General features: G+C 45.4%; 4 protein-coding genes and 2 long non-coding RNA genes across 6 annotated transcripts; 4 read left to right on the top strand and 2 right to left on the bottom strand.

Annotated features, from left to right (window-relative positions):
• The first annotated feature begins 7,249 nt into the window (after window positions 1-7,249).
• LOC124705533 (cyanate hydratase-like) lies at window positions 7,250-13,668 on the top strand. Its single transcript, XM_047237235.1, has 4 exons — window positions 7,250-7,542; window positions 8,553-8,624; window positions 9,016-9,124; window positions 13,414-13,668. The coding sequence occupies exons 1-4, from the start codon at window positions 7,265-7,267 to the stop codon at window positions 13,456-13,458; spliced, it is 504 nt and encodes a 167-aa protein (XP_047093191.1). The 5' UTR covers window positions 7,250-7,264; the 3' UTR covers window positions 13,459-13,668.
• Window positions 13,669-20,960: 7,292 nt separating this feature from the next.
• On the top strand, window positions 20,961-23,333 carry LOC124647475 (LRR receptor-like serine/threonine-protein kinase GSO2). The gene has a single exon (XM_047187415.1). It carries the CDS (start codon window positions 20,961-20,963, stop codon window positions 23,295-23,297), a length of 2,337 nt encoding a protein of 778 aa, XP_047043371.1. The 3' UTR covers window positions 23,298-23,333.
• Window positions 23,334-24,854: 1,521 nt separating this feature from the next.
• LOC124708766 lies at window positions 24,855-27,089 on the bottom strand. The gene is made up of 3 exons (XM_047240432.1): window positions 26,913-27,089; window positions 25,205-26,495; window positions 24,855-25,117 (listed from the first exon to the last, which is right to left on the bottom strand). Exons 2-3 carry the CDS (start codon window positions 26,480-26,482, stop codon window positions 25,061-25,063), a joined length of 1,335 nt encoding a protein of 444 aa, XP_047096388.1. The 5' UTR covers window positions 26,483-26,495; window positions 26,913-27,089; the 3' UTR covers window positions 24,855-25,060.
• A 3,182-nt stretch (window positions 27,090-30,271) lies between these two features.
• On the bottom strand, window positions 30,272-44,142 carry LOC124705531 (DExH-box ATP-dependent RNA helicase DExH1-like). The gene is made up of 15 exons (XM_047237233.1): window positions 44,001-44,142; window positions 43,642-43,745; window positions 43,359-43,556; window positions 43,159-43,254; window positions 41,523-41,798; window positions 39,275-39,478; window positions 39,032-39,184; window positions 38,717-38,809; window positions 37,553-37,767; window positions 33,356-33,515; window positions 32,992-33,265; window positions 32,701-32,893; window positions 31,901-32,087; window positions 31,167-31,535; window positions 30,272-30,540 (listed from the first exon to the last, which is right to left on the bottom strand). Exons 1-15 carry the CDS (start codon window positions 44,047-44,049, stop codon window positions 30,409-30,411), a joined length of 2,703 nt encoding a protein of 900 aa, XP_047093189.1. The 5' UTR covers window positions 44,050-44,142; the 3' UTR covers window positions 30,272-30,408.
• A 6,475-nt stretch (window positions 44,143-50,617) lies between these two features.
• LOC124649411 lies at window positions 50,618-51,940 on the top strand. Its single transcript, XR_006986626.1, has 3 exons — window positions 50,618-51,116; window positions 51,207-51,376; window positions 51,532-51,940. It is a non-coding gene; the product is annotated as an uncharacterized LOC124649411 (long non-coding RNA).
• Window positions 51,941-55,191: 3,251 nt separating this feature from the next.
• LOC124648974 lies at window positions 55,192-57,422 on the top strand. Its single transcript, XR_006986492.1, has 3 exons — window positions 55,192-55,321; window positions 56,151-56,205; window positions 57,207-57,422. It is a non-coding gene; the product is annotated as an uncharacterized LOC124648974 (long non-coding RNA).
• Window positions 57,423-63,714: the final 6,292 nt, after the last annotated feature.

Below are 63,714 nucleotides of genomic sequence, written 5' to 3'. Positions count from 1 at the left end.
CTCACTAGGAATAGTAGCTTCCCATGCTTCTATTCAAACCTTCCCAGTATCCATAATTGCCCATTACAAGGTCATTAGGCGTGGGATGAGGTTTGTCGTCGGCCTTGAAGCTATAGGCATTTGTGCAGCCATATCATGGTTTGCTCTTTTGTCAGTATTGCCACTAGGGGAGCACTGGTAGCATGTGGCACACCGTCTTAGGCACTACATCACACTCAACGGTGTCTTCATAGGCGCCGATCTTGAAGGATATTGTGAGGATGTGTTTGTATCTTCACATTTCCGTTTGTCACTTGGCCATTGCACATGGCTAAGGATGGGGGAGTGTTCGGAGCGGAAGGTTGCTGAGCTTGGATACATAGTTCGGTGCTTGCAAGGTTGTGGCAACTGCACTCCATCGATGATGACCTTGGTTGACTTGCCATTGATTACGGCTCTTGCTCGAAAGATATTGCATCTTTGGTCTTCATTGGGGAGTGGCATGGGTGGTCAAGACTTTGGTCACCACTGTGTCGATGGGCTTCCGTCATCATGTACACATAGGATTTGCTCTTGGTCTTCGAAGTCATCATCTTCAAGATTGGTTGCGGCTTGTACCAAGGCTTCATGTTCACCTTCACTCAAGTACTCCAGCATCTCCATCATCCCAGGGTCCATAACTCCCGTGTTCTTGCATTCAAAGGATTATATGTCCTTGAGCACCACACTTGAAGCAAGTGATGTTACTGCAATCCAGACGGAGAGCTTTGGAGGGACATAGTTGATTGACTCCATTGAAGCTTTTTGTCTTGATGGCACTTCTTGTTTGCTTGCGAGGATCCTGGGAGGCAATAGCCACTTGTATTTTGTATGCTTAAGAGGCATTTGTTGCATTCTTGCGGTGAAGAAGTTCTTGGACTTTGCACTTGCTATGTCTTCTCGCACTTGGCGCTCGGCCCTTGTAGCTTGATGAAGTAACTCAACTATGTTGGTGTAAGGCAAGAACTCCACTATCCTCTTGACGGGAATGTTCAATCCATTCAAGAATCTTGCCATTGTTTGCTCTTCTCGCTCATCCACATTCGCACTCATCATGGTCATGTGCATCTCCTTGTAATACTCCTCAACGGACTTGAAGCTTTGCTTGAGTTGATCGAGTGAGCTTGTTGAAGAGGTCGCGTTTGTGGTGGGTGGGCACACGGGCGTTAGTGATGACTTCTTGTATCTGTTCCCATGTGTCAATAGGCTATAAGTCTTCTTTAGTACGCTTCTTGTTTACTTCTTCCCACCAAACATTTGCATATCCCTCAAACTCAAGTGATGCCATGGCCACCTTCTTTGCTTCGGAGAAGTTGTGGATGCGGAAGATCTTGTCAACCTTGAGTACCCAAGACAAGTATGCATCGGGGTCTTCTTCTCCTTGGAACTTGGGCATGGTGAACTTTAGCTTCCCAAAGATTTCTTCTACATTGCTGGTCATTGCGTCGAGGTATTGGTCTTGCATCATCTTCATCCTCATTATGGTTGCGAGGTTGTTGAGGTTGATCCTCATTTTCATTGTGGTGGTTTGGAGGAGGAGGACGCCTTCCATGTGGTTGCCGAGGGTGTGGCATTACACTAGCTTCACTTGGTGCGTTTTCTTCATTATGGTGCCTTGCTTCACCTTGATGTGCATGAGGTGCTTGACGAGCTCGATGATTGAAAGGATTGTGTCTTCTATTGTCCATATTGGTTCTTCTTGCGCCATCATCTTGAGGAGCATCAGTATTGATGATTTGGTGTTCTTGGTTCACTTCTTGTTCGGCGTCATGTTGTGGATGCCTTTGAGCATGTGCCACTTGAGATGGACGAGGTTGACCTTGTTGTTGACGTGCCTCTTGGTCATGGCGACGATGCTCTTGCTCACGTGCATGAAGGAGATCTTGATCATGACGAAGACGTTGTTGTTCCTCTTGGAATTGAGCTTGACGATTTGCTTGTTGTAGTCTCTCTTGTTCAAGTTGAGCACGTGCTTGCTCCACATCTTGAGCTTGTTGTTGAAGTACTTGAGCATCCACATTATGGTGGTGTGGGTCTTCATTAGAAGCATGGTAAGACGGAGACGGAGATCGATGCCTTGAACTATGAGAGCGTGAAGACCTTGGAGTGTTGGCTTCGATTGTTGGCGATGTTGGCAATAGCTTGCTCAAGGCGTGCCAACCTTATTCTTGCCTTCTCATGCTCGCCATGTTTTGTTGACCTTGAGTAGCGAGTGTTGCCCTCATATCATGGCCTTGAGCATCAAGCTTGTCATGGAGGTCTTGCACTTGGACATTGAGGTCCCTTCTTTGCACTTGAGCTCGTTCTTCATAGCGTATGATGGTCTCATCGATCCTTGCCGTGAGGTCATGTATACTCTTGTTGACGGCTTGAGTAGCTATCCAATGTTGGTGTCGTGTCATTGGTAGTTGGTTGCCCTCTCCTCTAGACATGGTTACAACTAAAACAAGAACTATGTTGTGGGGTTAGAGGAAAACTCACAAGTAAGTCAAAGACTCACAACAAAATTGGAAAGGTGTGTCAAGGTGAGGAACAACCTAGGTTACACACACAAAATAAAAACTCTATATGGTGTTAGGTATGGATGTGGAAATCCAAATGGAAGAACCAAACGAAAAGTCTATTGTCAAAAGTGGGTAAGATCCAAAAGTCACAAGTCAAAAGCGGTGATCACAAAATGCATACACGATGTGGAACACACGCACGGGACAAAATGGGGTTAGCGCAACCTAGGAAAATGAGCACGAACAAAATTGGTCCTAACAAAGACTACTAGCTCGGTGTCACGCTAACACAAGAGAGGCCGTGTCTTGGTTGCAAAATTGAGAAGCAACTAGATTTGCGCAATAAGCCTCTCTTCTCTTTTCTCTCTTTTGCTTATAAGCTTTGAACTCTTTTGTGTATAGGTGTTACTCACACTCTTTTTTATTTTTGTATTTTTTCACTATGTAAGGATACTACTATCTATGTAAGTATGTCACACTTCTTTTTCTTATCTTTTCACAACGAGCTTGCTTCGTAGCTTTGCTCAATACACGCACACCCTCACGGTCGGGACGCTTGCGCAATGCTTCACAACACTAGAAAGCCACTCTCGATGGGAAAGGTACGCAAAGGAGGCTAGGGTTACAAGGAAAGGGCAAGTTATACCACTTGATGATGGTGGCCGACGATGTTGAACTTGCTATGGTGGTGGAAGGTGTCAAATGAACCGCTTGGATCCTCGGGGTGCCGTCGTCGTTGCCGATGTTGCGGAAGCTTTGTGGTAGCTGAAATGGCACTCAAACCGAAGTCTAAACACAAAAGGGGTAGTACCAACGCGAAAAACAGAGTTAGCTGTGAAATTTTTGGCCAGGCGGAACTTCCGGTCCAGGGCGGAACTTCCGGTCGCAACGGATCCGCGGGTTGTTCGTCGATTTGGGCGGAAATCCGGGCCGAAAATCTTCGAGCTCGCGGAAAATTTGGCACTAGAAGCTGTGGGAAGGTGGGGGAGTTGTAGATCAACACCAAAGACAAGTTTCTATTGGACCAAAACCACCAATAACTCAATAAATTGCGAGATCCAACCAAGGCCAATTTGAGGCTATTTTTTGGGATTTTCGAAAATGTTCTCAAGAAAATTTTGGGGGTATGGGGGTCGAATCCGTGGCAACCAAGGAGCTCTTAATACCATATGATGTGGGCTAAGCCCTAGGGGAGGCCCAATCTTCATGGATTTTGATGGGTTTCATGGGGGAAGTGAAAGAACACGGGTGGAAAGCGGGGTGGATCAAAGATACAAACGCAACACACACAACTGGTTGTTCTTCGTTGGCCCGATACACCAACCCAATCGAATTGCAAGGCAAAGACCCACAAGGAGTAGAATCCCTCACAAAATATTGACAAGCAATTGATAGAGTTCCAAAGAGCAAAAGAGTGCAAAGATAGAATTGCAAGAAGCAAAATATCCAAACACTAGAATTCCTAGAATGGAAGAGACCAATTCCTTAGAAGAGTCTTGATAACTTCATAGATGTGGATCTAGAAGGGTTTCCCATAGGGAGGAGCAAAGCTCATGTTTAATCTTACGGACAAGTCCGAATCTCGGATCCGAGCCAGCAAGGCTATTTATAGTTGGTGGGGAGAAGGGGTAAGTTACACGCCGAAACGTGTTGTTTTGAGCTGAAAGTCGCGCATGCGGAAGTTCCGTCGCTCCGGCGGAAGTTCGGGTTGGATTCCCTTCACAGGGTCGTCGTACGAGCATCCGGAAGGCATCCGGGCGGAAGTTCCGGTCCCGGGGGCGAAAGTTCCGGTCGGTGCGGTACTTCCGGCCAACTTCCGGTCTAGTTCCGAAAATGGTCGTTTTCCTTGCGTAACCATCTAGGGTTGTTTTGGCGCGATTTCGGAACTAGGGCGGAAATTGGGCGGAAGTTTCGGTGGGCGGAAGTTCCGATCGTTCGGGGTGGAAGTTCCGGCTGGATTCTCTTTCCTGGGCATCTGGCCGGAAGTTTCGGTCCTGGGGGCGGAAGTTCGGCTGGAGCGCTGGGTCTCCATCTTCTCCATTTTCAGCTCCCTCTCCATTGGCTTGGTCTCCATGGCTTGCGTCTTGATCGATGCACCTGATTGAACACAGGGTATTTGCATGAAGTAGCATGCCATCCAATGAGGTATCAAATGCATACGTGGAAAGGAGCGAATTCACCTTTGGTGTATGGCTTTGGCCTGAGCTCGTGTCATTGGACCACGAGGAGGGCTTGTCGGTCTTGAGGAGGAGGTGTCCAAAAGCCACCCCGTATCACCTCCCGTAGCTCGCAAGTGCACCGGCTCGACGCCATCGACGAACTCGGCGAACTTGTCGGGAGCCGCTTGATGTCGAGTAGGTCATCATCGATGTGGAGAAGGAACTCGAAGCAGCGGTCGTCCTGCGAAGACGAGGAGGGTACAGGCGACGGCGACCATAGGGTCGTAGTTGCTCCATCACGGTGGCCCCTGCCCCGGCCCCGGCCCCAGGGGCGCCCAGGCCCACGGCCTCGACCGCCTCGCAGGCCACCAGGACCCGCCATGGACTTCCTCGCGGGCCTAGCTGCGTCGCAGGAAGAGCTAGGCGACGCTATGGTGGAGCTTGTGGCGGCTAGGGTTTGTTTGGAGGAGTGGATGAGGAAGAAGAACGCGCGCCCTCTTTATATAGGTCGGAGGCAGGAGACAGCCGCGGGACGCGTGGCGTCGCCATTACTGCGTTGGCGGAGGTAGGCGGCGGCCGCTTGGTAGCCGCAACATCGCCATTAACGTGGTGCGGACTGCCGAAGCGACGCCTTGGCGCCAGTCGCTAGCGCGTATGAGAAGACGCATCGACGCAGGGTCGCTGCCAGGTGGGCCTGACGAAACATCTGCTAGACGCGAGCTGACACTTTGCGCGTCTGCGCAGCGTCCGCAAAGACGCATTCGAGGCGCATATTTGGGCAGGTTTGCGTCGCTGCAGACGGCCCGATCACTTTGCGTCGCCCCGCTAGAGATGGTACCACGCATTTTTTTGGCCCGACAGACGCAAACGGTCGCTCAGCGTCCGTTTGCATCGCCCCTTTGGAGATGCCCTTACTGCTGAGGGAGGCGATGTCGATGATTCTATGACACGATTACCCTCGGCATACACTAGGTGGCCCTTGGCATAGACAAGGCCTGTCGGCATAAACACCTATGCCGAGGGTTGTGGATTGACGATCGGCAAACACAATTGAGCGGGTGTCCGTTTGACAACATTTCTAGGCATGTCGAAGGCTTTACCATCGGCATCGACGTGTGCATGTCGAATGCTAGGCTTCCCTTGGGCCTCGACTATGCTGAGAGTCAAATTGCAGCCTTCCCAAATCATGTATGTCGAGGGCCCGATTGTCGGCATAGCCGACTAGCGCGGTATATCCCTTTGACTCGGCTTTCAACAACACTTGGCCAATGATCATTCTTCTTGTTCCCTTGTGTTTGGTTAGGTAAGAGGAATATGGAAACCAAGGTTTGATCCCATTTTCTTGCAATATTTCCTTTGGTGGACCCGATGTGGGAGTTTCCCCCTATATATGACTCCAGAATCCTCCTAAATGAAGCGCATGTCTATGAAGCGGATCACACATCGGGATAAATATGGGATATATCAACCTCCCATCACACTTGTTTACACATCTTATGGACACACTCAAGTTTTGGGGCATTCCAACCCTACAAAGTGCGGTTTCTCGTGATATCATACCCCAAGGCCCGTTGTGGTTTATCCCTTTTCCGGCTTCAAACGACGGTAGACCAATGAACTTTTTCTTCCTTTTGTGTTTCCTTAGATCATAGGAACATGGAAAGCCAAGGTTGATCTCAAGTTCTCGCAAGATTGCCCTCGGCTGACCAGACGTGGGAGATTACCCCTATAAGTCATGAATCTTCCTAATTGACAGTGCATGTATGTGAAGCGGGTCACACCCGGGGGATATATATTGGATCTATCAGCCTCAAGCCACAATTTTATACATATCTTGGAAACGCACGCAAGTTTTGGGGGCATTCCAACCCTCTGAAGCATGGTTTCGGGTGATACCCGATTGTCGGCATACACGCACATACACTCACCCCCATGAACGTACACACGCACACCCTACCCCTATGAGCACCTCCGAAAGACCGAGCGGCAAGGATCTTGAAATTGACGAAGTCACCAGCAGCGCCTCGTTGTCGGCGAGGAACGTCGCCTCCCACTTGAATGAATATTCCACCTTAATGAGACACACGAGATGTCAAATCGCGGGATTTGAACTCACGGTGAGGTGAGAGTGCCAATGCCCTCCTAACCACCCAACCTCAGGTTGGTTCTCAAAAAAAAAAAGCATTTTTCTGGACCCTTTGAAATGCACACAAAGGCCGCAAGTCCACAACCGGATGCTATACCAGGCTGCCAGCCCGAGCTCAAATGTCCAGTCCAAGGTATTCTACCGGCCCAGACCAAGCTTAATAGGCCGGGTAAATCCAAACTTAGCCAGACCGGCCGAATGCTACCACCAAGCGACAAGGTGTCTCTTGGCCGCGAGTTTACGTGCCAAAACTTTCCCCGTCCTCTCCCTAGAATAATCTGCTTCGCCGTCGTTTAGCCGCCGCGCGCGCGTCGCCACCAACCGCAGCCACTCACTCACCACAAGTGTCCAAAGTGCCGTGCTGCGTCCCACCTCCCCCCCGCCCCACCATTTCGTCGAGCACCTCGCGGGCAAGGCAGTCGGCGGCGGCGGCGGTCATGGAGGAGAGCGGCGCGAGCGCGAGGGCGGCGGTGCCGCGGCTGATGGCGGCGAAGGCCGAGTCCGGGAAGAGCTTCTCGGACATCGCGGCCGAGACGGGGCTCACCAACGTCTACGTCGCGCAGCTCATGCGGCGCCAGGCGCAGCTCAAGCCCGAGACGGCGCCCGCGCTCCGGGCGGCCGTCCCGGCGCTCACCGACGAGCTCGTGGAGCAAATGATGCGACCGCCTTTCCGGTCCTACCACCCGGATATCGTCCACGAGCCTGCCATATACAGGTGCGTCCATGCGGGCCGACCACCCGGCCTTATCAACGCCTAGTTATCCTCCTAGTTCCATTTCCAAGCAGCTATAAATATGAGAGCTTTGCAATTGATATCTTCTGTGTAGCAAGAAACCATGTCAGCGAAACCAAATCCTACTTTGTTTCTGTCGTCAACTACTTCAAACACTTACAGACTTGATGTGGGGCATGATATGGTAAAACAAAATGATAAGTAACTTATATCGTTGGTGAGAAATGGGCGATCAATATCTATTGTGTATCTTGTCAGTGAAAACAAACCCTCCTTTCTGTTTTGTCAATTACTTCAAACACTTGCTGTAGTGCATGATGTCGTAAAATAAATAACTCATATTGTTGGTAAAAAATGGGGGATTAATTGGTGTTGTGCTGGATGAGGACATGGGGAAGGGACGTTGCGAATATGCCACCCTGCTTAGTGAACAGCAACCAGTGTGATGGTTTATGCCTCACCAACTGTCTTATAGTTTGTGCAAACTATGATCTTCCATGGTTTGGTGTGGGCTTCCAGTGTGATGTTTTGTTGATTTTTTTTTTTTTTGAGGAAAATGTTCTGTAGATAAGTTGGAATCACAGTAGAAGAACAGTACTACCTCCATTCCTAAATATAAGATGTTTTGGTAGGCTAAATAGCCTACAAAAACGATTTATATTATGGAACAGAGGTAAAAATAATATATATTATAGGTAGTCGAGAGTTCAACTTCATAATCCCTAACCTTTCAGCAGCCTGGCACAGTTCTACCATGCTAACTTTGTCCCAGCATCTCACTTTTAGCTAATCAAATCAACTTTGCTTATGCTGTTCCAAGTCATCTGGATTTACCACAGATTCATTATTCACACATATTTTTTTATTTTTTTGCAAGGTTTTTTCATTTAAGTTTTCGTGCAAAGGTTTACTATTTCACTGAAGTTAATGTGCTAATATGGTATAATAGCGTTGTTGGTTTGTTAATGACTTCTGTATTATACTGGACACAGACTGAATGAAGCTGTTATGCATTTTGGAGAGAGCATCAAGGAAATCATCAACGAGGACTTCGGGGATGGAATGTAAGAGTCCCACCTATACTCAATCTATGCATCAGTTCCTGATTATAATGGAAATGAGCTAAACCTATGAAGCTTATAGTTTCGTTTTCTTTTTTCTATTTTCCTCTGCTTACTGGACCCATGCACACTTTTTTGTTTCACTTACTGGCTCTATTTTGTGTCTATCAGTAGGCATGTTAGCCAAATTAGAACTTTGTCCAGAACTTGAGATAATTCGGATTTCTTTCTCCATTTATTTTTGAAAAAAAAACCCAATAATATTCCAACCCTGTTTGATATGCGCACAACTTTTGGTTCCAAGGATTGTGTTTCTTTGTCGAAAAATAGTATTATCAAAATTTCATAGTTGGCCTACCTTATTTATTACTTTTTCAAATGCTTCCAATTGCAGTATGTCGGCTATAGACTTCTACTGTTCAGTTGACAAGGTTCAAGCGGCTGATGGGAAAACTCGTGTGGTAGTCACATTTGATGGGAAGTATCTGCCATACACTGAGCAGGTTTGTTATTTTTTCAAGGTTTCCTCATATGCTCTGTTTGATTACTATGACAATATGACTATCAATCTTACAAGTGAATTTCAGTGCATATTATTGAATGAGGAGGCAGTTACAAATCTAACTAATAATCGTCCTACGTTTATACCATGGTTTATCATATTACGTCTTATCTGATTTTTTTCCCGATAGAAGGAGCCCACAGGGGTTTCCAGTTCAGTTAAGAAACTGAGGGGTGATGCAACACCTCAGGTATCACGTGTTTTTGCAACAAATTTAGCAAACCAAAAAGGGGATAGACCCCTTTTTGGCTGTAAAAGCGAAAATACAACTAATTAAAAACTAGACATGGAAGAGCTACTATGGCAAGTTCCAGCGACACACAAGCAAAAGCTGCCAGCAGAGTTTTCCAGATGAAGTGGCACACAGCAAAAGATAACAGCTTCAGGCGGAGACAGCAACATCACATAGCTAATCTCCTATTAACAGGATCCCAGCCGTGCGTCTCCTGAAGATCTCGTGAGTCAATAGCCCAGCATATTGCAACAGCATCTATCATAACTACTTTCCTATCTACACCAGAAAAAGTGGCAAAGCATTGCTGATACAAGCTCATGAAAGGAACTGGCAAATTCCTTAAATTCATGGAAACACCCACTATATTCCATAAATACCTAGCCAAAGGGCAAACAAAGAACAGGTGTTCTTGATTTTCAAAAGTACCACAAAACTCACAAAGTTATGAACCCTCCCAGCCCTTCCTCTTCAAATTGCCTATAGTAAGAATTCTACTTTTTACCACTAACCAACAAAAGACTTTAACGCGAAGAGGAATTTTAAGTTATGACAAGATCTTATAAGGAACTTGTACTCCTTTTGCACACAAATAGAGGTAAAGAGATTTAACCGAGAATTCCCTTGATTTCGTTAAGAGAGAAGTCCACTTTACCCCCTCAAACTTGTCTCAAGGTTCAGTTTGCAACCCTGAAGTTTACTTTGGTTCAAGTTTCAACCTTGAACTTTAGAAACCGGTCAGAATACACCCCTTTCTCTGTTTTTGCAACCTCTGCAGGTTTTTTCATGTACGACAAATCAACGCCTAAGTCAAAATATAACCATATTTGTATGTACCTCCTCCTCGTACATGCATGCTAGGGCTGGTATACCAAAATCAACGAATGCACATTTGTATGTTCTCAGTCAACAAGAGCATAATCTTTTCTCGTACCGCACATGTGAGATCTCAATACATGTAAGAGTATGTTTAGTTAAAATACCGGAGAACCCTGGCTGATGTGTCTATAAACTTGGCTTAAACCAATTAAACGGTGAAAGGGGTGTATTCTTTTTTCGAGAATACTGGAAGGTGTATCAATCACATAGAAGAAGGGCCAAGACTGCCGTTACAGCGTCCAAAGGGCACCACGATACAACACAACGCCACACAAGCACCACGATACAAACACAACGCCACACGGTTAACAACACTACCCGCTATAGGCAACCGGCAAGGACACGCCTTGCACCGCCACCCGCCAAGAACGGAGGAGGGCGATGCGCTAAGCTTCTAGGCCGCGTCACAACCGAAGGGAGGAACTTCAGCAGGCCGACTCCAACTCCAGGAAGACCCAAGCCAACGCAACCGTCCACCCATAAGCGCCTAAGGGTCGGCGAGAGAACGGCGGGACCGAACCAGACCGGAGGAGGCGACAACCAAGAAGCGTCGTCGACGGTGTACATAGCGCCCCGGAAGCCCACGCTCTAGGTGGCGGCCGACAGCGACTCCAGCAGGTGCACCGAGGACTCCACGAACCACCAAGATGACACCCCCAAGGAGGGGAACGACGCAGACGCGCCGCCGCCGCCCGATCCGTTGACCGGATCTAGGGTTTCCCCTGTGGACGAGAAGGGGAAGGACGGATAGTGCCATGACGACGCCTCCAAGGAGGTGACGGCGCCCTCAGGCGTCGCCGTCGTCAGCATCACGCACGGATTTCTCCTGCCCTGCCGTCGACCCCCACGCCTTCGGGCACATGCAGAACGGAGCCGCCTTGGCCTCACCACCCAAGAGAGATGCACCATGGCCATCAGCCAAGCAGGAGGCACCGACAACCGCCCCACCAACACTGAAAACGGAGGTAGGACGATGGGGATCCGGCCCACCGCTGCCTGGCCGGCCGTCGGCACCACCACGGTGCCCAGCTACCAGCGCCACCAGGCACCACCGCGCTGGCCTGCTGCCAGAAGCCCAGCCCCGCAGGCCCGCCGAGCCCCAGATGGGTAGAGGCAGGCTTGGAGCTCGCAGCCATGGAAGCAGGGGCGCCTCCACCGTGAGGAGGGCGTGCTGATCTCGCCGCCGGACCTCTGCAACACCTCACTGTCGAGAGCCGCTGCCGAAACTCGCGCCGCCGCCAGGGAGGAAGCCGCCACCGTGCGAGGAAGAGGGCCCCGCCGCTGCCGTCGCTGCCCGGCGGGTCTTCCGGCGACGGTGAGGGGGAGGGGCGGATGGGGAGGGTGCTGGAGAGGTGGCGACGGGATCTCCCCCCGTGTCGCCTAGGGTTGGGCGAGGCGGGGGCGGACGGGGCGGGGGCTCTCACAAGTGGTCGAAAGGGGTGTATTCCAAACGGTTCTTAAAGTTTAGGGGTGAAACTTGAACCAAGTAAGAGTTGAGGGTTGTAAACTGAACTTCAGAACAAATTTATGGGTGGGTGGGGGGAAGGTAAATTGGACTTCTCTCTTTGTTAACAGCCATTTAACTTTGTCAGGCTCATCCGACAAACAAGGCTGACTACACAAATCAACTAAATTATTCCACATGCAAAAAGTTTCCTCGCGCAAAAGGCTTCTGATCTTAATACACTCTATTCCTTTCATGAACACTTTGTTGACAGTAATGTCTTGATTAAAAGTAAGGTAATAGAGCCTATGAAGTTGTTTGCATAGGGGAGTATTCGCTAACCAGCAATCCTCCCAAAATCTCCTTTTTCTACAGTAACCCAGCACCCTCTTACAACAGCTATAAAAGATATCTTTAATGGACATAAGTCCAGACAAGAAATTAGAATCAGAAGGTTTATGGATGCACTGTGTAAGAGTAGTTTTCTTCACTGTAGCGGGACTTTTCTTTTTCTAATTCTTATTTTTTGTTGTGTGCATCCGTATTGCTGCTAGGCACTGCGTTGGTGCAGAGGCTGGGTGTAATTGGTATCTCCACGATATTAATATATACTCTTTGTCGGAAAAAAAAGAGTAGTTTTCTTCAAGTACTCGGCTTTAACAAAATCTTGCCAATTACCCTCTTCATTCTCTAAATGCCATAGCCACTTACAAAGTAACTAATGTTCTTGTACTCTAAATTTGTCACACCCAGACCACCCATGTCTTTAGGTTGACAAACATCAGCCCATCAAACCAGGTGGTACTTCTTCACTCCCTGTTTCTCCTGCCACAACATCCTTTTTCTAAAAAAACATCACACTTCTTCAGTACACCTTTTTGAAAAATGTACTCGGCTTTAACAAAATCTTGCCAATTACCCTCTTCATTCTCTAAATGCCATAGCCACTTACAAAGTAACTAATGTTCTTGTACTCTAAATTTGTCACACCCAGACCACCCATGTCTTTAGGTTGACAAACATCAGCCCATCAAACCAGGTGGTACTTCTTCACTCCCTGTTTCTCCTGCCAGAACATCCTTTTTCTAAAAAACATCACACCTCTTCAGTACACCTTTTGGAACTCTAAAGAGAGAAAGCATATAACTTGGAACTTTGCTCAAAGATGATTCAGTAAGAATGAGCCTTCCACCTATAGAATTTAAACAACCTTTCCAACAAGCTGTTTTTTTTTCTCGATTTTATCATTGGTCTCCTTCCAATCACTATTAGTTTTTTTTTTAACATGCATAGTAACACCTAAGTATTTAAAAGGAAATTTACCTACTTTGCAAGTAAAGAGATGTGCATAAACATCCTTTTTCTCTACGGCCTTACCGAAGAAAGAAACTTCACTTTTATTAAAATTAATTTTCAAACCAGCAAGCTGCTCGAAAATACATTAGATAAGTTTTTGGTTTCTAGCACTCTCAACAACATCTTCGAACATAAAAAAACATGTTGTCAGCATACTGGATGATGGCTAGTCCGTCATCCAACAGAATTCATGTGGGACTAAGATACGCACTTGTAAAGACTCTTTTTCTAACTAAATATGATTTTCATGTGGGAGGATCCCCCTACCACTGTGTTGAAAAGAGTTCTAAGCATCTTAATTTGTTTATCACATATGCAGAAATCTGAACATATGTCGGCGAGGGCGGACAGCAACATATCATGAGATGACTGGTGCTGGCGAAAGACGATGCAGTAACATACTGTGGGATCTGATTGTAATTTAGACTTGGAAAATAACGTATCATGGTTTTTCTAACCTGAATTATCGACAAATAAACAGTATGTATCCATGTACGCATGAATTGTTAAAGGTACATCTTGTATCATTGTATTCCACATAATGGATACTACACTCGTGACTTGCGGCTTGCAATTTATTGTGCTGAAAGAAAAATCTGAGAAATGTAGTGTGGAGTTGTTTTCTTGTGACCTTTTTCTCGGCTTTGTAACTGAATGGCAAGCAAATGTTCGCATGCATTGTCATGTCAGTTAATGATATTCCGCAAGATATTGGTAGCCCTAGCCTACTCCTCGCCGTCGCTGGGCACCTAGGTTAGGTCGACGACGTTCGGGATCTCCCATGGCCAGCTCGGATGCGGCGAAGCATATGCCAGTGCAGCCTGTGGTGGAGCGGGCGCTGGTGCCCACGAGGGCAGGGGCGGCAGAGGAGTCGGGACTGAGTACTGCAGCGCTAGGTTCAAGGCCTCTTCCTCCGAGAGGCCTGGTGGCATGACCTCGACGGTGTACCGGGGCATCGGCGGCGGCATCTCCAATATGAGGATGTCGAGCCTCGTCGCCTCATCCTCGGTTAGCTCCTCCGGCAGCTCGGTATGCCTGTCCTCCTGTTGCGCCATCTGGATCGCGTGGAAGACACTGGCGATGAAGTCCTCCGAGTCGTCCCATGGCGTGGCGGCGTCACCTCCCGCCGCGCCATGGAGGTCGAAAGTTGAAGTCTCTGTCGCCGAGGAACCCGTCTTCCGTAGCTTGTCGAGCACTACGTGTCGGTGGTGGTAGTTGTCCCACATGGGGAGTCGATGGCTAACTCGGGGTCGTGGAGGAGGTATGGAGGGTCGATGGCGCGCCGACGCTCGATCTCTGCGTCCCGCTGAGGCCGGAAGATGGCACGGTGGGATGGGCACCCGCGCGGTGTTGAGGCGCCACCCGCCAGGGAGGTGCACCATGCCCCAGTCGAGGCGCGACATCTAGTGTTCGTAGAACATCCGCACGACGGAGGAAAGAAGGGGGACCCTCATCCGTTGTTTCTCCTCCACCGGCTGCGACCGTCCTGCCTCGTGGTCGTTCTTCTTCTTGCCCATGGTGTGGCGGCGGCGCACTGCGCTACCAGTTTGTTTGGGTGCAAGTGTGGTTAGGGAGGTGTGGGCGATGGCAGGATGTTGCCGGTTCCCTTTTAAAGGACTGGCGGGGTGCAGGCGCATGCCATTGATGGTGGCGAAGAAGCTAGCCGCCACCCACCAGACCTAGCACAGCCTCTGAAGACGAGGCACCATTGACGGCGAAAACTACGGCATGCGCAGCCACGGAAGCGATGCGCCCCGAAGAGATGCGGCCTCGCGCCTGCTGCCAGGTGGGCCCGTGAAGACATGGCGAAGACACGTGACAAATTCGCGGCGCAAATTTGAGCCGCTTTTGCATCCCCGCGGACATGCCGGTCATTTTGCATCGGGCTGCTAGGATGGGGTGCAACCCCATTTTTCGACCAAGGGTCGCAAACGGACGCTTGTGCTGCTGGAGATGCCGTAAGGGTGGCCTAAGTTGTTCGGAGTGAAAAAAAAAATAGTAAAACTGATTTCAAAAGCGAGAAATAAGTAATTGGATGGTTAGGAGGGCAGACGGGCAGTGGCATCCCCAGCCCACTAGAGTTCAAATCTCAGGTTTAACACTATGATGTCTCATAAAAGATGGAATATTCTATCAAGGGGAGGCAGCATCCCCGTCGGCAACGAGACGTTTGTGATAACTTCATCAAACAAAAATGATATTGAAAGCATAAGAGTATTAGAGTAGCAGCTGTTGATGACCTCTTTTGATTCAAATGGTGGATTGAAAGAATGCAAGCACAGGAAGAAGAGAATGCATACTGTAATAGCATTTCATCTTGAATCTTTGATTGGCGGGGTGGATTTGAAATTAGAAACAAGAAAAGATGTAGAAACCTTGGCAACAAGAGAATTCTCTAAGGCATCTTCAGCGGTCTGACGTTAACAGATTAAAAGTGTAAGCTTTTATCCGACTGATTGGAATTTGGGTAAAACCCTAACTCGGACGCCTGATGGAAATAACCGGTGGGCCCATGCTAATGCTCGACGCACGCGTGTCCTCCTCTACTCGACCCAGGGGTCGCCATCCAGGGATAGCAAACACACATCGCCCATTCGCCGCCCCTCCCCTTCCCTTTGCAACCCTAGAGCTAGGCCGATGCATGCCGCTCGCCATTGTCGGTACCTTTTGTTTGGTTCGCAGCTCGCCGGAGGACACTTTGGTGGCGGCGTCAAGTGCTCTTATTGGCCTCGTCGTAGCCCCTGTCCCGCTACCATTTTGCTCGGAACCGGACACCGGCCTCGACGCCCACAACCTATTCATCTAACTTCCCGGTACGAAATCCTGGACCATTTTTGGTCATTTGCTTGAAGTAGGCAGTCCATTGACCCATAATTGTTGCCCCGTAGATGGACCTCAGGCAGTTGATCTAATTCTTCGTCAAAGACGTCCTCGATAGCTCGTCGGAAGAAGAGTCAGACGCCTCTTGGGCTCATGGTTGCCGCGGCCTCCCTCATCCAGGAGCGCACGGAGATGCACATGTCGGTGCACGGTGCTCGACGGAGTCTCGCATGTGACATGGATTGGCGTCGTCTATGGGTATTGCGACGACTGTAATTCGTTATCCGGGCAGGCCCCTCGTCAATTGGCGCCCATAGACTCGGGGGGCTACTCCCATCGAGAGCGATGGTCGCGCACCCGATAGAAACTTCGCAACTTCACCTACGGCAATTTATGTAAACATCAAGTATGGATTCGACATTCTTCGACTGATCAAGACACTCAGTGGCGGTATTCGCGATCTTTGAGTCTCTACGTAAGTATTCGACTTCCCTAGACACTCGGGATGCTACTGGCGTGGGCATACCCTTTCGGGTAACCACTATTGCTATACCGGGTGTGGTGCAGTCGAAGGCCCATGAAGCCCATACTGCAATAAACAGTCAAAGAAGAAAACTCTAATGTGTAGTCGACTAGGACTCTTGTAAAACCTAACCTGGTTGCATATATAAAGCCGAGCAGGGGGCACCCTTGAGGAGAGGCATTATCATACATGCATAGTATTAGACTAGATACAATCCCGCCTACGATGGCTCCTTGTAACACAACTATGATTATAATGGATTGCTAGCATGGTGTAGCGATCCTCCGCCAAGGGTACATGAACCTAGGTACATCGTGTGCCTACTGTCGCTCCCAGAATCTCCATCGTCGCCTTTCCAAACCCAAGTCCATAACCCTGGACATTTGCCAAGGTCAACCCTCGTCTGCAGGGGCAACCTGAAGCGCGACCGAGAGGGTGGCCACTATCGAATGTATCGGGACTACTTCCACCCCACCAAACCGGTCTTTACGTAGGCCATGTTCCGGCGGAGGTATCGGATGTCAAGAGACCTGTTCTTGAATATTCTACTAGGCATGACAGACTACGACCCCTACTTCAGATGCATGCCTGATGCCACTTGTAAACTAAGCTTCACCTCTTATTAGAAGTGTTCCGCAACTATTTGTATGCTTGCATATGGAGTGGCTAATGATCTCCTTGATGAGTACCTGCGAATGAGCGAGACCACCTGCCCGAAGGCGATGTACAACTTCTGTCGAGCTGTGATTGCGGTGTTCGGAGATATTTACTTGAGAGAGTGAACTATTGGTGACATTGCCGGATTGGTGTCGATCAATGAGGTTAGAGGGTTTTCGAGAATGATCGAAAGCATAGATTGCATGCACTGGGAGTTGAAAAACTCTCCATTGGCATGGTAGGGCCACTATAGCGGGCATGCCAAGGGGTGCGTTGTCATTCTTGAGGCAGTGGCATCATATGATATGTGGATTTGGCACTATTTCTTTGGCATGAACGGTTCCCACAATGACCTCAACATGCTACATCGCTCTTCGGTGTTCTTAAGGCTTGTAGAAGGAAATTCTCATGTGGTTAGCTATGAGATAAATGGCAATGCATATGCCAAGCCATATTTTCTTGTTAATGACATCTATCCAAACTGGGCCACACTAGTGAAGATAGTTTGTAATCCGGCAACAGAGAAAACGAAGAGGTTTGCCCAGAGGAAAAATACTTGCATGAAAGATGTGGAGCGAGTATTTGGTTGGTGTGCCCCAAGCTCGGTGGGCTACTGGTCGTCACCCTGCTAGAACATGGAATGTTCAGACCATGTATGAGGTGATGACTACTTGTGTGATCATCCACAACATGATAGTTGAGCAAGAGCGTGATGACAACCTCCATGACCAAGGATGGCAATTTCAGGTGGGTTGGTTGAGCCGTAGCAAGGGAAAGCAACATTTGAGCAGTTTCTCTATATGCACACTAAGCTCCGTGATAGGTACATATCCACTCTTCAAATGAATATTATTGAGCATCCATGGGAATTAGAAGGGCATGAGGAGAATGAGTAGTTGTCGCATAGAATTATTTCATTATGAAAGTTTTGATTATGAGACTGTGCTATCTAAGGCACGTGTCCCAGATTAGCATTTTGTTGGCACTAATTTAATATGGCAACCCCATATATTTAGTCCACTATCGTGTAGGATTTTTTTTTGTTTTCTAGACTTTTAAAATATGTATCTCTTGAACCATGAGTCAAAATTTAGATCCATCTTCCCGACGGTTAGCTTTTTCGCGACGAGATCTTTGAAACAAGACCTCATGTTGATATTTTTGACAACCTTTTCCTCTAAAACTAGTTGCCAGAATGCGGTCACTTGGTCACCAGGTTAGCCAGAGTTGGCTATCAGGTTAAAAATTACCGGATTTTTCAGGAAAATTAGAGTTGATCGAATACTCGCTCTTTGAATATGCAGATCATTTTTATACAACAAAAACACATGTACAATTATCTGCTAACTGCTTACTAGTAACCTAGCAACAATGGTACTATAACCTGGCAACTACCGTCTCAAAAAGAATGTCATCAAAACATATTAAGATAGGATCTTATTTAGAAGCCTTCATCTATACGAACCCAACGGTGAAGACATAACATCAATTGTATTAACGCTTTAAGAGAATAATTTATTTTGATTTTCCGGATGTAAGATTCCATACATGCATATGGGGTTAGTTGATCAACCTTTATAAAGCCTGCTAACTTTCACCCGTATTCACATGCTCTTATTAGAATTAGCCTATTTTATTTGTATGTGAACATTGTTATTTATTTGGGTATAATAAATAATTTAATATTATTTTATTGCAAGATTATTATTTTCTATAACTATGTGAAATTTAGTTGAAAATTTGGCAATAAATGCGTCGGACCGCTGGAGCACCCCGATCCAAACAAACATTTGTGTCAACAAGAGAAATTTGGTGCCTACCACCTGATCTAAACGTATCAAAACGGACACACTTGGGCCGGGCCGATGGAGATGCCTAATCCCCCAAATCAAGCAATCAGGGACTGAAAGACTACTTCCCTTGAGTTAAAGAGGGGTACCACTAGATAAAAACCGATCTTCGCGAAGGAAAATTGGACGAGCGAATTGATGACACGTGGCAACAGACGTACTCGCACCGGCGCGCGCGTCCCCCACGGGCCGTACGTGCGATCCGAGCTAGTACTCGTCCCGACGCGCGTGCCTCCAACCCCATGTACTCGCCCCGCGCGTATGATCCACCCGTCCAGCCCCGTGCTCGTTTCCCGCTGACGCACGTACTCGTCCCATGCACGAGCGCATGCATAGCACAAACCAGCTAGCATGCATCGATTGATCTCAAGCACACATACACTAACGCAAGAGTATACCTAATATAAAATTCATTCAAGTACGTTGAAAGAAGAGTAGTGAACATGCGAGTACGATTCTGTGCAGAGCACGAGTACAGTTACGTATAGAGCATGAGTACAGCGAAAAACGAAGTACAGTCGCCGGCACGAACGATGCATATGCATCGATCACACGAGAGCAGTACGGTCGTGCAGCAAGAATAAGTATGATCGCTCTACACGAGCGAGTACAAGATACAGTCGTCCACATAAGAGCAGTACGATCGCGACACGAACGAGTACATGTACGATCCGCTCACATGAGAGCGAGTACAGATCGCGCACACGAGTAAGTACAGTCGCCTACACGAGCGAGTACAGGTACAGTCGTCCACATAAGATAGGTACAGTCGCGCACACGAACGAGTACAAGTATAGTTACTCACACGAGACAGGTACAGTCGCGCACACAAGTAAGTACAGTCGCCTATACGAGCGAGGACAGGTACGATCGTCCACATAAGACAGTACGATCGCGCACACGATCGAGTACAGGTACAGTTGCTCACACGAGTAAAGGGAAAAATACACTAAATACCTTCAAAACAGAATTACTTATCACTTCATGCACGAGTACAGTTAGATACACAACACGAGTACAACCATAGTAGTATAGAAAGTACGGAAAAAAAGTATCTCGAAACTTATCAACATGGGATCTAGTTTTGAAGATCTCGACGAGAGGATCTCAAAAGTGAAAACGGTTCGTCATTTGAACTTACGGTTCTCAAGATATTTCATTTTAAAAAAATGAATCTATGAAAAAAAAAAGGAAAAAACTGACACAACTCAGCTCTTCTCTCTCCTCCCTCATCCCCACCTTGTTTCCCCTTGCGACACGTGGCGAGCATGAAGACTACTTCCTAGGGATTTTCTGGCACCACAGCACGCCACTTGTCGCATGCGGAGCGAGTTGTCTTCCCTTCGCGAAGGTCGGTCTTTTTTAACGATTTCGGTTAGTATGGTACTCTCCCATGTAGTCTACTTTGAAGAACTCCGGTAGGCATTGTTGTGAGACAGCATCGCTGGGCCTTGCCCAGATATTGCATCTGGTATCAACCTGTGGATGAAGCTTTTCCTCCTCACGTGTTCGTCTCTGCTGCAAAAAGCGCCCAGGAGAAGAAAAAATAGCACTTGCAGCAACCCAGATATTATTATGTCTTTGCGCTTGATCATATCTGAGCAAAGCCGCAGCAGAGATGGCAGAACTACACCATCCAAGAACCACCATTATAATGTTATTTCCTGCCTAAAATTACAAGTGAATAAGTTTCCATGCCAGAAAACACAAGCTGTCGAGGAATGACGTGGACCAGCATCATTACCAACAGAGTGTTGCTTCAGTAAGAATATACATATTAGACCTAGTCAACCACGCCCTCCTTGCATGCCATTTGGAGAGTAATTAACATTACAATACTCCTGCTAACAACTCTGTCCTACTACTAAGGCTGGCACGGCCACTCTCTTGTGTTGCACTCTTATAAACTTGCTCTAATCCTTGTGCCCTCTAAATATATACCTTTATATGCTTGTAAGCCGTCCTTCATCTAAACTATGTATTCACCGAGAAAGGGACATCCATACTTAGTCACAAATGACAAAAGAAACACTGGGGCACAGAGCTGGCCGGCTGGCTGCCTGCAGGCCTACGGGTTTTTATTCAGTGGAACTGCGAAGCGAAATTGGCACTGCCATCATGAAGAAGCTCCACCCCATAGGTCTCCTCCACTCTTTCACTTGTCTTCTGCTCTGTGCCACCATTGCACCAGCGAGAGCCGACATCCGGCGTGAAGCTAAAGCACTCGTGAACTGGAAGACTAGCTTGGCCAGCGCCGATGGGTCCCTAAGCTCTTGGTTGCTGGCCAATTTCACCAGCCCCTGCCACTGGATGCACATCACCTGCAATGCAGATGGGAGCGCCATTAGAAAGCTCAACATCAGCGATGCGAGTCTCAATGGCACACTTGACGAGTTCGACTTCTCGGCTTTTCCCCACCTGAAGAAACTCATCCTCTTTCAAAACGATCTGTACGGTACCATTCCAGCAGGGATCGGTGACCTGGCAAGCTTGGTGCAATTGGAGATCATCAAGAACAAGTGTTTGATGGGCACAATTCCACGCAGCATTGGCCGGCTGAAGCAGCTCACCACACTGCAACTGGAAGGTTTGGGGCTTGATGGTGCACTACCAGAAGAGATTGGTAACTTGACAAGCTTGAGGAAGCTCTCTCTCCATTCAATCGATTTGACAGGATCAATCCCTTCAACAATCGGGGCACTTACAAAGCTCCGCTTGTTGCACCTGAGAAACACCAAGCTGACAGGCTGCATCCCGCTGGAGATTGGCAACATGACAGAATTGTTGACCATGGACTTGTCACAGAACTATTTGCAAGGGCAGATACCAGATACAGTATCTCGTTTGGTGAAACTAAGAATCTTGGAACTGTCAAAGAATCAGCTCGGAGGCCACATTATCCCTGAGCTTGGGAATAGCAGCATCATATCATATATCAACATTGCACGCAACAGCTTCTCTGGGGCGTTCCCGCCATCCATCTGCATGGGAGGGGCACTGACCGTAGTCAATGCTGAATACAACAGATTTACAAGCCTTGACGATCTGACCTTTCAAAACTGCACGACCCTGGAGCATGTTGAATTCACCGAAAACAACATTGTTGCAGACCTAAGAGGCTGTTTTGGCAAGTCTTTGGAAAACCTTCGGTCGTTGATTCTCGGTAAAAACCAACTGCATGGCACGCTTCTGACAGATCAGGGAGAGGTATTTCTTTGTAACTCTACTTATCTAGAACTCCTGGTCCTATCGAGCAATAACTTACATGGACATCTGTCCAAGTGTTTATGGGACTTACCGTATTTGCAATTCGTGGATCTCTCCAGCAACTCATTCAGTGGTGTTGTTCCATTCTCAGCAACACCTAAACTTGTTCTCAAGTCTCTACACCTAGCAAATAACAATTTCAGAGGAACCTTTCCTTCGGTTCTTAAGAAAAGCAAGAGGCTTGTCACCTTAGACATGGGGGGCAATAACTTCTCAGGTGCAATACCTTCTTGGATAAGTAAGAGCTTGCCCAGACTAAGATTTCTTCTACTCTCATCAAACATGTTTGATGGCATCATACCACCGCAGATATTACAATTTCGCCAACTCCAGCTGTTGGACTTGTCAAAAAACAAGCTAACTGGACCCATCCCAAACGATTTTGCAAACTTCACTGGCATGACGCAAGAACAAGTTGGAAACATGACATACCGCTTCCTGCAAGCAGAGAAGCTCCAAATAGTTTGGAAGAATGGGGGTTATGTTTACACCAGCACGATAGCATTCATGGCAGGTATCGACTTATCCTGCAACCTTCTTTCACAAGAGATCCCAAAAGGGCTCACAACACTTCTTGGAGTCAGATACCTAAATTTGTCAAGAAACCATCTATCAGGTGGTATTCCGAGAGACATTGGCAATCTGGCATTGCTAGAATCGCTGGACCTTTCACAGAACCAACTCTCGGGGGAAATTCCTCCAAGTATTGCAGATCTGAAGGACCTGGGCACTCTGAACCTCTCGAGCAACGGTTTATCTGGGAGGATACCAACAGGAAGCCAGCTGCAGACATTCTTAGATCCTTCAATATACAGCAATAATCATGGGCTATGCGGTTCGCCATTGCAGGACTGTGTAAATCCATCAGCATCAAAGCAGAACGAAACAGACCAAGATGAAGATAGGGAGACATTGTTGCTGTATTGCTTTGTGGCTGCTGGGGTTATCTTTGGGTTCTGGCTATACTGGAGCATGCTCTTATTTTGCAATAAGCCATGGATATGTGAGTTCTATCAACAAATCGACAACATACAAGATAAGGTAATTACCAAGATTGCTGCATACCGCACATGCGGCCTTGAATGAGAAAGTGCAGCACCACCTTCTTAATTCAACCATTGACTGTATATTTTCCTTGACCAGATTGCTATTTCTAAGTCATCTGATCAATTCGTAGTTCTAACTAAGCCATGGTTCTAACTGCACCTAGTTGCACAATGTTATGCAACTGCCCAGTTGCACATTTCTTAGCCTAAAGTTTTACACTTTTTAAAGAATGTGCAACTACCGATTACCATTGGATCAAGATCGTAACACTCTCTCGGTCGAAATAGATTTAACAAACCGTCAGCGGATACTCCCCTTCCTTTATTTTCTGTAGAAAATTTGTAACTTGTCTGTAATATTTCCCTTTATTTTTGGTAGAGAACCTACAGTGAATAAATTCTGACTTAAGTGTTTTTTTGTAATATGTTGGCATTCATGGGTTCATAAAGGTTTTGTGCTGCTGAAACCTACAAGGTGGAAGGTCGCATGTAACTTTAGTTTTTTAAATAAGGAAACTTCATATCTGGCCTGTGGTGGTGCACAGATTTATTTTTTTCAGTCAAGGTGACAGAAAAAAAAACAGCTTCGTTTCTTAGCTGCGACATAGGAAAGGTCAGGGAAAATCTACAGAAGAGGGGGTGATCTTCAGCCTAGATCTAAATGACATGCGCTATTTTCCCCAAATCTTGACTACATTTTCATTTGCAGATTGGGCACTACTATAGTGCCTCGCAAAATTTAAACTTACTGTTGATGATAGATCGACTAACACTAGAAAACGCAAGGGAACTGAAACTCACCTGAAGCTCATACAGGAGGACATGGAAGGAGGGGTAGGGGATGTGCTATGGATCTCCCTTATGGCTTGGTCAGCGACGAGCACAAACGCAGTGCCGCCGCCTACAACGCTGCCAATGGAGGAGCTGAAACGCCAACGCGTGTGCCGGCGTGACGGCGTGACGGGAATTTTGCTTGGGAAGTTTAGCTGTCTATCCAAGAGAGATTTGGTCTTATTTAGCCTAGGAACTCCCGTGCATGCCATCCTCCTGCGCTGGAACTTCAGTGCTCTTCCTACTATACTCGTAATCGTGTTATTGTTATCAAATTCAAGGCTCCTGTAGATGGACAGGGGCGGAGAGAGGGCGAGGGGAAAAAGAGAAGAAGAAACAGAGAAGCCGTCATCTGTAGCAAAAATTGTAGAACATGGACTTGTGGACAACTGGGAATGAGAGATAACACATCCCTCAAACCTAAAAAGAGATACAGATTGGCGTCCACGGCGGACTATCATATCTCATCCCTCAAACCTAAAAAGAGATACAGATTGGCGTCCACAGCGGACAATCATATCTGAACTGCACAAATGTGCAGCCAGAACGTGTCAGTTCTGTGATGTGTTTCCTATTATTCTGAACTGATCCATTTCATTCTTCTCTTTCTCTGTAACCTAGCAGCTGAATTTGAATTGAGAACAACAAAGAGCAAGCTGAAACAGGAACTGAACAGCAAAAGCACGTTGGACTGTGGAAACATGCATCTAAAACATGATGAGGACAACTCTGTTAGATACGCAGTTTTTGGCACCTAGGCTGAAAAGATGCAACTCACTAGCAATTCAGCATCATGAGTTAATGTTTAATGAGTACATCTACTGAAGGTCACAGCACTGTGGAAGCATAGTTTACCAGTTAACGACAGAGCACAATAATGAAGCATTTTTCTGTGTGCGTTCCAGAGCAAGAGACTGAAATATCATCACGAGAGTAGATACACTGTAGTGGTAAACACGTGGATGGGCGCAGTCAGAAATTTCTTCCGTCATGCACTTGAAGCAGATGAAGATATAGGGAGACTGGGACCTGCAAAGCAAAGACTCTTTCAGGCAAAGCATTAAAAAAATAGAAACAAAGAACCAACTCCAGCCGATCGGTGCAAATTATGCTTACTCTTGCGCGTGCTCTGGCACCCCACTGCATGTAAACCTCAGATTCGTTGTCACGCCAGATGTGACCACTGCTCCAGAAAAGACGGTGGCAGCAAGTGACAATGTGGTGGACAAGGCTATATGGCCTCGGTATAGGCCAGCTGAACTTTAGAAAGTTCCCATCGCACACCACTGACCGGGTACCTTTTGCCAGATCGTATTGGAGCAGTTGACCATCGCTACCCGAAGTAGTAAGGATGGTGATGGAGTTCCCCTGGACGCACGGTAGGTTCTTGGAGTTGACAGTCATGTTGCTAGGGCCAATGAAGAGGGCGTTGTCACCGATGCTCATCAATGGTAGTGCAGAGGCTCCGAGCAGGAGGTCAGCAAGCCGAAGAACCACAAGCCTGGAGTGTTTGTCTGCATAACCAACTAGAATAAGCTCAGAATTGCACACCACCAGGTAAGGCTTAGTCATCTGCTCGGTTGGGCATGTGGCAACCTTTTGCGGCGGTGTCGACGACCAAAAGGAAGGACTGGATCCGTCCGGTGGATCGATGCGCATGATCGAGGGGTTACGTTTCCACTCCCTCACCACATAGAAGCTGCCATGGAACGGGACTGCTGTCCACACGCCACTCATTTCCCAGCTTGCGAGAGTCCATTGCCGGTCACCGGTGGATGCATATGCCACGTGCCCAACGTTGCTGATCGCGAGCATGACTGTGACAGTGTGATCCGCACGGACAGAGACAGCTGCAAAGATATTGAATAAGCCACACCTTAATTGGGCAGTATTCTCGCCTTTGTTGAAGCGCAACTTGATCAGCTGTTGGATGAGGGAGGATAGGGGAGGGAACTCGGCCACATCACCAGTGAAGGGGTGAAGGAGGCACATGGCAGAGTCCTTTTCGTGCTCCAGCAGTAGGAGGCCCTCGGGGCAGTCAAGCACGGAATGGTTCTTGAAGCAAGGGAGGTGGACACGGACAAAGGCACCAGTGGAGACGTTGAAGAAGCGGACATAGCCACCCAAAGCAGGGTGGCCAGGCTGCAGCCCGCTGCCCTCTGGAAACATCATCCATTGGCGTGGGTGGAAGCGCGGGTCAACCACCCCATGGCCCTGTGGGCAGGGAGTGGTGTCACGCCAGCCGACGCACACCGCTCGGAACCTGACATAGTCCAACAAGTCGGTTGCGATAACCCTGTCCGCGATCAGATTGAGCAGATCAGCATGCAGAGAAGACCAGGACAGTTGTTGCAGCACCTGGTTGGTGGATGTTCCTGCTTCCATAGTGGGCATCCCCGGATGAACCCTATGAGTTGAGTTGAGAGTTAGACAGTAATAACTATAAAGTTCAATTGTTCGAATTTGCAGAGCCAGGTTTTCAAATATTGGGGGTTCCTTAAGACATCCAATAGAAAATGCAAGATCGAGGACAGCAAACATCACACGTCACAAATAGTTTACGCAAAATACAATGCCACGAAGTTTGCAAATGATGGATGTGCGTACATTTCTACATCGGGAGATGATGGTTGTTTCTACATTTCATTTGTTCACATGATCACAATTGTTCACTCTCTAAGCAATCTCTGTCTAGCGTTCCAATTTCACAGAATCAAATTTCACATTTGCACACTCCCTACTAGTGTGTAGCGATACTAGTAGCACTGATAGCGTAACGCCCGAACACAACTGAACATGAGAGCAAGCAGCAAACAAGTAGTACCTCTCTGATCTCTGCCGATTGCGCTCTCCGGTCCCACTCCCCTAGCTTCCTCCCCAGCTCCCGGACCGGACCGGTGTACCTGGTGGGTATTCGCCGTCGGCGGCCGCTCCCAGCCAGCGTGTGGCGCACTCGCGCCGTTGCTTCTCGTCCTCCCCGTACCGTACTTGCGTCGCAGCGGCGAGGAGTGACGGAAGGAGAAGGGCGAGTCGGCGACCTAGAACGTCCGATTGGGGAATGAGAGGAGCAGCATCCGGATACAGTCCATTGCTGGATGAATGGGCTTTGGATTAGGCCAAACGGGCTTTTAGCTGCAGGAATGGAGACGCTCCGCGAACCCTTGGCCCGGCTCATTTCAGATACGACTCGGAATTATATCTGTTCTGTATTTCTGTGTTTTTTTTTAAATAACCACATATTTTATTAGACAATTTTGTTACAGAGATCATACATATGGTCACGAGACAAATATGCGTGTCAAGCAACTTTGTACAAGGAACCCCACAAGAAGTAAAATTACAATTCCACCATTGAAGAAACCAGTGCCTTGCCGAAACATCGTCCATAATCCTCCGCCGCCACCACGGTAGTGTAAAAAAAAGAATCGAATAGCCGCCATACCTAGATCAGGGAGAGCACCATCGCATTTTAAGATGCTTTTCGAGCCGATGAATCGGGCAGTTGCAAGCGACGAACCGGATACTTATGTTCTGTTTTCATTTTCCTTCCTTTTCTTCGGATTTTAATTATTCCCACTATTCAAAAAAAATCGAGAAAACGCAAAAGACCTTTGCGTTTCATTTCATTGAAAAGATAGAAAGTTATTTACATCTTCCTAGGAGGCGAGTAGGGTACAAAAGCATGAACATCAGTGCACATCCCAGATGGGTGGCAGCACGACTCATAGGCCCTGAGCCCTTACCCTAGCCCAAGTCCTAAGCTCATCTTTGATGTTTTGCAGCAAGAGTTGCAAGGATGGTTGGGCTCCATCAAAGACGCAAGCATTTCTGTGTTTCCATGTCATCCATGGGGTCAGGAGAGTGGCGGATGCAAGCCCATTGCGGAGAGGCGCCGGCCTATCTTGTTGTGTCTATTCAAAAATCATCTGATTCAACAGTTAATCGGATGATTAATCGCTGCTTGATGGTTACCGATTAGTTAATAAACTCATTTATCACCTGATAAACTCATTTATCACCCGATTAATCGGTCGATTCGCCTACTAGTCACTAATCGCCAGCCGACCGAATGGACACCGATAAGCGATTTCCTCAACATTGATTGTTCCACATTATTTTGTCTTGTTTTCACATTTTTTACCTCCCATATATATCATTTAAATATTATTATTATCTTGCGTTGTTTTATGTTTTTCAGTTATGAATCTATTAGTGCATTAAAATGAGATATAATTTAATTTTAAATTCGAATTTACGCAAAAGAAATGGAGAATAGTTTTCACTAACATGATTCTTTATAGTAATGGATGGTGAAAAGCATTTGATTTTAACTTAGGAGAGTGGACACTTTTTTACATACGATAACTTTTACTTTACTAATATGCATCTTTTTCGCACAAAGTGAAACATATTTCAAGAAAATGTTTCGCATATATTTATCGATTTAAAATGTTATAGCTAGAGTAAATATCATGTGGCATGGGTGAACATCTGGCATTCCGTAGATAAAAATCACATAGACCTTAAAATTTATGTTTTCTACTTTATTATATAGATAAGAATTTATTAATCATAGTATTATTTTAAAATGTGGTAATATCAACAATTTAGTAATTGGTCCCTCCGTCCTAAATTACTTGTCGTGAATTAGTCTAGATATATGCATGTATCTAGACACATTTTGGTGTATAGATATATGAGAATCTAGACAAATCTATGGCATTTAATTCGGGTCGGAAGGAGTATTTATTTTGCTTTAAAACATTAATATATGAACCTAGTTACATATCTTTCAAATCTAATTTTCTATATTATGAAGTTTGAAAATTTAATTACAGATAAAATAGACCGAATCGCCCAATAGGATACTCACTGCGGTTTGAATTTGGCTCAGGGGTGCGTATGAACCCATTGTGTGAAAATATATTTAAAAATATTAAAAAAATCTTAAATAATATTCCATATGTACATCTAGGCATTTTATGTTCGTACACAAGTTTTCGGAAAAAGAAAAAAAAATGTGCCCAATGTAAAAAAAGACAAATTTTAATGCTCAAACATAACTATTCACGAAACATTTTTTGTGTAGACATGCCACATAAAATGTGTTTTTTTCTGAAATTTGTGTGCGCACATAGAATGTTCAGATGTACACGTAAAAATTTATTTTGGAGTTTATTGATATTTTAAAATTTTATTTTATGCATTTTTTAACAAATTTTTCTATATGCCCTATGACCCAAAACACCGCCTCCAATTATTTATTCCCTACTCTCTGGCAATTGGACCTCTCGAAAATAAGTCCACATCACACGCAATGGTTTGAAAAGGAGTAAAAAAGAAATAGGTTTTTGCAGGCTAATTCAGGTTCGTCCTTGTGTAAGGCCTAAAGAAGATTTGAGATATCCAGGCAAACACTCGCAAGTTGTATTATGTGCATATTGTGAGTTTGTAACAATTCATACAACCCAAGATGGTGGTTTGGCTCATAGGTGTATATATGAATCTATTATAAAGAAAAATCTTTATTAAAAAATATCAAGAAAGTTCAAAAACAAATTCGCTTCCACATTCAGACATTTCATGTTTTTTTTTTTTTTTGAAACATTCAGACATTTCATGTTAGCTCACAAGCTTTCGGGAGAAAAGAACATTTTATGTTGCCTGTGTAAAAAAAACAGAAAAATATCTCATGAGTAGTCGCATTTGAGCATCAAAATTTGTCTTTTTTACATTGGACATACAAAGTGTTCTTTTTCTGGAAAACTTGTGTGCATATACATGTGTTTTATTTCTTAATTCTTCAACATTTAAAAATGTGTTTTCACAAAATGAGTTCATATGCAGAGCTAAGTTGCATTTCCAGTGTACAGCTGGACTACTCTAGATGGTACCCTGACGTTGCTGCTAGACACTGGAATAATTTTGGTCAATTTGAGTTGATGGTGAATCGTTTCTTTTTTGTTGGAATTTAGAAAAGTAATTACCAGTCAAGCAGGGTATTGGTCTCCATTTTGCGCTTAGCAATTAGCATGATGATCAAACTTAATACTGACCCATTTCAGGAATGGAACTTACCGCAGTCGCATATAATTGAAAATTATGCAGGTCATGCACATACATACTGAGCAGATGAAAAAGACATAGTTTACTATGCATAGTTCAAGAGATGGCAAGAAATACTTAGTTTTTTTTCTCGATACTCAAAATGTATTCATATTCACGAACATATCAGAGTATGCGTTGGATAGACCAGGCAGAAAGCACCTAAAAGAATTGCCTTCTGCGACGTGTATATATGTATTGCAGCGTCTAGTATTCTAGTGGTAAACGTTTTGACTGTGCAACAGTTCTATGGCCGCAGCCACAACCCCTTTCCCTTCTGAAAAGATGTCAATTGCCGGTTCCTCAATCTTTCTTTGGAGGAGTTTGTCCAGTTCACCTCTTAATCTCTGCCAAGTAAAAAAAAAAAAAGACATCTCTCGTTACAGAAAAAAATGGATTTAATGCAGCAAAACTATTTACAGTTTAGATAAGTACTCCCTCCATATCGGTTTACTAGTCATGCGCAACCTAGGTCATCAGTTTGACCTATATAATATAATTATATAACACAAAAATCATAACATTAGAAAATATAACATGTGAAGTTTTTTGTGATATATATCTCATATTTTGTTGGTCAAATTGATAACCTTCAGGGTCACTGGAGACAGGAAATTTTCCGAGCAATAGCCAATATGGAGGGAGTATTTGGTATTTGCTCATCAATAGCCACGAACCAGAGCATAAATCCGGTATATTGAATATCTTAGCTAAATGATTGATAGCCAAAGCAGTAAAACAAGGCTTGTCGATACAACTTATATGATAACCACAGCTCAGCTTACTGTTGTATGAACTGAGGCTCGTATGGAAAAGTAGAAGCTAGATCAAGCAGCAAGCACCGACATTTCAAAATTTAACCAATCACAGCACCCACATCTTAAGTCTCAAGTAGCCTTTTTGTTTCAAATTCACTTAACAATGCCTTAATAAAAAGTTCAAAGAAGCTATTGTCACGGAGTTGGTTGTATACCTGAATCAACTCTATGACACGCTTTGGTGCAGAGAAATGAAGATATCCTCCAAGCATCTCGATGCCTTCTCCGGTGTTACTTGGACTTAGGGAACCACCAAATAGTAGAAGAGCATAATCTGATATGTTTGTGGAGTCTCTTACATAGATGCTAGCAGTTTTCACCTTCTCGCTGTAAACCAGATAAGGCAGTGGGAATTGCTGCACTCCTGCATTGACTGATGATGGGTGAATGTCCACCTTTCCAACATCTTTGGTGTAGAATGCTGTCCTCTTGCCACGTCTTTTGCACTGTATGACATTTGGGTAAAGCCCAGCACATAAAACAGCAGAAACCATCTCCAGATCCTTACCATAATGGTTATAGGCCTGAAATTTTAGCATGGAAGTAATCATAATGCAAACTGAAGCCCTTCAACTGAAAAGTAGATAAGATAACATAATAAATAATAAAAAGAAATATAGACAACTATATAGGTCCCAGAATTCACATTCTACTCTTTTGTACAGTTAACTTGTTGCTTATTAAGCACCTATTAATACACAGTATAATGTTCAAACAGATGACAAATGAGAAATTCAGTAACATTAGTGTCTTCTGTGTTGCAATTACAGAACTATGTGATGCGCTACATATTGTGTGAAGACATGTGGTAGAACAAATCAGAGCAGCTGCGTATATTTTACATGACACTATTTATTTTAGAGTGCGAGAGAGGTCAAGAGCTCAAAACCTGCACTCCTCTTGTCTTGTTAACGAACCCAATATCAGATAGTAGATCAAAAAATTGATTTCGCATATCATCCATCATCTTTAGGGTCACTGGAGACAGGAAATTTTCCCAGCAGAAAGAACGTTCCCTTCCACTGCGTTTTGCTTCCTTCCATGCTTCAAACGCCTTAAGAAGCGCAATGTGGTCACTGGCCAAAGAGGTCATAATAAATTATCAATATGCCTTAAACAGCTTCAACGTGATACTTTTTGCAGGCAATGCTATCATTGGCAAGTGATGCTATGTACTCCTTCGCAAATATTAAATATAAAGCAGTACAGGTTCTAGCAGTCCAATCATGTTGCACCTACAAGACTTGTAGCATGTAGCAACCAATAACAAATACCCCCTCTGTATCACTATATCTCCCTGGCCCAGGGAACCTCCGTTTAAAATATGTCCATTGAAAAAATCAAGGGTGTAGTTACTGCAATTTTTGCACTTAGTACTTTAATTGCTTTGTGAATTGCTGATTGGTTGTAGTATGTTATTTAAGATTATCTCTGTAGATTTAGAGCTTCATTGGTTTGTGCGGCTACTAGGCTGGGGACAGATTTGTGAAACAGAGTGAGTGTGTACTACATATGCATTATAAATTCAGCAATACTAGATGTACTGAAGAGATTGCGTCTCTGAATAAGCAAGAGACCATCAAAGTAAAAAAGATAATCTCTGTAATATTGGTCGTCAAAAAATATTTCTACATGTTTCCTCACTAAATATTAATGTGATGTAAGTAGAAAAGAGATTATAATAATCACCTGCAGGAGTCGCCAGCAAATGATCGTTTTACATTATCAGCCTCTTGCTTTCTGTCTATTGGGAGCACAAATGGATTACGATGTGCAAGAGCAGCAGCAATTGTTAATGCAGGATCCAGACACTGGAAGACAGATCCAATGAGCAGCATCTTCCCAATGTTTGGATCCAGTGGAAGTGTACAAAGATGCCGTCCTGCATAAATCAAGGAAGATGGGCAAAAAGTAAATAAGAACACATAGAGCAAAATTAAGCAGGTGAGATAATGTGCAGGTAGCAGTAAAATTTCAAACCTAGATAAGTAAGCTCCTCCAAATCATCCAGCGCTCCAATGGTTTTCAGAAGCTCGACTGCATTCTTTACAGAAAGTGGATCTGGAGGTTGCAGTGACTTGGCTAAGAAAGAGGCCACTGCTCCCAGCTGTAAGTTTTTGATAGTAAGGCACAGTTCTTGCAAAGGAGTCCTGAGTATTTCAGGCAACTGAAACTGTGGCATGGCATCATGAATGACTTTCGGGTATAACCTATAGCAGACACCTGCCTGTACACGGCCTGCACGACCTCGCCGCTGTGTAAGATCACGAAAGTCACAAACTACATATTTATTTGATATTCAGTTTTACCACAAAAGCTGGTGACATAGTCTGCAGTAACATACCTGATGAGCAGAGGCTTTTGATATCCACGATGGTAGAAGGCACGCTAGCTTATTCAAGGCATCATAACTTGTCTCCTTTGCCTTACCACAATCAATTACATATACAACATCATCTATCGTAATACTGCTTTCTGCAATATTTGTCGCCAGAACAATTTTTCTGCAAATTAAGTATACAAAACAAATAAGCAATTAAAATACTTCAGATTGTTCAAATAAAAGAAGAACTAGCCATTAGGGTTTAGGAAAAGATGGTCAAATGAACTTTAGAGCATGCTACTTGAGACTTTGAGTACATCTCAAAGAACAAATTGCATTAAGAAAATTATTCAGATAAAATAATTAATTTGGTAATTTAGCAGCAAGCAATAATGAAAGACATACACCAAATGTGAGGGCAAAAAAATAGTTTAAATGGCCAGATGTTCAAAAGTAAACTGAGAGGGAAATGGAGAAGTTAACTCCATGGTTAAAGCCTATGGCCTATCCAAAATCATGAGAGTGGATTTGGTGTTCAGGGGGGTACGTGAGCACGGTCTAAGCATCGTTGGATCAGTTTTGAGATTCGTTTTCTGTCTCACGGAGACTACACGGCGTGAATAGCTTTCCTGCCTAAAAAGCCGGCCCGTCCTCGTGGTCCTCTAATCATGACCACTCCGTGACCACTCCGAACAGCTCCTCCGCTAGAGGAGATGGAGAAAAGGCGCCGGCCATAGCAGCACCGGCGGCCACTCTCTGGCTCCTCGTCGGTGACTCGTATGGCCGCCCAAACGGTGCCGCCGGCCAGGGCGAACTGAACGCCACCGCCTCGGTTACGGACGGGGAGCAATACAGCAAGAGCCACGAGATGCGAGCAGCGCCAGAGCAGAGCCTTGAGTTGGACGAACCTGCAGTGGACACCGTCTGCGGTGAGGGTGCATTGAATCATATGCACAATAAATTTCATAGAATTTAATTGCAAAAAGAGCAGGCAGTGAACAAAGATATCAGGCACATTCTCGTTTGATGTGTCTTTATGGACGAAGGTTACAGTGAGAGTAGTTGTTCCTGCCGTGGAGTCACAGGACACAACAATACATCAGAAAAAAAAAAAAAAGTATTCGCCAGCAGCTCCACTTCGGCGCAACATCCGTGGACGAATTTGAGATTATAGCTTTCATGGAAACACATCCGGCTACTCCTCCTAGGCGCCGCTGACGTCGCGCGGATGGCCGCCCAACCAATGCGCGAGCAGGGCAGACAGCAGACTCGAATTACAGCAATCCGCTAATCAAAAAAATGCCACCTCTTGAAACCAGAAGAGATGGAGAGAGAGAGACTATGAGATCGATCCGTGCCTCCCATGGCCGCACCATAGTCCAGAGCTGCGACGCCGGTCGACAATGGAGAAACAGTGAGGCAGAGGACGGCAATCCGGTGTCACCTGGATCGGGCCCCTTGCCTCCGGCCTCGCGTTGACCGGCCACGCCTCGACTTGCGTCGGCGTCTCCGGCCTCGGCTCACCCCGGCTCCACACGAGCGTCTCCTCACTCAACTGGGCAAGGATCGAAGAAGGTTGACCACGCAGGATCAGAACGAGAGGAGTTGGTTGTGCTCGAGGTTGGGCTCCGCCTCTGCCGCGAGGTGTGAGTTGGATAGGGTAGGTGGAGGGGAGGAGTGGGTGGGTGGGCGTCCTCATCGCAGGATTTGGTTCCATGGTGGTCAGAAAGTGGACTGACAACGACTCCCATTCACACCTCGTCACAGATTTCTATACCTAATAATAAAGGAGCTAAGGTTTCCGTGGTTTCGTCCGTGCGATTTCTGCCAAAATTTTCGTCAAACATTTTTTTTGTACCGTTTTGCCCTCCTACTAAATCCCATATTACAGCAAAATGCCATGGTACCGGTTCGTTCGTTTAATTTTTCTTTTTTCCTCCTCTGCCGAGAGCCTGAGCTGCTCTGCCGCGCGGCGCGATGCGCGCGCCTCCCGCCGCAGCAGAGGCGTTGCCGTCAGAGTATGCCTCGAGCAGCCGTGGAGGCGGCGCAATTCAGGATGCGGTCGAGGTCGAGGATGCGCCAATTTGAACGGAAGGATTCCTGGGATGTGCAAGATGCGCCCATTTGAACGGGAGGATTCCTGGGATGTGCAACACAAGCCGCCGCCTGCCCCAACTCCTGCTAGGCACCGAGCTCCAGCCACTCGATCCGGTCGTGCACCCCCGAGTCGACCGCCACCAAGATCCGCGCATTCGTCTCGCCGCTACCTTTTTCGGGCGTGCCGCCCCGCTCTGGTTATTACACTTCGAGGAGTAGCAATACTGGGTGTGGCCTACTTCTCCATGGCGAGGTACGAGGCGAGAGGGCGCCACCGCCGTCGCCAGCACTGGCCATACGGAGGCGGCAGCAGGCTGGGCGGTTGAGCTACGCGTTGGTCCTCACCACAGGGACGGGAACGAGCTATTCGCATCAGGGGAATTTCTCGATCGAGAGATGCAACATCGATTGGGATTTGGGGATTTCGCTGATTGCCTCTGGTGTGGAACAAGGAGATGACGACCAGCGGTTGCTGGAAAGATTCGTTCGGTTCGTTTTTTCTTTTCTCTCATCTCCTTCACATAGTCGCGTGCCTCCCGCCGTCGGCCAGGCTCGCCGTCGACTGGCTCTCATGTTAGTCCAAATTAGTTGCTGGTCGGGACTTAAAATGGCTAAGAGGTTGCGGCACCGCGCCTTGCAGGCCGCCGCCTCTGCGGTCGTCCGCGCCGCATCGATATCCAACTAGATTGTGGACGCCGGGAGCAGCAGATCGGAACCATGGCAGTAGGGCGGGCAGTCGGCTGGAACGCAAGGCGGCGCGCCCTTGAATGCTCCATCTGGTGTCGCTCCTGCGCCTGCTCCGCGCGTTCCTGATGGTCGAGCGACTCCTACACAAGCAAAAGGTCCTCATTGGTCGTCGTTGGTCAGCTTCAACCGCTACCTCCCTTCCAAGAGCTTGGTGTGATACCGTAGTCTTCCTGGTCAAGAGAAGGGGATTTTCCTTTCCAGCAGGAGACGCAGAGATAAGAATGGATGGTTGTGCCCGGCTTGTGTCTTACCCGATGGACAAAGGAACATGTAGAGAACATAATAAAGGAGTGTAAAAAATGGTTGGCTAAAATAAGTACTCCGAAAAATACACATTTGTTATTCCTCATTTTGCATCAAGTATAAAAAAATCAACAACCTCATTTTGCATCAAGTATTTAAAAAAATGAACAAATAGAATTTATGTTGCAAATTATCTTTAATTTTCACTGAAAATTCCGATAGGCACCCGCACGATGGAGGAAGCTCCTGAGAGGCGACACCGTATATGATTCGGAGGAGGGCTGGCCATCGAAAATTTCAATAAATGGATTTTTTGTTGGAAACATCTTTAATTTTCAGTTTTTCACCGAAAAATCCGACATGCGCCCGCACAATGGAGGAAGCACATGGGAGGCATTGTCTCCCCACGGCTTCCAAGCTCGGGGACATCCGAAGGCCGAGCGTCTCACGCGACACCTCCTTCGCTTCAACCAAACATGTAGAGCGGTACCAGCACGATGGGGCGTGCTACCTAATGAACGAATGTTCCCGTGTGTGCGCCGGATAGACAAGGTCGTGAAGATGTTGATGGGAGATGCGTACGGACGACGTGCATCTGGCGATGATGTCCTACGAGAGGTGTTGTGAGAGGTAAAATTACACATAATTCTTACGTTGTTTTATTTTTTGCCCATCTTTATGCTGCAATTACAATAATTTAGAATAAACGGTGTTAGACACGTGTCGCATAGCAAGCGCGTGCTCACCTACCCATGTGAACACTAGCGTTCATTCGCCAAAATCATCATCAAAAAGTTACACTTTCAGTAGTTCCTTCCCAGCCATAGTTTTGAACTATCAAAGTTCTGTAGTACTTTCATTAGTTCCTTACCAGCCATAAGTTTACCTATGTGCTAGATATGTGCTAAAATTTAATTTTACCATTAAAACACTGCCAGTGGTAACGAGAAGGACAAGAAACCCAGCATGCTACTAGTCCTATGTAATCATAATGGTGGAAGCTGGATCATGAGCAACTGAGAAGGTATGCAAGTTGGAAGACTGAATTATCCATCGTAAAAGCAAAATCATATTCAGAAAGCATAATCAAGATTGAATGATTCTACAGAATATATCTTTGTAACAAGTTACCTCATATTAGCTGGTGCTCTATCAAAAATTTCACGCTGATTGACAGTTGGCATAGAACCATGCAATGGGAGAACTAGGAATTTGTTGGAATTGCCAAGTAGATTATTCCCTTTAATCTTGTCTAGAAGTTTTGAAATTTCGTCCCAACCAGTAAGGAACACAAGGATTGCACCTTCACCTTCATGACGACATATATACTCAATTATACCTTCCACCTAACAATGTTAACATAAATTCATGAAAGTTTAGTATATTAGCAGCATAGATAATTATTACACGTCTACATAATATTGGGATATCATGAAATGCAGGTTGCCTTTGGAGAGAGATCAAATGCAACACACAAATAGGTGCCATCATAAATAACATTTGGTTTCGTGGTACCAAATTAAAGGGCGTACCCAGTGCCGAAAGCTTCCCACACATTGTGGGGTCTGATGAAGGGAATTTATAGGCAGCCTTTCCCTTGCTGTTATGCAAAGAGGCCGATTCAAACCTGGGATCTCCAGGATACAAGTGGAGGGCCTCTACCCCTTCCCCAGACATTGTGGTACCAAATTAACATGAAATTATTTTGGGGAGAGAACAGTCCAGGTGCACTTCTCGGTTTACCATAACTACGTAAAAAATATTAAGCTCCCATTTAATATATGCTGAGGAACGAACAAATGTTACAATGCATGACAAGCTTCTCTTTTGGTTCATTCTATTTTATTTTGATCTCAAATTCAAATTACAAAGAATGAAAATACACAAACCACTTCTCACTAATTTCCACGATGTTTGCAGACAGGATATCAGTACATAACTACACATATTTGCATCTAATAGTACTTCATATTCCATGTGCTTCATTACATCCTTTCCATTCTTGAACAATTTCAATACCAAGGAAGTGGATCCATTAATGAAGGCATCTGTTAATACATTATGTCCTTCCTGTTCATATACTAAAGAAGCAAGACACCGGCAGATCTGCTAATGCCTAACGTATTAATTAGCAATATGTAATTAGTCGGCTCTTTTTAGCAACATAGGTAATATATATATCCACTTAATTGCAATGAATTATACATATGTCGAACTAGATCTCATCTCAACATCAAAGAACTACTTAGTAGTGCAATCAAATGTATGCAGATGAAAAAAGTTCAGAGTACATACAAGGCTCAAATCTAGTTCAGTGACAGACCAAGCTTCAAGGGACTGCCTTGTTGTAATGCTGTAGTTTCCATACTCCTTATCAATGTCAACAACCTAGAAAAAAGAAAGTGAGCAACAAAACTATCTACCCACCTAGTTTTAAAGAATGTAAAAATTAAGCATGTTTGCCTTTTTTGCACTATTAATCTCTGCACTTTAGTTGTTATCTGCATTAGCAACAATAAAGCTAAATCGTCTGAAAAAATGGGCGTCTCAGACTTGTGAAGTCGTGATCCCCTGACATCAGCAATGTGGTAAGAAGTAACTCTGGTTTACCTCAAAAACATCAGACACCGGATCATTCTTAACTGGCGCAGATCTCTTTCTTCTTGAATTTCCTTGGAAATTCTCACGTTCAGACTTGATCTTGTAGCTGGTCCTTTCTAAAATATCCTCCAAAAACATCTCAGTGACAGGGTAAGTGAATCCCTGATCAAAACAGCTCGATATAAATATAATGTACAACAGTACTCCAATGGGTATGTCTTAACAAATGATGTGTGCAAGAGGTTACAGTACCTGAATATGCATAATAGGAGCTTCCCCAAAGTATTTGGAAAAAAGATCAGCATTTATTGTTGCACTCATCAATACAAGACGAAGGTCAGGACGCCTTGGCAGAAGGTCCCGCAAAATGATGATGAGAAAATCTTCATTCATGCCACGTTCATGAATTTCGTCAACTAGTAAATGAGTTACACCAAGTAGGTCCGGCTCCTGAACCTGCACTTCATACAGTGGTCGCACCGTATGTAAGATTAGTAACATCAAAACGACACAAAGTTTGGAAACTAGATAGCAATTCAATTGGATTTTCCTAATCTCAAGATACACAAGAGCAAATAAAACACCCTGCCAGAGTGGTAGGTCAACAACAGGGTACTCTTTACCCTCTTCAGTTTAACAAAATGAACTAATTTTTTCAATGACGTCATCATTTTAGAAAAGTTAGTTCATTTTCTTGAACTAAAAGGGTAAACCCTAATAGTGACGCACTTGCATCTCGATCAGAAATAGTTATAGCTACCCGTGGCATGTTTCATAATTAAAATTTACACATGTATCTTAACAGGAGCTACAGTTGCATATTGGACAGTGGGAGTACTAGAAATCACATAATATTTGACTAATTTTCGGCACATGGAGGATAAAATAATCTATAATAAAAACCTCAAATCTTTCACATCTCTAACAGAAGTAAACAAAATATTGTGTGGCGCTTGTGTCAAAATCATGCCAGTATGCCACTGCATTCTACCATGCTAACTGAAGCATACAATTTCCAGTACTTGGTTTCACAATATCTATCATCACCCAACCATCAATCAAATCAAGGAAAAACTAAGGGCTCCTTTGATAGGGTAGGAAAAGTATAGGAATAGGAAAAGTATAGGATTGGAATGTCATGGCTACTTGAATCCTATGGGAAGATGAGGTGTGTTTGATTGTAGCAAAGGAATTTTCCATGAGGTCATACCTCATGTTTTTTTCCTATAGGATTTACACTACAAGATTCCTATAGGATTAGTTCCTATAGGATATGTTCCTATGAATTAAATAACTTGTGTAGGAAATTTTCCCATAGGATTCAAATCCTACATAATTCCTATACAAATCCTATGAATCAAAGGAGCCCTAAAAAGATTGATGAAAAATGACCATACCCCTAAAATGGCACATTACAACCACTTAACCTCTTCCAAATGTAGTGGTAGATAGTGGAAACCCTGCATTCTTACTCTTGGTTTCCTCAATGAACAGATATTCGCAACAGACTCCTGGACATGGTTTAAAAAACCAACCGGTTAAGCTACTGGTTCGCCAGTCTAACTGGCGGCTCACCCAGTTCGATGCAGGTTAAAAAATGTACATTGATTTTCAAGTTAAGAGAAAAAAAATGACTCCCTATGCTTTAGTAAGAAGGTGCTCCCTCCATCCGGGTTTACAAGGCCTTTTAATCTTGTCTTAAGTAAAATATTTTCGAGTTTGACCAGATTTATAGAGAAAAATATCAACATCTAAAGTACCAGATGAATATTACTACATCTATCATGAATTTTCATAATGAATTTATTGGATATTGTAGATGTTGATATATTTTTCTATAAACTTGATCAACCATAAACAAGTTTGACTTAAGGCAAGATAATATGCCCTGTAGGATGGAGGGAGTACCAGATGTTGTTGGCTAACTTGGTCACAAAAGCAATACAGCTAAGTTGGTGGCTGGAAACCCGAGCATGCAAAATGGTGGGACGAAGGTCTTGACTCTTGAGTTTGATTCCTGCTTCTGACACCTCGTTTACTAGTTCTTTTACCGGTTTTTGGTGAAAGGGTATTTTAAGCATACCAAACCAGGCAACACTCTGATAGTCAGGTCCTGTTTTTGAACTAGGCTCCAGAAACCAGTGATAGAAAAACAGAAGGAGTGCGGAACACGTAACTGCACAACATGTTCAGAACATAATAGCCACAGGCTTAGTAACTATGCATATGATGAAGCTTAATATCCGCAGAGTATTGAACTAAAGCTGGAGAAACATTATAGAGCTACAAACAATGCACAGTTCAAGGTAAGATCAAACCAGAAGTTCCAGGATATGTAGAAAGCAACAATGGTCAACAAACAAAAAACAGGGCAAAAACACATAGTTGTTTTTTTACCACTTCAAGCAACCCGACAAAAACAAATAAGCAAAAATGGCATGGTGTGGTAGTCATAACTCATGAATATGATTTATCTATCTATCCGTTAATGAAGTCATACCAGTTTTCTAAGCAAAACTCCTGTGGTGCAGAAGAGCAGTCGTGTTTGTGTTGACCGCTTTGATTCGAGGCGAATCTGGTATCCAACAGTCTCACCAAGCTCTTCACCTCTCTCAGATCCTACGCGTGCTGCAACCGATATGGCGGATATACGGCGGGGTTGAGTACAAATTATGCTGCAATCAGCACCACGAAGGTTATCTATCTCCTCTTCTAGTATGAACTGTGGAAGCTGTGTTGTTTTACCACAGCCTGTCTCGCCAGAAATGACCAGAACCTGAAACAGTAAATCCAGTAATAAATAAATAAAATGTTTGTACTAATAAGATCAGCTATAGAGCCCTACTGTATAGCAAATATAATAATGTAATGAATATCACGAGATAGCAAAGATGAACAAAAGCCACAAAAGTCCAACATTAAATCTGGCAGCTTCATAAGAAGTAAAAAAATGAGAGACCCGCAAGACTCTCTGCCCACTAGATTCAAGTTTAAGTTAACTGCACCAAAAGATTCTACAAACTAGCAACAATTTATTAACCTGGTAGTGTCCAGATGACACATTTTCCGCATATGGATCTCATGTTCAGAATTGGTATCATTCGTAAGACCGCTGACAGTGACAAGGTTGGGGTACAGCTCTGAGAAGCGACGGTCGGCTGACCATGGTGCTAGTTTCGGCAGAGCAGCCATTGCTTTGAGGAGAAACATCTCTCTCTCACGGGTGGCTGTGCGACTGCTGTTGCTGCTGGGAAGGGCACCCCACCGCTGCTTGTTGTGCGGCCACCACCCCCGCTGGAGAGGACTCTGCCAACACGGCTGTTGTGTGTGTCATTGTCATCGAGATTGATTGCATGGCTACCTCTGGAGAGAACTCTATCGTAAGGCGTGGGAGTGGTCAACTGCGCCTTCCAGGGTTGCTGGAAATTTTAGCAACACATCTGTCCTCTTCTACTACTCCCGCCTTCGTCCTTCCTGCTCTGCCTTGAGGTTGGAACAGCTTAGTTGATGTGTTCATCAGCTTGTGGAGATTGGTTTTGACCTCAACGGTGTTTGTGGATAAGGTTGCGACCTGGTTGACAAGGTTGGAGAGCTTGCTGTTCTTGATGCCATCCACAATTCCACATCTTCCTGGGACAGAGCCAATCCCATTGTCTCAGATGTGTATGGTCTGATACTCAAGAACCACTGCTCTGACCTTGTCACATGCTAGATTTGGTACTGTTCCTAAGACCAATGAATGTCACAAGGTTGGAGGTACAGCTCCGGAAGCGGGGGATGGCCATCCATGGTGTCCAGAGTGAGAGGGGAGAAGGTTGGGGGACAGGATTAGGTCTTTGCTAGTTTATTTTAATTTATTGGATAATCCATAGGGGGTATGGTGTACCTTTATAGGGACGGAAGACTCAACTTTGATGCCTAAGAATAGAATCCCAACTTCCTAACCAACCATACCTTTATCTTCCAAACTAAACCGATATCTTCCGTAAATTAGTAGATCTTGTTACTAACTATGTAACCTACTATACTTATCTATAATGGGCTAAGAGCTGAGATCTACGCCTCCTACAATGCATGTGAATATATTCATCTAAACAGATCAAAATTTGAAATATCTCATAGGTCTTACTTCTTACCTGATTGGCTGCCACTGCTTTCAAAAACTCCTCTCTCATTTTGAATGCAGGTAACTTTTCCCTGAAGAACTGCATTGATCTAGCACTTGGCATCATCTGAAACGAAACATAGATGGTATAACTTCAGAAATTAGGGGACAGAGGATGCTGAATGTTTGACATTGATGGGGTTTGAATCACCGGAAAATCAATGGCATTACCTTTTTCGAATTCTGCAGGTCCCTAAGCTGAGAACTTAGTTTTTGTTTATCAATTTCCGTTGTAGCTACTGACGATGATGTGCTAGGGAAAGATTGTCGTGTTAAGACAGTGGATGTGCTAGCAGAACCATTGTTATTCGACTGTGCCCTGGACAAAAGGTTTTCCACTCGTCTCTCTGTTTCGTTGGACATCTTAATCTGTCCATATTTCAAAAACAAGTATATCAGCAAACAAAAATTACACCTATAGTGATGTAGACTACCTCTAAGACATTAATAGCACCTCATTTTGTGCTGATCCATGCCTCTCATCAAGATCTGCTCGGTAATCAGGTAGTGGCACTTTGCTGAAAACAAGCGTCTTCCCTTTGTTGTATGCATTGCTACCTTCCCCGGGATAAAACACAAGACATGGAAGCTATAATTCATCAGATCACAAAAGGCATCGAATGATCAACGTGAGAAAGTCAGATAATCATTCATCTACTATATACATAAATATGAGTAGACTTAGTTGTAAATTACATGATTCTCGAAACATTGGAGAACTGATGGCAGGGAGATGTTGCATCTATTTGGTGGAAGCTAAGCATGCTGGGGATAATAAGAGAATAAGGCGCAGAATAGGTGTGACATCCTTACAAGTAAAGGCCATGCCTCTGAGCCATGTCTGCAAGTATATTCTGCCCATCGCGCCCGAAATTCCTCTTGACTACTAGCTCCTGCTGAGACCCGTCTCTTAGCTGTCCAATCTTATTCCACCACTCAGCCTCATCGACCTTCTCCACCTGAACGGTAGACATTCACGAGTGTATAAATCTTAAAGAATCAACTTGAAACAAGTGGTATAAAATGCTGTGTATGATTTTTATAAATTGATTGATACATTCAGTAAAGGATGCATTGGGCTTACACCTTGTGCAAGCATACAATTTGGATGGAACTTAACATGGTTCAAACAGTTGGCAGCAACACATTTGGACATAACAAAGTATTTGTACACAGTCTAACTAGTTCTTGTTCGAACCTCCTAGGAACTAACACAGCAAACAGCTAACTCCGGCCACTGCGGCATGTACACTTCCACCCAAAATTGGTATGGCAGCAAATTAGCAGTAAACTTGTCGACTAGGTCGCATACCTAGTTGGACGTTAGCTAGAGCCTACAGGCTTCCAAGCTTTCATAGTACAAGAGAACAACGCGCTCTGAAGCATAAACTACAGGCATGACAGCAGTCGAGCCATCACGAAACAAACGAAACATCATCCAGCCACGTGGACACGCTGGAGTAGAGCAGAACCCTAACCTCGCCGGCCATCTGCCGCAGCCGCTCGGCACGCCACTGCGGGTCCCACCACCTCTGCTCACCTCGGCCACCGCCGCCGCCGCCACGGCCTCCCCTGCCTCCTCCGCCCCGCCCGCGGCCGCGACCGCGACCGCGCTGGGAGTTGGTGCCACCGCGCCCGCCGCGCCCGCCGCCGTACATGATGATGGGAGCAGCCGCTACGGTTGTGAGCGGCCTTAGGGCTCTGGGGGTGGTGGTGGTGGCCGCCAAGGGGAAGCCGGTGCGGAAGAGGAGACTGCCGCGGCAAGCGGAGGAGTGGAGGAGCATTTGGGCCGGGGAGTGGGCATGCGGGGCGCTCAGTTTCTAGGTGCTCTGGGCTTAGGCTCTGGGCTGAGATTCTTGTGGGCCACCGTTAATCGGGAAGGGTTCTCGATGATTTACCACTTATTTTCAGGGGGGGGGGGGGATTCTGCATTTTTTGTCCAGCAAACCATCGCTAATCTATACCCGTGCAATGCACGTCTGAACTAATGAATAGTCAAACATATTGGGAACATTAACTTTCATATTGTTGCATCTTATGAAACAACTTAGCTCTTTTGTCAAGTACCGAAAGTATACATTTATAATCATTAATAATATATCCTTAATTGCATAGTTCAAATACATTTTGTCATACACCAAATGATAAACAGCTGAAAATATCCGACACTTCCAAGTTGTTAACCTCTCAATTGATGCCATTAACGGCAGTTCCGACCATGTTTTGCGACCTATTGTGTGTTTCTAGCCAAGATTGCTGCTTGAGAGTTCTGGTAGCAACCTTTCTGAAATTTAGCGAAAACTGTTTTAACAAATTCCATCATCCATTCTAGCATCCAAGTGGGTAGCTTCTTTATGTTTCTTCTTGATCTGCTAAGAACAGAACCATCGTAGCAGGGTATCCAGCTTTATACATAACAAGCAAGCAACCACATCAGATATCACAATAATTTTTTGCATTCATCTTTTTGGAGAAGTTCAATAGTATAATTATGGCATGGATTTGATAACATCTACAAAATAAACTTTTAGCAAACCTGTAATCAAACCATATAAGCCAAAAGCAATGAATCACTTTTATACAAAAATAGACCAATTAAAACATATTTTCACATTTCAAACCAGTCTGTTGATAAGGGACGATTAGTAGAGTATAGGAAGTGTGCTGTTCTAAACCATTATCGTGTGCGCAGACTTCAAGATGTTGTTTGACACCATGTAAAATAGGAAAATGTAGAGCTTCTACCTTGAGATTACCTTGTCTGGCCAGTGCCACTTCTTTTAGCAATACTTGCAATATCGTTGAACAACATCTAAAGCTTCTAGGAATATTAAATAAAAATAACAAAGCATAAGAAATAGATTAATATCAGACTATCAGTACACAGAACTTTTATATCGGAATTAAAATACTGAAACATAAATCTGAAAGAATATGGAATGAATACGAATATGGCTAAGGGGTGCATGTAAATCGGCTTCATTTTATATATGTCTTGGCGTATTGTGTGCTGGCACTGCAAAAATGTCACCTCATATCACCTCAACAAGCAAAAGAACAGTAGTTCTTGTCTGGAGAAGAAGAAGCAAAGTATAGCCGCAAAATACACATGCCAAACTGATTGCACCAAAAGTATGGCAGTGAACAACTTACAAGGTTTTTATATAGCATAAATGATTTATAAATTGATAGCTAATTGCAGAAAAAATTAACATGTGAATGACATTTCTTAAAACTACAGTTATTTGCATATCAAGATCAAAGACAACAACCGTACTGTGTAATTATTAGGTTTATATACCTGCAGAGTAAAGAAGGAGCTCTATTATTTTATTATTATTATGCTATGCGAACTCAACCCAAAATGCAGAGTAAAGAAGAAGCTCTATTGTTTTTTATTATGCTATGCAAACTCAACCCATAATTCCAACAACAGAATCAGGGTGCAGTTGACCTGTTTTACCAAAATAGAGACTATTTAAGCTTTAATGTCTGCTGAGGCAGCAAATACAAAATAAACCTCCTAGCATGACCAATACGTATTAAGGTAAATATGCGAAAGTACTGGAACAAATCCCAAAGTTTCGGCCAAGAGAAAATAAATAACTCCAGGTCCATTATTGCCACATTGCCTATTATACATAGAAATACTAACTGAAGAAAAACAAAATAGGAATAATATGCAAAAAACTTGACCTGTGAGCTATGCTTTGACTAAATTTTTTGTTGGGTATGGTTGCTGTCAAAATATATAATATCTCAATACCTTGCAGCTCCTAGCTCTCTTACCAACAGATGGACATTTTGCAATTAACGAAAAAATCTTCCCCGTAAATCTCGAAAATATATCAAGTCATCTAATTATAAGGTAATGAGAACCTCACTTATTTATCTTGGTGCTCCCATGTCATATCCTCACTCCTCTATTCTCCTTCCCACCAAACTTTCTTCTCTCTCTCCATTGAGACCTTAACTATCACAACAAATCACAATGGAATTCTCAGTATCTTTGGAGAACCTACAATAGAAGCAGAATTGCCGATATTAGAACTTTTAGAAAAAAATAGCACATTCAGTTCAGAGGATATTCGAGCTATGTCACTAAGTCTAAAATTCTATATGAAATTATATAATATACATAATCACCCACCAAGAACACGGGGTCATCATTATCACTGTACTCATTCGCATTGCCTTAAAGTGCAATTTGGCAAATAATATACCCTCCAATATTATTTTCCTCTATCTCCTACACATGAATGGCTCGATTATGCAGTCTTGGCCCCTGCAAACATCTGCGAATTGCAGCTGGTGGTGCAAGGAGGTCCAACACGACGATGCGCGGTAACCGATGTTTTTGAGCTCATGGTGCGGAGTGCCTTAGAGGACGACATCCTCAGCGGCAACATGGCTGCCGCAAGTTCAATAGCAACATTTTGCGGAGAAATGAAGGATCTTATCTTATCATCTATAACCATAGCACAAATCCAAACTGCAAGTTATTTTCATCCAAAGTAAGAAATTCAAGATATAAGGCTGTAAATATTGCACATGCAGGTTTAAGAATTCAGAGACAAAAATTGATTGCATGAACCTCTTGGCATACGGAATACGATAAAAATATTGGGTGAGCATTAAAATTTTGAGAACTTATAAACTATCTGAACTCATGCTACTGCATCCTAACCGTGAACTTACATTAGTTCAGAATTGAATTTGAGGCTTGGCTGTCACTTGCGCCGCTAGCCACGCGGGCTTCCACAACAACAACAAAACTCCATCTGCAAGAGGCAGGAGTTCATCAAGCTTTGTGTTCCAGCCTTGCATGAGCAGAACATGAACAACATGAATAAGTCTTACTTTGCCTTATGCCAAGAGAACAGAGCAAAGTCTGTGTAACACGCATGTCTCCATAATATAAGGATATTGAGTTTGAACCATGATACATGGACGAACCTCTGTATCAAGCTGAAAGTTTTTATCATCAACTGAAAAGCTTGAATCTTATTATCTTACCTTGTTTTCTATACTCGCCATTTTCAATAATAAAATTTGATTTGCTGAGCCTCCTTTCTGAGTAGTAATCAATGTCACACAGTTATCCTTTGATGTAGTCCAAAATATCATATATTTGATGCATTTTTTTTTCTTTTGTACAGATCCTACTGCAATGACAACTTGATGTCTTGATTGCATCTCTGGTATCGACAGTTCTTCATCATGAAAAAAACATATGCATGTTCAGCAAACAAAATAAAATGAAAGAAGTAATGCGAGATCACCTCAATCTTTGTCGGTAGCGTTGAAATCTTGTTGCGATAACATGCTCAACTTCTACATGATTATGAACAAAAGAAATACAAAGATCGCTTCGAGCTAAAATGGTCAGCTTCAGTAACATAAACGTAGCCTAGTTCAGACATAAAAATTGCTGAAGGAACTGTAAGTATTCATTATGCTAAACTCTTTGCTAAAGAAGAAATTTCTATGACAAGCCAATCTCTTTTGGATTTTGTAAGTGTCATTACAAAAATACAAAGGAAGAGGAACTACAATTATTCACGTACCCTCTTTTGTTTGTACTGAATGATTTTTTTTTTTTTTGAAGATCGTTTGTACTGAATGTTGAAAGCTCCCACACAGTATGGACATTTATACTTCTGCCTTGCGTAGTGAAGAATACTGAAGATGAATTTCTTCCTTGTGTACTTATAATTCCAGTGGTGTTTAAATCCGCCAAACAGTAGTCATATATATATATTTATATATAGCAAAGAAAATCAAAAGTTATTTTCATTAGACATTACCACAGACATTCCTACATTTATGAATCAAGCTTAGATAGGCTACTTTACAGGACACATTATACATAATATGCTGCTAGAAAACTTCATTTTCTTGATCTAGTGAACGAAGGACAAATATTGAACCAGAGCATTTTATCCTAATCCCAAGATATTCTCTTACACAAGTAAAAAAAGCGTCCTAGCAAGTGATGCTTGGACCCTACGAAGATGCAACATGGTAAATCAACTCATTCTCGACTACATGGTCCAAGGAATAATGACCAAGACACATCAGAAAAATAGTTGGTAATGAAATCCAAAAACAAACCTTGATTTTGCAGGCGTCCAATTCTTGTGCGGGTCTACATCGTTAGCTCTGGTCGGCCATCTTGGGATGACACCGGACGGCCAAACGGTGGTGCAGAGCAGGCGGGCGCATTCGCGCACGGCAGCGGGCGGAATCCATTGAGGACGGCGACGGTGCGTAGGATGATCCAGTGTGAGGCGGGCTCGCTCATGGTGGTGGGCGGGATCAATTGAAGACGGCGGGCCGGCGGTGCGGAGGAGTCGGCGTCGGCTTGCGGTGCGAAGGCGAGGCCATCCTGTGCGGCGGCGGAGTCGGGAGCGCACTACGTCGGCGGCGCGCGGCCCCGCTGCCTGAAGTGCGGCGGCGGCCAAATCGCCGGGAGCAGTGGGTCCACGAGGGGGGCGGTGTGCGCGATGTGGGAAGGATGGCAGTTGTGTGCGTGTGGGCGGATGCGGTGGCGTCGTGCACACGTCGTGGGGGTTTAGGCAAAACTGGATTAGGCATTGTCCGATGGGGTGTTCCGCTCCGTTAAACATGAAATCAATTGGGATCGTACGATGCAGGTGGTTTGACGGTCCAGATGATTTGGATCAGACCCTCTGGGTCTTTTATTAGTATATATATATATATATATATATATCTATATCTATACCTAATAATAAAGGAGCTAAGGTTTCTGCCAGAATTTTCGTCAACGCTTTTTTTTTGACCGTTTTACCCTCCTATTAAGCACCGTGCCACCGTACCGGTACGTTCTTTCTTTTATCCTATGCCCCAAACAAAGCGCACTCCCGTACGCGAGGCTAGATCCGGAGATCCCCGCAATGGCGCGATGGCGCGATGGCCGAGGATCAGGCGGCGACTCACAGCAGAGGAGAGGTGTTCGCCGCAGCAGCGTCAGCGTATCTGCAGCCTCCCACATCCTTCCCGGGACGCGTGCAGCGACGCAGCACCGGGATGTTATCCGCTGGCCGGAGCCGGGAGGGGCTGCAAAGGTTGAACCGCTCCGGCGCCGCCGCGGTTCGCCACCCTCCTTCGTCCTTCCTTCCCCAGAAAAACTTACGAAGTGGGCTGATTTTGTCAAAGTCCTGCTCAAATAATCTATCAACATCCAGATCAGAGTAGGAGCAGGGGAGAGGAAGAAGAAGAGATGTGAGGGGTTGAGGCCACCACTGCGCGCAGGCGAGCCAACCGACAAGATCCGTCGTTGCTGCGGCATGCGTGGTGCCAATCGACAAGGTCCGTCGACCGGCGGACTCCACTATGGCGAGTTTGCCAGCGACCTGACCCTCCTCCGCCCCGTCCTCCCCACGACCACGATGCCTCCGTCCCTGGTGGCTACAGCCCGACCTAGCCCTCCACCTCCTCCTTCCGGCCGCCGCCATTAGGCAGGTGTAATCTTCCGTCAGATTCGGTCCTGATTTTGGCGTGTGTGTTTGGCTGCAGCTTCTTGATGAAGCTGATTGATCTGAAGAATGACACCACCATCCATAGCACCATCGCTGGTATGATTTGACTTCACTCACTATCAAGAGGGGAACACCTCAAACTTTAGGGAGCTCACCGACCCGTTTGCTCCTAAAATTTTATTGGCTCCATGCTCAGTATCTAAGAGAGCTAGCTAGATGCAGCTGCTAGCATCTTTGGACAGGCATACTCCCGTGATGCGCTTTAACAGTAGTGCTTTTTTAGAATCATGTGTGGTATTGGCAGGCAGATTTGCATGCTCCTTTCTTCACGCGTGCAATTCGAGTTTTGCCAGTGCAAACTAATTCTGAGTTCAAGTGAACCGTGTTTTACCTGTTGCACATGGATTTTGATCCACAGTAAAAAAAGGTTGCCCCCATGTATTTATTGCTCGTTACTGTACTACCGTTTTCTCTCAGAATTTATGTTTCTTAAACCTTGAGTTTGCGTTTGCAACAGGGCAGGAAGCGGCACAAGTGTTGCTGAGAGGAGCTAGCAGGCATGGAGGAGACAAGGCGCTTCGTGGCGACCACCTTCACCCTAATTTTGCAGGAAGGCAGGGTGGGGCATTGACCAACATCGGTCTCGGCGTTGAATAGTCGCTGCCCTCGTACTGAAATATGAAATAGGTATATCATCTCATTCTGGTGTGCTTATAGCAGTGTAATTGATGTAGCATTACCAAAGCATCTCCATGGATGGTTCATGTTCGTATTATAGATTAATTCCATGCCACTTGGTCATACGCATTCACTAAAAAACTAAACTGCATCCTTTTCTCCAGCGTCTCCACCTCAAGAAGTCATCCCCTGATTTTCATTCATTGGTGAGGATGCCGCCTAGGAGAGGGAAAGAAAATTAGGGATCATCTGTACCAGAGAAGGGTTTTTATTTACTTTTTGCATATAAAGTGGAATGATACAATAAGCAAAGATTTTCGTGAAAAAATAAAACAGCATGTGGTTCAATACCAATATTTTGTAAGATCATGGGGTTATGTCAGTCTTCCTATTATGCCCATGACTTTGTTTATTTTGCAGATAGATGGTGCCCCGACTTATTTGGCTGTAACTGGAGGAGATAAAAATTAGGAATAAACAATAATTGTGTATAGATAGAACACCATCTTTTGGTTTTCAGGTTTACAACTATTCACACGGTTCTTTTAAAGAAAATTTTATTTAACCTGCGTAATTTGAGAATAGTAGTTAGTTTCAGTTATGGCATGTGGAGTCGCACGAAAAATGTTTGTCAATTCAGTGTTTGTGATTATCTTGAACTTACACAATATTCTCAATGATAAATTTTTTAAAATATATATTAATCCGTACTGGTTCTTTTCCGTCATGTAGTGTCCAAGAGAGGATAACCATGCCGATCCAAAAGTCATCGGTGAGGTGGATGCTAGCAGCACAAAGAGTATAAGTGGAGTATAGCCTCGTTGTCCGTCTGACACTTTTTCTGCTCCACCCGGCCGGTGATAGTTATAGCTGGTGCAATCGTGTTCCGGCAATAAGGTATATATACATATTTTTCTTTCCCGATGCAACGTACGGGCATTTTCTGCTAGTATATACCTAATAATAAAGGAGCTAAGGTTTCTGCCAAAATTTTCGTCCAACTTTTTCTAGGACTATTTTACCCTCCCACTAAAATACATAATACGAGGTATTGCCATCGTACCGATTCGCTTGGACTGACCCGCCTCTTCCTCCGCCAGCCGCTTTGCCCTCCAAATTCCCCTCCCAGCTTATCATGGCCTTGCACCGGCACCACCAGCAGGTCACATCGTGCCCCTGCCCACGGCCACGAGGCTACGCAACAGCCACGAGCTCGAGTGCTCGACCATGCCGTGCGACGGCGTCGACGGGCGACCGGCCGGAAGTAGGAGAGGCGAGGAATGGAAGCAGAGAGAGGAGGCGCTCGGGTTGGGGAGCGAAGAATGGAGCTGAAGCTCGGCCGGCGAGTCTCTGCGACTGGGGCAAGCTCAGACATTCATGGCGAGGACGACGGCGCGGTTCCTGGACCAGCACTCCCTGATCCCCTTTGGTCGCGTGTTGATGGGCCATCTCATATTCTGTAAGTGTTGAGTGGGCCGGGTCTGCATAAATTAGCTACATGCTTTAGAGAATTATAGCGTAAAATAAATAAGTGCAGCCACCACTTCAAACCTGTACAATAGTCCCACCTCGATTAATCATATTCAGTTTCACCGGTTTATATACGTCAAGCTTCCCGGAATCAACAAGTCGCCTTGGAAATAAGCAAGCAGCACATCATCTAACTATTGAGGAGGAAGGAATTATAGCACATGTGCAGGGAGGAGGGAGCGCAAAGATGAATGGATCTTACGAAGTAACACATGTGGAGGTAAGGAGGGAACGCCAAGATGAATGGATCGAAGATGTGGTTCTCGTGTAGCTCGAGCCGGCACAGCGGGGGCGTACACGGCGGTGGCGTAGCACAGGCCGAAGGAGAAGGCGGGGTCTGCCTGAACATTCAGTATGCAAGCGGCGTTGCGTGCGTGCTTGGTGAAAGCGAGGGAGAGGAGCATAGCAGCAAGCTCGAGGAGCCGGCCGAGGCGTCGCCGACGTTGACGTCCAGCAAATAAGAGGGACATGCGGTTGATGCGCCTCGTCGCCACGGATGTGAGCTCATGTTTGTTTGTGTTTTTAAAAAATCTAGCTTATGTTTAATTTGCTTTACATTTTAAATTTTTGTTAACATTTTGTTGCACCGGACCACCGGCCTTTCTTGACATTTTGTTGCACCATATTAATCGGCCTTTCTTTTATCGCGCCGGACTCGAACTCTCAATCAGCGGTTACACCATCCGGTCGCCCCATCCTATCGCCTTGATGTTGTGGAGACATCTCGTGGCTCTTTAAGTCAACAACTAACTAGCTCCACCTTGACTTGTCTTTGTGGGCGAGTCGAGGTTCGTCAACCACTATTACTCGCAACCTTTCGCAGCCACGATCACACGAGGTGAGTAAGGTCTGCGACCACGAGGCGGGGAGTGTTGGTTGGTTGCCGCGAGTGAGAGGCAAGGGAGAGAGCTAAGCACCGCTGGGTGACGGAAGCGGCCCGAGGTGTCAAGCATGTGCAGGAGAGAGGGAGATGGGCCGAAACAGGCCGCCGGAATTTGAGTTGACCGTGGCCAAGACTGGCGACGTAGGAAGCAGATAGCAGTGCTGGAAGCCAATAGAAGAGAGGGAGGTGCGGGGCTAGCTCGTGATTGGCCGGAGCCGGGCGGAAAAGGGGACTCAACGATGTTCGGTATTTCGCGGCAACGCGCGGGCATTGTCCTAGTAGATAATAAAGGAGCTAAGGTTTCTACCAAAATGTTTCGTCAACGTTTTTTTTTGGTACCGTTTTGCTCTCCCACCAAATCCCTTAATACAACAAGTTGCCCTTACCGGTTGGCTCCTCTTGTTCCCTCAAGTCTCCGCTCGCGAACGATCCCCTCATCTACCCGCGGACAAGCCCATTCTACCTAGAGTCCTTAACCCGTGCGCTACCTCCATGCAAATTGGGGCTGCTCAATACGCGCTTATATATATATAGCTGAGTGCACGGTCCGTCAGATCCATCCGGCCATGCAAAAAAATACACATAGATCGGTTTCAAGCTTCCTCCGCCGCCGCCCTGGCAACGATGGATCGGTGGTGCCATGGAGGATAACTCTCCTCGTCCAATCATGCTATGATGCATCCTCTGCTAAGAAATCCTACTCCGACAGGAACTTTGACTGAGCTCGTACCCAACTATGGAGGGATCGGTAGTCGTGCTTCAAATCGATCTATGATCGAAATCCGTCCAACAGGCAAGCTCCGCCTCGCAGCGTCCACTGCTATACGGGGTTGCGCGGGCACGGCTAAAGGGGACACGGACGGGGCGGAGGCAGGGCGAGGCGACGCTCGTGGAGATCCTTCGGTAGGCTGCGCTGACGGGTGGACGCAGAGCTCGGTAGGAGGGCCGTGACTCGTGAGGAACAACAAGACGACGACGCTGAGGCTTGCTCGAGTGCGTGTAGAGGCGAGCCAGGCGGGGCAGAGGCTAGGTGAAGCGGCGCGTCAAGCTCCACGGTGGCGTTGCGCTGGCAGATGGAGGCAAAGCCGTAGTCAGGGGCAGCAGCGTGGAGGCCACTGAGAACTGCAGTGGACTGCGCCGGAGGGCCACGCCCAAGCCCTCTCCCTGTTTTGACCGCTCCTCGACGCACGCAGTAACCTTCAGGCCTTGTTTACTTGTCTGGTATTTTTGGGTTTGGGAGGGTAAAATACCGGCCCACGACCGAATCCCGAAAGTTACCCGTTGGGCTGTTTACTTCTCTGGTTTTTTTGTGTAACATCCCGGCCCATCCCAGATCTTCCCGACCCGGTAAGCTGCACACTCCGGTATTCTCATCCACGAGGTCCACCCCGTGTATTCGGTCGTGAAAAAGGAACAAACGACGAAGGCGACACAATGGCGGCGACGGCAGCGAGGAAAGGCGACGGCGGCGGCAGCGGCGGGGAAAGAACTAGCAGATCAAGACGACGCCGACGAGATCCTCCTCCAGCGACTGGTCCCCGGTGAGTCCTCGCGCCTCCTCCCCTTTTCCCCTCCTCCCTAGGGTTTCTTGGTGTCGCCGCCGTCCGCGACGGACCTCCGGGAGCTCGCGGCTCCGACGGCCATGGGGTGCGGGCGCAGGTAGGTACAACATTTGCGATGGACGCGCCTGGTACTGATTGTGCGGTGGCTGCTCCTGCGTCGGTGCTGCCTGTGCTAGAGGAGCAGGGGTTTGGCTTCATGCTTGCGGTGGTTTCTTGTTTGATTTGTGAATGCTTTGAGCTGCTGCGGCTATAGTTTTGCAAGAGGGCAATGCACAAACTGATAGATTTTTGTTACCAGTAAGCATGCACACTGTTTTCTTGAACCAGTAGCCCCTGGCTTCTTTCAGTTAGGCTCACACTTCAAGCTCCAAAAACTTAAAAAAAAAACTGTTATCCTATTAAGACATGATTTTGATGAACATACTGCTCATGCTTCAAGAAAGGGTTCAGACTTATGTTATATGTCCATTAGTTGCACAGGACCAATTAGAAAGAAAAATGCAGAGGACAAATTTGGATGCATACATTGTTCATCAGATGTGCCATCCAAGTAGTGCACGCTTCTGTCTCCCCAACTATTGCAGTCATCTAGTTCCATTACCAGCATGCCAGTCCTTTCATCCATGTCATATCTGTTTGGATTATCCACCTTTAAATTAATCATAAATGTTGGTTCATCTTGTTTCAGTTCTTGGCAGCTATCTTTAGTTTCATTGGTCAAACTGAAGCATCCCTGTCAATAAAAAATACTAAATTGCATGAGGTATTGATCTTCAGGCATGCTCATAGAAACCATTATTTGTTTCAGGTCGATCAATGTTCTTCTTACAATTCCAATATGGGTTCTTGTGACACGTATGCAGGTATTATCTGTTAAATGATCTCCCTTTGATAATATCACGATTGAGAAACATCAGCATGGGAATATTGCAATTTCATTGAAGAAAAAAGTTACAGAAAGAGCACTAGGTTAGAAACAGGATTAGTGAGACTTTATAGAGAGCTAGCATTAGTTCCCGTTACATTCTAGTGAAGTCAGGCAGTGTTGCGGTTGCCGTTGCTCTCAGTATGTCTACAGGGTACTACCTCTGTCTTTTTAAAACTGAATTTCCTATATGCATTCTGCTACCAAAAAAAGTATCTGTCACTCATTCTCTTTCAGATATACTTTAGAACACGGTAACTAGGCATAATGCTCAAAGTTTTTGCTGTATAAATAAGATTTTGAAAGCATGGTTGATGTTATTAAGATTTTGAAAGTTTTTGCTAGCATGCTATCTCGGTGTTCTTGTCCTTGAACTGTTAGTAATTATCATAGTGAATAACTATAGTTACATCTAAGGTGAAGAATACAGATTATCATGATACTCTGAAAAAACAACTTTGGTAGTGTTGTTGGCACCAATTTCCATGCTTTGTTCTTGCTTCTATTGTTGTGAATTGAGCGGATACTGTTTTGTGCTAGCTTAGTGCTTGTCTGCCCTGCTTTCTGTTAGGTGATGCAATGCTTGCTTGATTATCTTAGTACTGAAGTACTGAATGTGAGAACTCCTGCCTGATAATGCTTTTGTCACTATTTGCTGGAATGCATAGCAAAACCTTGTTTCTGCATAAGGACCATGCATGCTTCCGTAGGATCTGCATCGGGAGTGCATCAGGATTAAGATCGGTTACTTCCTGTATAGTGTCCTGGTGGGCTTTGTGTTTTACTTTATTTATTTTCAAATAACGATAATATCTTGGTATTTCTCTTGCTAGCCAAGCTTGCATTGCATGATTACCAACTGTAGTACTCCTTTAATTTCCAGCTGAAGTACAGAATGAAGGAGCTCCTAACTTTTATGTATTGTCTCTTATATAACAGGTTGATCTTGATGAAAACATTTGGAAGGATATGAACAACGAATGATCCCACCAACTGCTTTTAGAACTGGCATTTGAGAGCAGCATAATTTTTTTTTTGCCACCGAATAGAATATTCCATGAGATCGAACTGATGATCCGTTGTTGTTTTTTATTACCATGCAACGTTTCATAAACATTCTTGTATATTTATTGCAAAGATATGATTTTTATTTGAGTGACTTTGTCCAGAATCATCTTGCGGGTGTAAAGTTTCTATTTTTTTATCACTAGATCTCAATCCTCTTCCATCCCCTCCCATCCCCAAAATCAAAGTAACTAGAGGCTGTGGGGGAGGTTGTGGGGAAATGAGGGGAAATTAGGGGGAAAATGGGGATTGGGTGAAAGGGGGGTTTTCACCAAATCCCCTCTTATCCCCAAACCCCTAGGGGATGAAAATACCCTAGGAGTAAACAAGGCCTCAAGATGGAGTTTTCCCCTTCATGGTCGGGATTCAATCGAGATTGAAAGATTTGGGCGAGGATTCGTTGTAGAGGCAGTTTGGGCGAGGATTCAGTGGCTTCTCCGGCTGCCCCGCTGGCCGACGACAATGACATGCAGTTGGTCGGGATTCAGTCATGATTAAAAGATTTGGGAGAGGATTCTGGTCTGCTTTCCTACATGGAAGAGGGAAAGTTCAGAGAAGGGAGAAGAAGGGTAAGGTCAGATGTGGTTGGAATCAGTAGGGACCGGTCAAAGGTCGAGCATGGGAGATGCGGTCACCAGAATCGCACAGTTGATGGGTAGCCAAGGCGGCTAGGAGCAGCTCGGGTCGGCGGCCGCTGGATCGGCCTATCTCCTTCGACTGTCCTCCTCATGGCTGTGAGCCGCTGCAGGGCGGTGGATTAGCTACTCAGTACTGAATTTAAGGGCTCCTTTGATTCAAAGGATTTGCATAGGAATTGTGTAGGATTTGGTTCCTATGGGAAAATTTCCTATACATGTTGTTTGATTCATAGGAACATATCCTATAGGAAAAAATCCTATAGGAATCTTGTAGTGTAATTCCTATAGGAAAAAAGCATTAGCTCATACCTCATGGAAAAGTTCCTTTGCTACAATCAAACAAACTTCATCTTCCTATAGGATTCAAATAGACATGCCATTCCAATCCTATACCTTTCCTATTCCTATGCTTTTTCTATCCTTTAAATCAAAGGAGCCCTAACTGACCAGTTGCTTGCTAAAATATGATGGGAATTTGCTGCCGCTACTGCTTAATATTTTTATTGAAGCCTCTCTCGATCTGAATCCTTCAGATCCATACATGGACTGTGGACATGTATTGCTGCAGATTTTATTTTTGTGAGTTCTTCAAGCACTTTGTTACAATAACATATTTAATTAGCTATTAGATAATGAAATGGTTAGTGGAAGTTTTAAAAGAATAAATATGCAATATGTTCCAGATTATTGACAAATTTGTGTTCCATTATTGATATGTTGCAATTCCTTTCAATCTGCAAAATTATATAACAACTGTATATCGAGATTTGGAAATAATGGTAGTGACATTATCGTTTGGAAATTTTGTTCCTGATCCAGCAGTGAATTATTATTATCTTGATTTGGTAGCTACAATAAAATCAAAAATTATAGATCCACCGAATGTAGACACTGAAAATTGGAGACTCCATCCGAAGTGGATTTTTTAGAGAGTTTTCAAAGTGTACATTTTAGAGAGAAAAATTTACCACTTCATGTGAACATTCCACAACGACAACGTTGGAAGTGCTCTGCTAAATGAGAGAATGGAGAAAGGGCAAATCGAGCCTAGGGTTACCCAAGTTGATCAATTTCGAGTATTCTACGTGGAAACTGCTACATGAGACTACTCATAGTGGGAGTAACTTCACTAGTAACTAAGTGTCCAACTCAGCAAATTTGCTTATGTGGCAGTGAGTTAATGAGGAGAGAGGAGGATGGAGTAACATAGCTAGTTACTGTAACATCACACTTCTCAAGATACAATGAGTCTATAAGCTAATTAATGAAGACATATACTGATACTACTTTGATGTTACTAACCACTATGAAGGTAGTAACATAGAGTAGTAACATGTGCATGTTACTACTCTATGTTACTTCCCACTATGACTAGTCTGAGAGTATGAGACCGCACACGATGTTAGAATAAAAATCAGTCCATAGCGGACAACTATTGTCAGTGGTGCAATTGTACCCGGAAACATATGAACCTTTTTTTTTATCACCGATGAGTTTTTAGTTGTAGCGCTGCATTTTATATTTTCTCCCGGTGCAACGCACGGGCACTTTTGCTAGTCTATATCTATACCCCTAATAATAAAGGAGCTAAGATTTCTACCAAAAAGTTTCGTTAACATTTTTTTAAGATCGTTTTGTCCTCCCCACCAAATCACATATTACGCACCACTGGTTAGTCAAGAAAACGTTTCGTTTTCTGTTTCGTTCAACTCCATCGTTCCTTGCGTGTTCAATTCCGTCCGTACCAGGGCGGGCCAGCAGTAAAATTTGGTCCTGGGCCGTTTTCAGAGCAGGTCTAATAGACCCCGTAAAAGGGGCAAACCCGTATAATAACCGCCGATTTGAGGGTTTCGGCTCTACCCGGTCGTCTAGCACGCCCCGTAAAAACGGCCCCCGCATCGTTTTTTGCTGTTTTCGAGTACGGGGCGGGTCGTCGCCCGCTACTTGTGCGGGGTGGGAGCGGGGATAGTGGGCGAAACCAGTATCGCCCACTCCACTGCGCGCGAAGCATTTCGCCGAAGCCAACCGCCGCCGCCGCCGACCGATCTCCTCCCCGCGCCCTTCCCGGCCGGATCCCGCCGCCATGGACCGTCCGCAAGAGCCGCCTACCGCCGGCGGTACACCTCCTTCGGGCGCGGTGGTTGATGTCCCCGTCGGAGGTCCACCGACCGCCGGCGTCGTGTCGGCCATGATCGCCTCCACCATCCCGTCGAAGAGGAAGAGGATCCCGAAGCAATTTTTCGAAGCACCTGCGGCGGCCGCCGATTCACCGGGCGAAGCGCCGCCGGCAAGAAGGCGGGCCGGATGAAGACCAAGGCGGCCGGGCCGAGGGGCGTCGCGCCGGCCAAGGTGCGGACAAAGGCAATTAGCCGCATCGGCCTCGCGCCTCCACCGCCCTCCAAGGTCACGACCCCTCCTCCGTCCGTTCCGGCCGTTGCGCCGCCCGCGCCGCCGCCACCCACCATCGACGTAGACAAGGTGTTCGATGTTCAGTCCACGACATCCTACTTGGACATGCTCAACGAATCCGCGGTGAATTTGGATGCCGGTATAGGTGCATTCGATGGGGAGTGCTGTTGGAGATATGCCCAAGAGGCAATAATAAAATGGTTATTATAATATATCTTTGTGTTTATGATAGTATTTACATACCATGCTATAATTGTATTAACCGAAACATTGATACATGTGTGTTATGTGAACAACAAAGAGTCCCTAGTAAGCCTCTTGTATAACTAGCTTGTTGATTAATAGATGATCATGGTTTCGTGATCATGAACATTGGATGTTATTAATAACAAGATTATGTCATTATATGAATGATGTAATGGACACACCCAATTAAGCGTAGCATAAGATCACGTCATTAAGTTATTTGCTATAAGCTTTCGATACATAGTTACCTAGTCCTTTCGACCATGAGATCATGTATATCACTTATACCGGAAAGGTACTTTGATTACATCAAACGCCACTGCGTAAATGGGTGGTTATAAAGGTGGGATTAAGTATCCGGAAAGTATGAGTTGAGGCATATGGATCAACAGTGGGATTTGTCCATCCCGATGACGGATAGATATACTCTGGGCCCTCTCGGTGGAATGTCGTCTAATGTCTTGCAAGCATATGAATAAGTTCATAAGAGACCACATACCACGGTACGAGTAAAGAGTACTTGTCAGGAGACGAGGTTGAACAAGGTATAGAGATACCGATGATCAAACCTCGGACAAGTAAAATATCGCGTGACAAAGGGAATTGGTATCGTATGTGAATGGTTCATTCGATCACTAAATCATCGTTGAATATGTGGGAGCCATTATGGATCTCCAGATCCCGCTATTGGTTATTGGTCGGAGAGAAGTCTCAACCATGTCTACATAGTTTGCGAACCGTAGGGTGACACACTTAAGGTTTGATGTCGTTTAAGTAGATATGGAAATATGGAATGGAGTTCGAAGTTTTGTTCGGAGTCTCGGATGGGATTCAGGACATCACGAGGAGTTCCGGAATGGTCCGGAGAATAAGATTCATATATAGGAAGCCATTTTCTAGGTTTGAAAATGATCCGGTATTTTCTCTGGAAGGTTCTAGAAGGTTCTAGAAGAGTCCGGAAGAAATAAGGATGGAAGGTGGAGTCCCAGAGGGACTCCACCCACCTTGGCCGGCCAGCCTAAGAGAGGAGGAGTCCCAAGTGGACTCCCCACCATGGTGGCCGGCCACCCCACCAAGGAAAGGGGGGAGTCCCACTCCCCCTAGGTTTGGTTACTTGGAAGGTTTTTGTTGGGGTCTTATTCGGACTATTTGACCTAAACCTTGGGGCTTCCACCTATATAAAGAGGGGAGGAGAGGGGCTGGCCGGCCACCACAACACCACCATGGCCGCACCCCTCAAGGCTGCCCTAGCCGGCGCCCCCTCTCCCAAACCCTAGCGGTTCCCTCCTACTTCTCTCTCCCACATAGCTTAGGCGAAGCTCTGTCGGAGATCTCCACCACCACCGCCACCACGCCGTCGTGCTGCCAGGATTCCAAGGAGGATCTACTACTTCCGCTGCCCGCTGGAACGGGGAGAAGGACGTCTTCATCAACACCAAACGTGTGACCGAGTACGGAGGTGCTGCCCGATTGTGGCACCGTGATGCGTGTAATTGACACGTCCGTTGGGAACCCCAAGAGGAAGGTGTGATGCGCACAGCGGCAAGTTTCCCTCAGTTAGAAACCAAGGTTTAATCGAACCAGTAGGAGTCAAGAAGCACGTTGAAGGTTGATGGCGGCGGGATGTAGTGCGGCGCAACACCAGAGATTCCGGCGCCAACGTGGAACGGATTAACCGTATTGTGTGGAAGATGATTGTTTGCAAGAAAACAGTAAAGAACAAGTATTGCAGCAGATTTGTATTTCAGTATAAAAGAATGGACCGGGGTCCACAGTTCACTAAAGGTGTCTCTCCCATAAGATAAAAGCATGTTGGGTGAACAAATTACAGTCGGGCAATTGACAAATAGAGAGGGCATAACAATGCACATACATGTCATGATAAGTACGGTGAGATTTAATTGGGCATTACGACAAAGTACATAGACCGCCATCCAACCGCATCTATGCCTAAAAAGTCCACCTTCGAGGTTATCATCCGAACCCCTTCCGAGTATTAAGTTGCAAAGCAACGAGACAATTGCATTAAGTATGGTGCGTAATGTAATCAACAACTACATCCTTAGACATAGCATCAATGTTTTATCCCTAGTGGCAACAGCACAACACAACCTTAGGGGTTTCTGTCACTCCCCCAGATATCAATGCAGGCATGAACCCACTATCGAGCATAAATACTCCCTCTTGGAGTTACTAGCATCAACTTGGCTAGAGCCTCTACTAATAACGGAGAGCATGCAAGATCATAAACAACACATAGGTAATAACTTGATAATTAACATAACATGGTATTCTCTATCCATCGGATCCCGACAAACACAACATATAGCATTACAGATAGATGGTCTTGATCATGTTAGGCAGCTCACAAGATCCAACAATGAAGCACAAGGAGGAGAAGACAACCATCTAGCTACTGCTATGGACCCATAGTCCAGGGGTGAACTACTCACTCATCACTCCGGAGGCGACCATGGCGGTGAAGAGTCCTCCGGGAGATGAATCCCCTCTCCGGCAGGGTGCCGGAGGAGATCTCCGGAACCCCCGAGATGGGATTGGCGGCGGCGGCGTCTCGGGAAGGTTTTCCGTATCGTGGTTCTTCGTATCAGGGGTTTCGCGACGGAGGCTATAAGTAGGCGGAAGGGCAGAGTCGGAGGGCTGACGAGGGGCCCACACCATAGGGCGGCGCGGGCCCCCTCTGGCCGCGCGGCCCTATGGTGGCGGCGCCTCGTCGCCCCACTTCGTATCCCTTTCGGTCTTCCGGAAGCTTCGTGGCAAAATAGGACCCCGGGCGTTGATTTCGTCCAATTCCGAGAATATTTCGTTACTAGGATTTCGAAACCAAAAACAGCGAGAAAACAACAAGCTGGCTCTTCGGCATCTTGTTAATAGGTTAGTTCCGAGAAAATGCACGAATATGACATAAAGTGTGCATAAAACATGTAGATATCATCAATAATGTGGCATGGAACATAAGAAATTATCGATACGTCGGAGGCGTATCGGCATCCCCAAGCTTAGTTCTGCTCGTCCCGAGCAGGTAAAGCGATAACAAAGATAATTTCTGAAGTGACATGCCATCATAACCT

The sequence above is a fragment of the Lolium rigidum genome, chromosome 4, assembly GCF_022539505.1.
Source record: "Lolium rigidum isolate FL_2022 chromosome 4, APGP_CSIRO_Lrig_0.1, whole genome shotgun sequence".
Lineage (NCBI taxonomy): Eukaryota > Viridiplantae > Streptophyta > Magnoliopsida > Poales > Poaceae > Lolium > Lolium rigidum.
The sequence above is the reverse complement of the archived record's forward strand: the minus strand, read 5'-3'. Positions and strand labels throughout refer to the sequence as shown.

Bases quoted from the DNA above. Each gene is read 5' to 3' on its own strand.
- LOC124705533 (XM_047237235.1), top strand. From the start codon at position 7,265: ATGGAGGAGAGCGGCGCGAGCGCGAGGGCGGCGGTGCCGCGGCTGATG. The intron at 7,543-8,552 runs GTGCGTCCATGC...TACTGGACACAG, and splicing joins CACGAGCCTGCCATATACAG to ACTGAATGAAGCTGTTATGC. The intron at 8,625-9,015 runs GTAAGAGTCCCA...TTCCAATTGCAG, and splicing joins GAGGACTTCGGGGATGGAAT to TATGTCGGCTATAGACTTCT.
- LOC124647475 (XM_047187415.1), top strand. From the start codon at position 20,961: ATGACAAAAGAAACACTGGGGCACAGAGCTGGCCGGCTGGCTGCCTGC.
- LOC124708766 (XM_047240432.1), bottom strand. From the start codon at position 26,482: ATGCCCACTATGGAAGCAGGAACATCCACCAACCAGGTGCTGCAACAA. The intron at 25,118-25,204 runs GTAAGCATAATT...TTTGCTTTGCAG, and splicing joins GTGCCAGAGCACGCGCAAGA to GTCCCAGTCTCCCTATATCT.
- LOC124705531 (XM_047237233.1), bottom strand. From the start codon at position 44,049: ATGGGCAGAATATACTTGCAGACATGGCTCAGAGGCATGGCCTTTACT. The intron at 43,255-43,358 runs GTAATGCCATTG...GTTTCGTTTCAG, and splicing joins ACCTGCAGAATTCGAAAAAG to ATGATGCCAAGTGCTAGATC. The intron at 30,541-31,166 runs GTATACAACCAA...TTTACTTGGCAG, and splicing joins GTGTCATAGAGTTGATTCAG to AGATTAAGAGGTGAACTGGA.